We start from the raw sequence: 72,089 nt of genomic DNA, 5'->3' as shown, positions 1-72,089 counted from the left end.
ATCACGCACGCATCCAACGCCGAGGGACCAGCGTCCTCCAGCAATCCAAACCTATTAAAAGTTTGGATCAGATCCCTAGTGGCCTTAGACGGACGGTCTGAAGGGCCACTAGGTTTACGGCTATGCTGATTAGATCCTTTTTGAGTTGATTTAGGTATATTTTTGTCAGCAGGATTAGAGGTATTATTATTCTGTTTTACAGTATTAGATTGAACTGTCTGCGTAGAGAAAGACGAAGACGTAGTTTTATCAACAGGTTTAGCTATTGCTGGCACAGTTATTGTTTTAGGTTTCTCGTCACCAATGGGCCAAGTTGAAGTTGTTTGTGTGCCAACAGATGTTGACACTTTCTTGAGCACATTGGCGAAGGAAGTTTTCAGAACATTATCCGGAAGAGCGATCAGTCGTCGTGCTTCTTGGTACGATATATTGTTTTTAATTTTACACTGAACAATCTGTTTCTCTTTTATAAAGAGAGAACAGTCCTTAGAGGAGGCCATATGGGCCTCACCACAATTGAAACATTTAATTTTATTATTACAGTCAAAGCCCTCATGGCCTTCTTCTGCACATCTAAAGCAGACGAGTTTGTTCCGGCACTGACCTCTGCCATGGCCAAACCTCTGGCAGGAGTAACACCGGGTCGGGTTGGGTATGAATAAATCGACCCGTACACTGTAAGGCCCAACAAAGATAGATGTTGGCAGTGAAGGTCTATCAAATGTTAATAGATAGGTATTTGTATTAATGAGATTTCCATCTCGTTTAATGGCGAACCGTTTAACACTGGTTACGCCCTGGGTTTTAAGTTCATCTGTTATTTCTTGTTCTGTCATTTGGTTCAGGTCCTGATCCCTATCCCGAATAATGCCCTGAGAGCAGTTTAAGGTGTTATGTGGAGTGACCGAAACATTATGTTCTCCAATATTATGAATTTTCATTAAATTAAGATATTGTTGTTTTCTAAATACTTCTAACAAAATGTTACCAGACTTCATCTTTTTTACCTGTTTTAAATTTCCTGCATAACTTTCTAGAGTTTTTTTTAATAAGAATGGGTTTATTTTATTTGCAGCTTTATTTTCATTTTTACTTGTTATTACTAGAAAGGCTGGAAAATGATTATTTGCTCCCTCTAAATCTAGCGATAACTCATTTTTCCTTTTTTTACACACTACTGGGGAAGGTTGTGATAAAGACATTATGTGTTTGTGTTAATTTCACCCTACGTGTCCCCCACCCACCACGGAGTGCCAACAAGGGCGGTGTCAGAGCCTGCGGATATCCAGCAGGATACACACCGAGGATTCCACGAAAGGTATACTCAGATAGCCGCCTAGATGAGTGAACCAAATTTCCACCACGAACTCCTCCCTTATTCACCCATGGAAAAAAGGTCACACATCAGATACCCACTATCCAATTGACCCATGAGCCACCGCCCCAAACTATAGTCCCGCAAACCAGATTTTAGTCAATGTGGCAATTCGCTGTTTGGAGATGTTGATAACAAGTTTGGGACTACGAAGAGGCAAGACATGACCAGCCGATTGATCGAACCGGGCCCATCCGACCTCCCGTCTCTCTCCAAGTAAGGGCCAAAGTGGCGTGTTGGGCGTGAGGATCTCACAAGATCAACCCGCCCTCAGCCACCAGGATCCCGTCCTCGGAGATTACGGGTCGCAACCCACGGCAAACAGGTCGCTCCCCGTTTGCCTCTCACACAACCGGGAAGATGTGAGCCTATTATATTCACCGGGCTCACACAGGAGAGCTCTAGGTTAGTCGACTTTTACGACAAGCTTGCCTAGAGGGCTGAGGTCCTATTCTTATCACCCCGGAAACCCCACGGGGGCATGCTTCAAAAGGACGTTTTGCATGTGGTCGCAATTTCACAATTCCAATTGCTGCGTTCGTGACGATGCGTTCTGGTAGAGGAAACGATGCAGTCATACACTAAGTCCTGCTTAGACTCAAACCCGGAACCGCGCTTTTACTGTTTTTATGACAAAAAATACAGTGAAACCTTTCTTTTGCCTGGTAGTTTAGTTGTCTATGTATGTGTTGGTTAGTGTAAACCATGTCAATATAAGTATAAACATTTGTATATACTCACCTTCACCTCTTTTACCTACCTGTTGCTGGCGCTGGTCGCTGGCATTTTCTCATCCTGTTTTTATCCTTCATCGTTGTACATAATACATGCCCTATTCCTGTAAATAGAGCAGTCGCAGAGTGAAATAAATGCATGTATATCCTTGTACAATAAACGTCTTTTCAAAGAAAAAAAAAGTATCTGTTCTTATTAGCTTAATATCTGATACGCCTTCCATCGGAGGGCATCGATATTAAACTGATTTTTGGAACTGGGTGAGAGATTTGGAGCTTGCTCCATTCTCGCCACGGGTTAACCCGGTATTGCAGTACTTCCGGGACTGGCCCACAACTCCTAACACAATGAAAATCAGACTTAAATTGGAAAGCAAATTTCTGCACTTAGTCCTGACTTGTATCGTACTGTCGGGTAATTGTACATATGTTGTAAGATGTATGCTTGGTTATTGTTATTGTATTATGCAGGCTGTGTGTATCATATATATATGTGTGTTGCCATCATTTGTGTGCATATGCTCGTTACAGAAATAAAGCAGTATTATAGTCTGCTTTTCTTCTTTATTAAACATTAATTCAATTCCGAATTGAACACAGTCTTCTGCAAATTCTTTTATTATGCCACAAAGACCTTAAAAGCATAGTAAGGGTTGATAACAGGTTAGTATTAAGGATGGTATTGATCCTTCTATGAAGTATAAACAGCACAGATGGATAAAGTAACTGTTTTGTTTTTAGAATATCTTGTACATATAGCTTAACTTAGTATTATGAATTATATTAAATAACCTTCTTGTCTGTTTTATCTATATCTTTGTCCATTTGTAGAGTTGATATATTTAATCAAGTTATGGCATCTGACACTATTGTTTAAATTGCTCAGTATGACGCTTAATTATTGCGCAAGGGTAACAGCTTGGTCGGCTGGCAGCTGCAGACAGGCCTATTCATGTGTGAACCACCTACGGAGTACACCTGGCACTCGCATCTAGTAGGACCGGTTCTGGTTACACGAGAGGAACTACCTGTAGTTGTCAACCAGCTTAATCTAGACCACATGGACTGCAATTCATTGTTGGACAGTAGATATAAACCCGAAGTCGAAACAGTACGTCAGATTAAAACTGACTGCTATGAAGAAATATATCTTGCTGATCCAACAATTCTGTGCTTTCCAGGTAAGCAATTTATCTTGAATATGATGCCACATGTATGTTCTGTCGCAATGTGTTTTTTTTATATGTTTGAAGACTGGAAATTAATAATGATTGGTTTCACTTGATTTTATTTTTTCAGAAGGATAGTAACAAGAATTGAGTTATAGAAGGGTAAGGAGTTAAAACCTTTTCTATAAATGGTGGAGATAAACGGCGTTCCCTCAAAGAACCTCTCGATATTCAAGCGACTGACCACATGAAAGTGCCTCGCCGAGTGTGTATTCTCTCCGGAGCCAGGGACCTCTTTCAGTAGATACTGTAATGGCTTTTCACTTGAAACCGGATACGTTTAATGGACAAGGGGATGGCCAGTACTGGCTACAGAAGTACATCCAGTGTTGTACTTTGAACAAATGGACTGATGAAATTGGTCATGCTGCATTTCCAATGTTCATTGAAGGAGCGGCAGAAACATGGTACAAAAGCATGCCTCCGTTACAGATCAACACTATGGCAAAACTACAAGACGAATTTCTAAAAGGCTTTGGAAGAGAACAGACCTTTGATCTATCGATGTTATCCAAAAAACAAGAGCTTAAAGAACCTGTGAGGTCATATATTGAAAAACTCAGAGAAATGGCGTTGCATGCTAATGTGACTGAGAATTTATTAGTGCCTATCATCACAAATGGCCTAAAAGATGACTTGAAGCGAATCGTTATGCCTCAAAACCCTAAAAATATAGGCGAACTCCTTCAAATGGCTAGAAGCGCAGAGCGCACAGTAGCCGCACTTAGTGCTCCACAAGTTGATGTAAACTCTGCATCAACAGCCCAAATGAGTGACGTGACAGCCCGGTTGGACCAATTGACAAGTCTGGTCATGGCGGTGGCTTCTCGGAATGAGCAAGGACAAGGATTTGGCGGCTTACCACAACAACACCAAACGACCTACAATCACCACCGATCAGCAAACGGCGCTACACCACAGACACATATATCGCCGTGACAACATCCAGGGTCAACCAAAACCCGACTGCTACAGATGTGGTAAGTCTTGGACATCTACTCATCACTGTCCTGCTAGAAATGTGATATGTCGTAATTGTAAGAAGAAGGGCCATTTTGCCAAGGTTTGTAAGTCAGCCAAAAACCAACAATTTAAAAAATAGGGGTGTTCGCGAGTCCAGAGAAATAAAACCTCTATGGGAGGGCATACTGTAGGAAACGGAAATAACATGGGAAAGCGAAAACCAATTGTGAAACAGACCAACGTTCACGTCTTGACTCCAATGGGTCGAAATACAATTTCGGTAGCAGTGAATACTCACAAGTTTCAGACCCTGGTCGATACAGGAGCTTCAGTATCAGTTGTTTCAGAGAGAATGTTGGTAAAAGCAGGCCTAAGTAAGCAAAAGTAAGCACAATCATCTATACAGGAAATCGCGGGTGTTGGCGGGGCCAGACATCCTGTTTTAGGTACGATTGCGATACGATTTTACATTGGAGGTATTCCCTTGTCGTACAACTTCCACGTTCTGCAGAATATGTCCTATCCCATAATTCTAGGAGCTGACTTCACAATGGTGCCTCTATAAATTACAATACGCGAACATTGTCGTTACGCGAAAATTCAAGCACTGTTGCAATGACAATCACTAACGACGGATTAGCAAGAACAACAAAGGTATGTTGCGTATGCTCCTCACTCAGAAGCTGACATTCCAGTAAGAGTGTCAAACTTACGAAAAGGACAAACGGCCCTTCTAGAGCCTGGTAGTGACTTAACAGACTTAGGCATAGCGGGTGGCAAGTGCCTCATTCAGCAAAATCAAAAGACATTCATGAGAGTGATGAATACAACGGACCAAGCCTTCCGAATACCACCAAAGAAAGTATTAGGCACAATTTCTGAGGTAAGTGTCGGTGATATCACAGACTTCTTTCACAACAGTTGCGGCAGAAGTCATGAATCCTTAAGGACATCTCACACAGGTAAGTCTTCTTATATTGACTTTGTCTTAAACAACTCAAATCTGCCCGAACAAGAAAAAGAAATTGCAGATTTTCCTTAACGAACATAGAGATGTATTTGCCACAAACAAGAAAGAACTCGGTCGTACCAATCTTCACGCTCATTCTATAGAAACGGAACCTGATGCTCTGCCAGTGAGAATGCCTTCTATCGAACAAACCCAGAAGGGAAAGCAGAGATTGACCGTCAAGTTGAAGAAATCCTAGAAAACGGAATAATCGAGCCTTCTGACTCTTCATGGCATAGCCCTGTTGTGCTGGTAAAAAAGAAAAATGGCGAATTCCGATTTGCAATTGACTATCGCAAACTCAATAAACTGACACGACCTGTCTCGTTCCCACTCACCCGTATCGAAGATGTTTGGGATGCCATCGGTGAATCCAAAGCACAAAGTTTTAGTTGCTTGGATCTTGCAAGTGGCTTTTGGCAAATTCCGATGGACCCTGAAACAGCACATAAGGCAGCTTTCATTACACACAATGGTGTATATCAATGGAAAGTCATGCCCTTCGGATTGACAAACGCTCCTTCCAGCTTTCAAATGGTCATGGCCAAATCATTAAAAGGCATCAACTGGCGGTTTGCCTTGACCTATGTAGACGACGTGTTACTGTTCAGCCGGAAATTGGCAGAACACATGCAGCATCTGGAACTCATTTTTGACAGCTTACGACGAGCAAACCTGACGCTTCAGCCAAGTAAGTGCAACTTTGCGACATCACAAGTGACGTACCTAGGTCACAATTTCCAAAGATGGATTCAGAACCGACACAGCAAAAACAAAGGCAATCACATCATTTCCTATTCCACAAAATGTGAGTGACGTTCGCGCATTCTTGGATGTTTGTGGATTCTATCGAAAATTTGTCAAGTCTTTTGCAAGCATCGCACAACCACTCCACAACCTTTTGGCAAAGGACGTAAAGTTCTTGTGGACTGAGTCCTGTCAACAAGCCGTTGATGCTCTAAAGATTGCCCTTTCAACAGCACCGGTGTTGAAATATCCCGACATGCAGAAACCATTTATTCTGACAACAGATGCCTCTGGATTCGCTATCAGTTACATTCTCGGACAAAAAGATGATGATGGTAAGGAACATGTGATTTCCTACGGAGGCCGCTCTCTTAAAGGGTATGAAAACAATGGTCTGTCGCCGAATGTGAATGTGCAGCAGTAATTAAAGGTGTTAGGGCTTACCGAGTTTATCTTACAAGCAAGCCGTTTACAATTGTCACCGATCATAAAGCCTTAACATGGTTAAAGAATATTAAGCACACAACGAGTCGTCTCCACAGGTGGGCACTTGAACTACAGAAGTACAATAACGAGATCATCCACAGATCAGGTAAAAATAACTCAAACGCTGACGGCCTGTCTAGAAGACAGTACGAGAACGTCTGTAGAATCCACACAACAAATGACCAGACGATAGGGTAGTCACATTTAGCTATAACTCTCCCACTATCACTGCAACTGCTGAAGAGATCTCAGAAAACCCCGAAGCACCTAATGAAAAAACCGAAGAACTCATAAAACTACAAGGGCAATACAATGACCTGAAATATATTATCAGCTTCAAGCAAACCTCAGATCTTCCAGAGGACCCTGCTATCGCAAAGAGAGTTCAAAACGTGTAAAATGAGTATGACTTGTTAAATGGGATTTTATACCATTGGCATCAACCAAGGTCGAAACATGTACAGGATGGTTGCACCCATTCGACAGCTTGCATTACCACTTTGCCTCAGAGGAGATGCACTACGGTCTTTTCATGACTCGATAGCAGGTGGATGTCACTATGGTCCCCAGCGTACGTACGAATGAATGAATGAATGACTATGGCTTTACGCCACATCGGCAACATTTCAGCCATATCGTGGCGAGAACATGTTGAAAACCAGGAATCAGTATATGGTTTTCAAGACTGAAGTATGAACATACAAAACAAATGAAAAATAACAGACATGTTTAAAACTAGGTAAAACAATCAAAGCTCTTTAAAAACTTGAAAACCACAAAGCTTTTGAAATTTTAATATGTATATATGAACTAGAAATATCTATGTGAAATAAAAATGAAATTATATCTTATGATATAATCCAATATGTTTTAAGTAATTAATGACAGTATCGGCGGCGACACTGTCAAATAAATCAAATATAGAGCTGACTGTGTAGAATCTTTGCCTAATATGAGCAAAGTCCACAGAGTCAACGAGAATATGTTTCATGCCGTACTGGGCATTACAACCAACACACTCAGGAGCACTGCTCCCATCTAGGATAAAATTGTGTGTTAGACGAGAATGCCCAATACGGCACCTTGTTAGAACTACTTGGTCCCTACGAGACTTATTAAGAGTATAAGAATTATTGCCAATGACAGGATGAATAGCATGCAGTTTGTTGTGGATCTGCAAATCCCATTCACCCTGCCAAAGGCCACGAATATATTTAAGAATATCAGATCTAAAATCAGTGTAACAAATTTCCATCTTCGATATGGGTTTATTAAGGGCAGCTTTCGCCTCCCTGTCCACGACTGTGTTTCCATGGATACCAATGTGACTTGGTATCCAACAGAATACAATATCTTTACCTCTTTTAATTAGATTTTTATGTACGGCTAATATCTCAAGGATGGAAGGATTTTTAAATTTATTATTCTGAATTGCCAAAAGGCAAGAGAGCGAGTCCGTGCAGATCACAGCCCTCTGGGCATGCCCAGCAGAAACATATGACAAAGCCAGAAGTATAGCTCTGGCCTCTGCAGAAAAGATTGAAGATGAGGATGGAAGACGAAGAGAAGTGACCCGCTGTTCCAAGACAGCCGCAGCCGGAACCTTCTCCCCATCCTTCGACCCGTCAGTATATATAAATTTATAATCTGGATAATTAGCCTTTATCTCAGAAAAACTTTGCTGAATTATTAGAGGATTCGTATTTCTTTTGTTATGTTTACGTAGATCAAATATCAATTTAGGTTGTGGGAGAAGCCAGGGAGGAGACTCCGGAAAAGAAACCGGAGCTATATTCTCAAGCTCGATGCCAGCTCCCACAACGTGGTCCCGAACACGAAGACTGAACGAAGGAATCTAATTCGGACATTTGTTATATTTGTCTACATATAACGGATTGAAAACACAGTCATAGGCAGGGTTTGTTGGGTGTGCTTTAAGCTTTGTAGTATATTGAAGGCATAGTTTTATACGCCTGAGATGTAAAGAAGGCTCATTAGCTTCGACGTATAAACTTTCTACTGGTGAGGTTCTAAATGCACCAAGGCTGAGCCTCAAACCTTGGTGATGGACAGGATCCAACATTTTAAGATAGGATTTCCTTGCAGAACCATAAATGATGGACCCAAAGTCCAATTTAGACCTCGCCAGAGAACGATATAAATTAAGTAAAACTGATCGGTCAGCACCCCAATCGGTACTAGACACGACCTTTATTATATGGAGAGCCTTTGTGCATTTAGCTTTAAGCATTTTTATATGAGGTAGAAAGGATAATTTTTTATCAAATATAACCCCTAAAAATTTATTTTCCCCAACAATCTTCACTGGTTCTCCACAAAATTTAAGCTCAGGGTCTAGATGAAGATTCCGTTTATTACAGAAATGCATACCGACGGTTTTAGATGTGAAAAATCTAAAACCGTTGGCAACTGCCCATTTCTCAATCTTCTTGAGACAAAGCTGCAGTTGCCGCTCGATGTTATTCATATTTTTAGCCCGGTAGCATATAAGGAAATCATCTACGTATAAAGAACCCTCAGTGCCAGATGTCAACGTTTTAGCTAAGCTATTAATTTTTATGCTGAACAGTGTTGGCGAAAGAATACTGCCCTGGGGAACACCCATCTCCTGCTCATGCGAATCAGAAAGAGTGGACCCCGCCCGTACCTTAAACCGACGATCAGATAGAAATTCGGATATAAATGATGGTAAGCGGCCTTTAAGACCCATATCAGAAAGGTCCTTTAAAATACCATATTTCCATGTGGTGTCGTAGGCCTTTTCAAGGTCAAAAAACATCGACACCACATGTTCATTATTAATAAAACCGTCACGAATAAAACTTTCGAAACGGACAAGGTGATCTAAAGTAGATCGACCTTGACGAAAACCACATTGTATATTAGATAGTAACTTGTTGGTTTCAAGAAACCAAACAAGCCTATCATTTATCATCCGTTCCATAGTCTTACAGACGCAGCTGGTAAGAGCTATGGGACGGTAATTATTTGGATCATTATGATCCTTACCCGGTTTAGGGACCGGGATAATACACGCCTCCCTCCAAGTCGGCGGAAAATTACCAGTTTGCCAAATGTCATTAAGTAAATCTAAGAGAGTCTCAAGTGGCTCAGATGGTAAATGATTCAGAAGCTTATAATATATATTATCAGGGCCACACGCAGTATCGTGTGCCTTTTTAAGAGAAGTTTTAAGTTCCTCAATTGAAAAACGACGATTATAATCTTCTAAATTCTTAGAAGAAAAAGGCAATTTAATTTTCTCCTTATGTTTTTTAGTACGTCGAAACTCAGAAGTGTAATTCTCAGAAGAAGATTTCTGAGATATTGTTTCAGCTAGTTTATTCGCTATTTCAGATGGCGATGTTAATAGGGTATCGCCATCTTTTAAATGCTGAATTTTGGCTTTGTTGTTTTTGCCCTTAAGCTTCTGAACCATGTTCCAGACCTTACGCATGGGTGTTTTTGACGTAATGCCTGAAAGAAAGTTCCGCCAACAAGAACGTCTCTTAGACTTAATTAATCGGCGAGCCTTAGCTCCGAATATACGGACCTGGTTTAAATTATTATTATCAGGACAATGATTAAATCTGCGCTCGGCTTTTTTGCGATCCTTTATGGCTTTGCGACAGTCATCGTCGTACCAGGGTTTACTTTTGGATTTTGGATTTGTCGAGGTCTTAGGTATGGTTCTATCAGCTGCTGTTAATATAAGTTCATTAAATTTTAAAAGAGGATCTTCTGCAGCATTGATATTCTCTGGAATGATGTCAGCCTCACAGAACATCTCAAATGCCATCCAGTCTCCCTTATCGAACTTCCACCTAGCTATACGTTCTAAGGAATTAGACGTGAGATGCTCTAGGATAATAGGAAAATGGTCACTACCACAAAGATCATCATACACCTCCAAGAAAAATCCAGGAGAAGTGATGGATCCGTGATAGTGAGATCAATAGCAGAATATGAACCATTACCAGGATGTAAATAAGTATTAGAACCATCATTGAAATAACACAGTCCATCAGAAGATAAAAAGTTTTCGAGTTGTCTGCCCTTATCATTTATGTTATCACTGCCCCATAGGGGGTTATGGGCATTAAAATCACCCATTATTATAAAAGGTTTAGGTAACTGTTCTGTTAAATTATGCAGTTGGGAAGCTGTCATGGAGGAACGAGGAGGAATATAAACAGAACATAATGTAATGGTTTCAGACAAAGAAACACGTACGGCAACAGCCTGGAGTTCCGTATTAAGAGCAACAGGGCTATGAATAATATTATTATTGATAAAGATAGAGGAGCCACCACAAGCTTTCTCTTCATCATTAGAATAGGTACTGTATAAAGAATAATTTTTAAGAGTTATTTTATCTTTGTCAGATATCTTCAGGTGAGTCTCCTGAAGACAAAGGGTAATTGGATTTAGAGATTGGACTAGCTGTGTTACTTCAATAAAATTGACCTTAAGACCTCGACAATTCCACTGTATAATTTTGTCATTTATAGACATTATGGAGGGAGACGTATAGGGGATTTACTTTGGACCGAGAACGACTTTCCTTGGGAGATGTGCTGTTCGATCTCCCCGGTGCGGGTGATGTATCCATCACGCACGCATCCAACGCCGAAGGACCAGCGTCCTCCAGCAACCCAAACCTATTAAAAGTTTGGATCAGATCCCTAGTCGCCTTAGACGGACGGTCTGAAGGGCCACTAGGTTTACGGCTATGCTGATTAGATCCTTTTTGAGTTGATTTAGGTATATTTTTGTCAGCAGGATTAGAGGTATTATTATTCTGTTTTACAGTATTAGATTGAACTGTCTGCGTAGAGCAAGACGAAGACGTAGTTTTATCAACAGGTTTAGCTATTGCTGGCACAATTATTGTTTTAGGTTTATCGTCACCAATGGGCCAAGTTGAAGTTGTTTGTGTGCCAACAGATGTTGACACTTTCTTGAGCACATTGGCGAAGGAAGTTTTCAGAGCATTATCCGGAAGAGCGATCAGTCGTCGTGCTTCTTGGTACGATATATTGTTTTTAATTTTACACTGAACAATCTGTTTCTCTTTTATAAAGAGAGAACAGTCCTTAGAGGAGGCCATATGGGCCTCACCACAATTGAAACATTTAATTTTATTATTACAGTCAAAGCCCTCATGGCCTTCTTCTGCACATCTAAAGCAGACGAGTTTGTTCCGGCACTGACCCCTGCCATGGCCAAACCTCTGGCAGGAGAAATACCGGGTCGGGTTGGGTATGAATAAATCGACCCGTACACTGTAAGGCCCAACAAAGATAGATGTTGGCAGTGAAGGTCTATCAAATGTTAATAGATAGGTATTTGTATTAATGAGATTTCCATCTCGTTTAATGGCAAATCGTTTAACACTGGTTACGCCCTGGATTTTAAGTTCATCTGTTATTTCTTGTTCTGTCATTTGGTTTAGGTCCTGATCCCTATCCCGAATAATGCCCTGAGAGCAGTTTAAGGTGTTATGTGGAGTGACCGAAACATTATGTTCTCCAATATTATGAATTTTCATTAAATTAAGATATTGTTGTTTTCTAAATACTTCTAACAAAATGTTACCAGACTTCATCTTTTTTACCTGTTTTAAATTTCCTGCATAACTTTCTAGAGTTTTTTTTAATAAGAATGGGTTTATTTTATTTGCAGCTTTATTTTTATTTTTACTTGTTATTACTAGAAAGGCTGGAAAATGATTATTTGCTCCCTCTAAATCTAGCGATAACTCATTTTTCCTTTTTTTACACACTGCTGGGGAAGGTTGTGATAAAGACATAATGTGTTTGTGTTAATTTCACCCCCCACCCACCACGGAGTGCCAACAAGGGCGGTGTCAGAGCCTGCGGATATCCAGCAGGATACACACCGAGGATTCCACGAAAGGTATACTCAGATAGCCGCCTAGATGAGTTAACCAAATTTCCACCACGAACTCCTCCCTTATTCACCCGTGGAAAAAAGGTCACACATCAGATACCCACTATCCAATTGACCCATGAGCCACCGCCCCACACTATAGTCCCGCAAACCAGATTTTAGTCAATGTAGCAATTCGCTGTTTGGAGATGTTGATAACAAGTTTGGGACTACGAAGAGGCAAGACATGACCAGCCGATTGGTTGAACCGGGCCCATCCGACCTCCCGTCTCTCTCCAAGTAAGGGCCAAAGCGGAGTGTTGGGCGTGAGGATCTCGCAAGACCAACACACCCTCAGCCACCAGGATCCCGTCCTCGTAGATTACGGGTTGCAACCCACGGCAAACAGGTCGCTCCCCGGTTGCCTCTCACACAACCGAGAAGATGTGAGCCTATTATATTCACCGGGCTCACACGGGAGAGCTCTAGGTTAGTCGACTTTTACGACAAGCTTGCCTAGAGGGCTGAGATCCTATTCTTATCACCCCGGAAACCCCACGGGGGCGTACGTATGAAGCACTGCGCATGAGATACCACTGGCCGAGAATGTATCAAGACACACATGATTACATCAAATCGTGTGATGCTTGTCAAAGAAGTAAGCAATCTCGAACAGCAAAGCCTGCCCCTCTTATATCTATGCCAGTCGTAGATGTCTTCCAGCGAATGCATATTGATTTTATGGGTCCTCTAACAGAGTCTCCCGAAGGATTTAAACACATCCTTCTCGTTGTCGATAGTGCATCGCACTGGACGGAGGCCTTTCCTTTGAAATTGCAAGAGGCTACTGAAATTGCAAAAGTTCTATTCGAAGAAATATTTTGTCGCTATGGTGCCCCAAACACACTAGTTTCAGACAGGGGAACAAAGTTCATGTCGTCCTTGATTGCCGCCATATGTGAAATGTTTCAAGTTACCCACGTCAAAACTAGTTCCTACCACCCCCAGACTAATGCTGCCTGTGAGCGAAATAATAGTTCCATTTTGTCTGCTCTTCGTGCCTATTGTGACGACACTCACTCCAATTGGCCTGCATTGCTTCCATGCATCATGATGTCCTTTCGGATGTCACCATGTATGAACTCCACTCAAATTTCTCCATATCGCATGTTGTTCGGCAAGGAAATGAATCTGCCATTCGACACAACCATGTTGCCTATTGTTACTCTGCCTCGTGTTACAAAGCAGCATGTAACAGAAGTAATGGACCAATTAAAAGTTGCAAGAGATATAGCAGCAAAGAACACCAAAGAAGCTCATCTAAAAAGCAAACAACGCTATGACAAGAAAACAGCCCTCCCTAACTTTAAGGCAGGTGACTTGGTGCTCATGATTTCACATAAATCAAGGAAAGGACTATCCCCGAAGTTATGTCCAAAATTTATTGGTCCATATTACATAGTGGATGTTGGTGAGAATCACACCTACAAGCTCCGTAAAAGGGCGGATGACTCCCTTGTAAAGTCAAGGATACATGCAAATCGCATTAAGCACTATCATGACCCAATGGATAGAGTTGAACCATTTCAACAACCCTGTAGAGAGAACAAGGAACAAATAACGGATGACCTGGCGACAAATGCTCCCAAAGTAGGTAGTAAACAAACACAAGACACAGGTGAAAACCAAAACAATGATCAATGGTACCGAGTGGATGAACTGCTGAAAATGAAATGGTCAAATGGCAAAAGATTTTATCTCGTGAAATGGTACAAACACCCTGAAAACTCATGGGTAGAAGAAAAAGATATATGTGAAAAACCGAAACAAATGTTTCACATAACGAAAACAAAAACTGGTCGAAGGCGGAAACGGCCATACAGGCACTTTCGTAAGTAAGCTACGGTTGCTCGCCTATAACTTTTAACTCGTTTTATACTAGTAACAAAGGAACTAGTAAACTCCAGTACCAGTTCAGTTGATTGGCTAATGGAAGGTTCAGATATGTAGTACAGCAGCTATGGAGCTCTTGTACCCGGTTCATTTAGGTCGGAGCCATTTCTCTGCTCTCTCTTCCCTCCTCTTCATATGTGGTTTGATGGCAACTGTTAGTGCTAGGAAATGTACTTGATTACTACATTTCCAATTCTCACACTCAAACTACATATCTCTCTCTCTTCATTCTGTTCTCCATAGGGACTTGCATGAACCCGGTGCTGAGACTTCTTCTGCTCCTGATGCTATTTGCAAGACCAATTTTGGCCAACCCAACGGATAAGGATATAGATATAATTCAGAGGTTAAATTATGGTGTCTTGTTTGTAAAACAGGGGACACTTGCTATGGGTAAGGAATTCTGGCTAAACACGTTCGAAATAGAGTTACGCCAATCTCTTCCGGTAACAGTGCCAGCCCCTTGTGCCCCAATTGCAGAAAACTGTAAAAACAGCAGTGATCATAGGAGATACGCCTTTTACTCCGTGCAACTTCGAACACGGAAAGTTTTGACAGATACAATGCGCTATATCAAGATGCTAGTGCCTGAGATTAATTCGGATAGGTATAGACGGAAATGCGCATTGTTCTCCTTTATAAAATGAATGAATGAATGAATGATTATGGCTTAACGCCACATCGGCAATATTTCAGCCATACCGTGGCGAGAACAAGGTGAAAGCAAGAGACGGTTAAGGTTTTCGATATGATAATATGAACACCAAAAGTAAAACAAAAAGTACAGACGTGATTAAAATCGTATAAAAGAAAAATAAGATTTAAAACTCGAAAACCAGGGTTAAAATATATATATTTATACAACTGTTTATTTTTAAATATTTATGACAATTAAAATTTATATTTTATGATATAGGCCAATGGCCTTCAAATAATTTATGACAACATCGCCAGCGATGCTGTCAAATAAACCATATATAGAGTTGACTGTGTAGAATCTCTGCCGAACATGGGCAAAGTCTACACAGTCAACCAGAATATGTTTGATGCCATACTGAGCATCACAGCCAACACACTCGGGAGCACTTCTCCCATCCAAGATGAAATTGTGTGTCAGATGAGAATGTCCAATACGGCATCTGGTTAAAACGACTTGGTCTCTACGAGACATATCAAATGTATATGAATTATAGCCAATGACCGGATAAATAGCATGCAGTTTATTATGGACCTGCAAGTTCCATTCACCCTGCCAAAGGCCACGAATATATTTAAGAATATTGGACTTCATGTCAGTATAAGGGATTTTTATCTTAGATATGGGTTTATTTAGGGCAGCTTTCGCCTCCCTGTCTGCGACTGTGTTTCCATGGATACCAATATGACTTGGTATCCAGCAAAATATAATATCTTTACCTCTTCTAATTAATTTCCTATGTAGAACTACCCCATTACGTGAAAAAGGTCACACATCAGACACATACTACTCGATTGACCCATGAGCCACCGCCTCAAAACGTAGTCCCGCAAATGAAATTTCAGAAATAACATTTATTCTTTATTGAGTGGTGTTATGGAGAAATTTTGGGACCACGCAGAGGCAAGACATGACCAAGCCGATTGATCGGACCGGGCCCATCCGACCTCCCGTCTCTCTCCAAGTAAGGGCCAAAGTGGCATGTTGGGCGTCAGGATCTTGCAAGACCAAAATGCCCTCAACCACCAGGATTCCGTCCTCGTAGATTACGGGTCGCAACCCACGGCAAACAGGTCGCTTCCCGGTTGCCTCTAACACAACCGAGAAGATGTGAGCCTAGTATATTCACAGGGCTCACACAGGAGAGCTCTAGGTTAGTCGTCTTTTACGACAAGCTTGCCTAGAGGGTTGAGGCCCTGTTCTTATCACCCCGGAAACCCCACGGGGGTTAAACCTTCGAATGATACGTGCACATGACATGAATGTAAAGTGCGGACTTGTTTCGGCAAATATGTGACATTTTCTGCCGTTAAATTTTATGTTTCAACTGCAAAGGCATAAAACATGAGAGTTTGGCTGCAATTTGGCGTGAAATTTTGATTAGCTAATGTAGGCCCCTATAGACATGTCAGAGATCTTTTTTTGCCTTATTTGGTGACGCAGAAAAAAAATGAATGAATGAATGATTATGGCTTTACGCCACATCGGCAATATTTCAGCCATATCGTGGCGAGAACATGTTTAAAACCAGGAATCAGTATATGGTTTTCAAGATTGAAGTATGAACATACAAAACAAATGAAAAATGACAGACATGTTTAAAACTAGGTAAAACAATCAAAGCTCTTTAAAAACTTGAAAACCACAAAGCTTTTGAAATTTTAATATGTATATATGAACTAGAAATATCTATGTGAAATAAAAATGAAATTATATCTTATGATATAATCCAATATGTTTTAAGTAATTAATGACAGTATCGCCAGCGACACTGTCAAATAAATCATATATAGAGTTGACCGTGTAGAACCTTTGCCGAACATGGGCAAAGTCCACACAGTCAACCAAAATATGTTCGATGCCATATTGAGCATCACATCCAACACACTCGGGAGCACTGCTCCCATCTAAGATGAATAAATGAATGAATGAATGAATGAATGAATGATTATGGCTTAACGCCACATCGGCAATATTTCAGCCATACCGTGGCGAGAACAAGGTGAAAGCAAGAGACGGTTAAGGTTTTCGATATGATAATATGAACACCAAAAGTAAAACAAAAAGTACAGACGTGATTAAAATCGAATAAACGAAAAATAAGATTTAAAACTCGAAAACCAGGGTTAGAGTACATGCATAAATGTATATAACTGTTTATCTATAGATATTTATGAGAATTAAAATTTATATTTTATGATATAGGCCAATGGCCTTCAAATAATTTATGACAACATCTCCAGCGATGTTGTCAAATAAATCATATATAGAGTTGACCGTGTAGAATCTCTGCCGAACATGGGCAAAGTCTACACAGTCAACCAGAATATGTTTGATGCCATATTGAGCATCACATCCAACACACTCGGGAGCACTGCTCCCATCCAAGATGAAATTGTGTGTCAGATGAGAATGTCCAATACGGCATCTGGTTAAAACGACTTGGTCTCTACGAGACATATTAAGTGTATATGAATTATAGCCAATGACCGGATGAATAGCATGCAGTTTATTACGGACCTGCAAATTCCATTCACCCTGCCAAAGGCCACGAATATATTTAAGAATATTGGACTTCATGTCAGTATAAGGGATTTTTATCTTAGATATGGGTTTATTTAGGGCAGCTTTCGCCTCCCTGTCTGCGACTGTGTTTCCATGGATACCAATATGACTTGGTATCCAGCAGAATATAATATCTTTACCTCTTCTAATTAATTTCCTATGTATAGCTAAAATTTGAAGGATCAAGGGATTTTTAAATTTATTATTCTGTATTGCCATTAAGCAAGACAACGAGTCAGTGCATATCATTGCCCTCTGGGCACACCCAGTAGAAACATATGATAAAGCCAGGAGTATAGCTCTGGCCTCGGCAGAGAATATTGAAGAAGAGGATGGAAGACGAAAGGAAGAGACTCGCTGCTCCATGACAGCCGCAGTCGCAACCCTGTCCCCATCCTTCGACCCGTCAGTATATATAAATTTATAATCCATAAAATTAGCTTTAATTTCAGCAAAACCTTGCTGAATTATAAGAGGATTTATATTCGATTTATTATATATGCGTAGATCAAATATTAGTTTAGGTTGTGGGAGAAGCCATGGAGGAGACTCCGGAAAAGACACCGGAGCTATATCCTCCAGCTTGATGTTAGCTCCCACAATATGGTCCCGTATACGAAGACCGAATGAAGGGATCTTGCTAGGACATTTAGTATATTTGTCTACATACAATGGATTGAAAACACAGTCGTAGGCAGGGTTTGTTGGATGTGCTTTAAGCTTTGTAGCATATTGAAGGCTAAGTTTTATACGTCGGTTATATAAAGAAGGCTCATTTGCCTCCACGTATAAACTTTCTACTGGTGAAGTTCTAAAAGCACCAAGGCTGAGCCTCAAACCTTGGTGATGAACAGGATCCAACATTTTAATGTACGACTTCCTAGCGGAACCGTAAATGATGGATCCATAGTCCAATTTAGACCTCACCAGAGAACGATATAAATTAAGTAAAACTGATCGGTCAGCACCCCAATCGGTGCTAGACACGACCTTAATTATATCGAGAGCCTTTGTACATTTAGCTTTAAGCATTTTGATATGAGGTATAAAGGATAGCTTACTATCAAATATTATACCTAAAAATTTGGTTTCTCCAACAATTTTCACCTGTTTACCACAAAAATTAAGCTCAGGGTCAAGATGAAGTTTCCGTTTATTACAAAAATGCATACCGACGGTTTTAGACGTTGAAAATCTAAAACCGTTTTCAGTTGCCCATTTCTCGATTTTGTTGAGACAAAGCTGCAACTGACGTTCGATATTGTTCATATTCTTAGCTCGGTAGCATATAAGGAAATCATCCACGTATAAAGAACCCTCTGTGCCAGATGTTAATGTTTTTGCTAGGCTATTTATTTTTATGCTAAACAGAGTTGGTGATAGAATGCTGCCCTGGGGTACACCCATTTCTTGCTTATAAGAGTCCGAAAGAGTGGACTCCACCCGTACCTTAAACTGACGATCAGATAAAAATTCGGATATAAATATAGGTAAGCGACCTTTAAGACCCATATTCGCGAGGTCTTTTAAAATGCCATATTTCCATGTGGTGTCGTAGGCCTTTTCAAGGTCAAAAAATATCGACACCACATGTTCATTACTGATGAAGCCATCGCGAATAAAAGTTTCGAATCGAACAAGGTGATCCATGGTAGATCTACCTTGTCGAAAACCGCATTGAATATTAGATAAAAGCTTGTTGGTTTCAAGAAATCAAACAAGTCTATCATTAATCATCCGTTCCATAGTCTTACAGACACAGCTGGTAAGAGCTATGGGACGGTAATTATTTGGATCAGTATGATCCTTACCCGGTTTGGGAACCGGAATAATACACGCCTCCCTCCATGATGGTGGAAAATTACCAGTTATCCAAATATCATTAATCATATCCAAGAGAGTCTCCAGTGGCTCAGGCGGTAAATGGTTCAGAAACTTATAATATACATTATCAGGACCACAAGCAGTATCGTGGGCCTTTTTTAATGCAGTTTTAAGTTCCTCGATATTAAATGGACAATTATAATCTTCTAAATTCTTAGAAGAAAAGGGCAATTTAGTTTTCTCCTTCTGGTTTTTAATATGTTGGAATTTTTTAGTATAGTTCTTAGAAGAAGATTTGTTGGAAATTGTTTCAGCTAATTTATTGGCTATATCAGATGGAGATGTTAATGTATTATCTCCATCTTTTAAATGCTGAACTTTTGCTTTATTATTTTTGCCCTTAAGTTTCTGAACCATGTTCCAGACCTTACGCATGGGTGTTTTTGACGTAATGTCTGAAACAAAGTTCCGCCAACAAGATCGTCTCTTGGACTGGAGTAATCGGCGAGCCTTAGCTCTAAAAATACGAACCTGGTTTAAGTTATTATCAGTAGGACAAATGTTAAAATTTCGCTCGGCCTTTTTGCGGTCCTTAAAGGCTTTGCGACAGTCCTGATCATACCAGGGTTTACTTTTGGATTTGGGATTTGTCGAGGTTTTAGGGATAGTTCTATCGGCAGCTCGTAATACAAGCTCGTTAAATTTTAATATTGGATCATCTGCTGCATTGAGAGTCTCTGGGGTGATATCGGCCTCACAGAACATCTCAAATGCGATCCAATCTGCTTGATCGAATTTCCACCTAGCTACACGTTCTAAAGAATTAGAAGTGATATGCTCTAGGATTATAGGAAAATGGTCACTACCGCAAAGATCGTCATGCACCTTCCAAGAAAAAATCAATGAGAAGTGATGGATCCGTGATAGTGAGATCGATAGCAGAATAAGTGCCGTTACCCGGATGTAAATAGGTATTAGAACCATCATTGAAATAACACAGTTCACCATTCGATAAGAAGTCTTCGACTATCTTGCCCTTATTATTTATGTTGTTACTGACCCATAGGGGGTTATGGGAATTAAAATCTCCCAGTATTATAAACGGTTTAGGTAACTGTTCTTTTAAATTGTGTAACTGAAAAACTGACAAAGAGGTGTTCGGAGGTATATACACCGAACATAATGTGACTGTTTCATATAATGAAACACGGACGGCCACAGCTTGAAGCTCTGTATCCAGAGCTACAGGGCTGTGGATAATATTGTTATTTATGAAGATCGAGGAGCCGCCTGCAGCTCGCTCTTCTTCAATACAATATGTGCTATAAAGGGAATAATTTTTAAGAGTTATTTTATCTCTGTCAGATGTCTTCAGGTGAGTTTCCTGAAGACACAGGGCAACTGGATTGAAAGATTGAACTAGCTGGACCTCGACAATTCCACTGTATAATTTTATCTAAGGAAGACATTATGGAGGTAGGCGTATAGGAGATTTATGCTTGGACCGAGGTTGACCCTTCCTTGGAATGAATGAATGAATGATTATGGCTTTACGCCACATCGGCAATATTTCAGCCATATCGTGGCGAGAACAAGGTGAAAACAAGAGACGGTTAAGGTTTTCGATATGATAATATGAACATTAAAAGTAAAACAAAAAGTACAGACATGTTTAAAATCGCATAAAAGAAAAAATAAGAGTTAAAACTCGAAAACCAGGGTTATATATTACATGTATAAATCTATATGTATATAACTGTTTATATATAGATATTAATGACGATTAAAATTTATATTTTATGATATAGGCCAATGGCCTTTAAATAATTTATGACAAACTCGCCAGCGATGCTGTCAAATAAATCATATATAGAGTTGACTGTATAGAACCTTTGCCGAACATGGGCAAAGTCTACACAGTCAACCAGAATATGTTTAATGCCATATTGAGCATCACATCCAACACACTCGGGAGCACTGCTCCCATCCAAGATGAAATTGTGTGTTAGACGAGAATGTCCAATACGGCATCTGGTTAACACGACTTGGTCTCTACGAGACATATCAAGTGTATATGAATTAAAGCCAATGACAGGATGAATGGCATGCAGTTTATTGTAAACCTGCAGATCCCATTCACCCTGCCAAAGGCGACGAATATATTTAAGAATATTAGACTTAAAATCATTATATGGTATTTTAACTTTTGACAAAGGTTTAGTAAGGGCAGCTTTTGCCTCCCTGTCTGCGACTGTGTTTCCATGGATACCAACATGACTTGGTATCCAACAGAATAGGATATCTTTACCTCTTTTAATTAGTTTTCGGTGTATGGCTAATATTTCGAAGATCAACGGATTTTTAAATTTATTATTCTGTATTGCCAAAAGGCTGGAAAGCGAGTCACTGCATATCACAGCCCTCTGAGCATGCCCAGAAGAGACATATGATAAGGCCAGGAGTATAGCCCTGGCCTCTGCAGAAAAGATTGAAGACGAGGATGGAAGACGAAGAGAAGCAACTCGCTGCTCTAAGACAGCTGCAGCTGCAACCCTTCCTTGGAGATCGGCTGCAAGATCTCCCTGGTGCGGGTGATGTATCCATCACCTCCGCGTCTGATGTTGAAGGATCGACATCCTCCAACGATCCAAACCTATTAAAAGTTTGGATAGGGTCCCTGGTGGCCTTGGAAGAACGTTCCACAGGACCACTAGGTTTATTATTCTTATTATTCGTTTCTTTGCTTGGCTTTTTGTCTGGTAATTTATTAGGTTCAACTGTTTTACGTTGTTCTATATTTTTGGGAGTTTCGGAACTTGTTGATATAGTTTGTGTAGAACAAGAGCTATATTTAGGCTGGGCTGCAGGTTTAACAGACGTTTGAGCGGATATGGTTTGGGGCTGATCGTTTCCAATTGGCCAAGTGAGTGATGTCTGAGTAGCAACAGATGTTGTAACTCGCTTGACCACATTTGAAAACAAAGCCTGTGATGTATTGCACACTAATTTGCGTGCTTCCTGGTACGGGATGTTATTTTTAACTTTTAAAGTAACTATCTGTTTTTCTTTTAGAAATAATGGACAGTCTTTAGAGGAGGCCATATGATCTCCACTGCAATTACAACATTTAAATGTGTCACTGCAGTCGAAACCCTCATGACCTTCCTTCCCGCATCGGAAACAAATCAATTTATTTATACATTGGCCCTTTGCCGTGACCAAAGTTTTGGCACGTAAAACACCTTGTCAGGTTGGGAATGTACAGGTCAACGCGAACCCTGTACGGGCCAATGTAAATGGATGACGGAAGTGATGTGCTGTTGAATGTTAATAAGTAAGTGTTGAGTTTAATGATGTTGCCAGATTTTTTTGTAACGAAACGTTTAACATTGGTAACACCCTCAGACTTTAATTCAGCACAAATTTGTTCTTCAGACAGGTCAATCAGATCCCGATCCCTGTCCCGTATGATGCCCTTGCAGCTATTTAGGGATTTATGTGGCGATGCAAATACAGGCACGTCCAAAACGGAATTCAATGATAATAAATTGAATGCCTGCTGTTTTCGGAAACATTCAATAAGGATATCGCCAGATCTTAATTTTTTAACATTTTTAACTTTACCAGCTGAACCTTCTATTGTTTTATTTAGAGCGAATGGATCAAGTTTAGACGCAGGACGTTGGTCGTTTTTCGTTGACAAAACAATGAAAGCCGGCCAACTGTCCGCTCCATTGCCTATTTCCAGAAATTCCTCATTTTTACGTTTTTTTGCGATGTTTACTGGAGCATTTGAAATGGTTTTTCGGGAAGACATAATTAATATGGTAACAATTCACCTTACGTGTCCCCCACCCGCCACGGAGTGCCAACAAGGGCGAATCTACCTCTGCGGATGTCCAGCAGAAATTAGAAACAGGGAATCCACGCAAGGTATACTCAAACAGATTGAGTTATACCGACAAGGTTAAACCCAATCTACTCGATTGACCCATTAGCCACCGCCTTCTACATCCATCCCAGAGAAGAGCATTTGGGAAAATACCAATTTCACATCACAGTAAGTGAAAGAAATGACCAACGAGATCATCTGTAGGGCTTGACGTGACCAGCCGATTGATCGGACCGGGCCCATCCGACCTCCCGTCTCTCTCCAAGTAAGGGCCAAAGTGACGTGTTGGGCATGAGGATCTCGCAAGACCAACACACCCCTCAGACACCAGGATCCCGTCCTCGGAGATTACGGGTCGCAACCCACGGCAAACAGGTCGCTCCCCCGGTTGCCTCTCACACAACCGGGAAGATGTGAGCCTATTATAAATCACCGGGCTCACACAGGAGAGCTCTAGGTTAGTCGACTTTTACGACAAGCTTGCCTAGAGGGCTGAGGTCCTATTCTTATCACCCCGGAAACCCCACGGGGGCATCTAACATGAAATTGTGTGTCAAATGAGAATGCCCAATACGACACCTTGTTAAAACTACTTGGTCTCTACGAGACATAAGACAAGTATAGGCATTGTAGCCAATGACAGGATGAATGGCATGCAGTTTATTATGGATCTGCAAGTCCCATTCACCCTGCCAAAGGCCACGAATATATTTAAGAATATTAGACTTCACGTCAGCATAAGGGATTTTAACCCGAGATACAAGTTTATATAGGGCAGCTTTCGCTTCCCTGTCCACGACTGTGTTTCCATGGATACCAGTGTGACTTGGTATCCAACAGAATATAATATCTTTACCTCTTTTAATTAATTTTCGGTGTTTAGTTATTATCTCAAGTATCAATGGATTTTTAAATTTATTATTCTGAATTGCCAAAAGGCAAGACAGCGAGTCGCTGCATATCACTGCCCTCTGGACATGCCCAGAGGAAACATATGATAAGGCCAGGAGTATAGCCCTGGCCTCTGCAGAAAAGATAGAAGATGAAGGTGGCAGACGAAGAGAAATGACCCGCTGCTCTAAGACAGCCGCAGCCGCAACCCTGTCCCCATCCTTTGACCCGTCAGTATATATAAATTTATAGTCCATATAATCAGCCTTGATTTCAGCAAAACCTTGCTGAATTATAAGAGGATTTGTATTGGATTTATTATATTTACGTAGATCAAATATTAGTTTAGTTTGTGGGAGAAGCCATGGAGGAGACTCTGGAAAAGATACCGGAGCTATATCCTCCAGCTTGATGTTAGCACCCACAATATGGTCCCGTATGCGAAGACCGAACGAAGGGATCTTGTTAGGGCATTTAATATATTTGTCTACATATAATGGATTGAAAACACAGTCGTAGGCAGGGTTTGTTGGATGTGCTTTAAGCTTTGTAGCATATTGAAGACTAAGTTTAATACGTCGGTTGTATAAGGAAGGCTCATTTGCCTCCACGTATAAACTTTCTACTGGTGAGGTTCTAAAAGCACCAAGGCTGAGCCTCAAACCTTGGTGATGAACAGGATCCAACATTTTAATATACGACTTCCTAGCGGAACCGTAAATGATGGATCCATAGTCCAATTTAGACCTCACCAGAGAACGATATAAATTAAGTAAAACTGATCGGTCAGCACCCCAATCGGTGCTAGACACGACCTTAATTATATCGAGAGCCTTTGTACATTTAGCTTTAAGCATTTTTATATGAGGTGTAAAAGATAGCTTACTATCAAATATTATACCTAAAAATTTTGTTTCTCCAACAATTTTAACCTGTTCACCACAAAAATTAAGCTGAGGGTCAAGATGAAGTTTCCGTTTGTTACAAAAATGCATACCGACGGTTTTAGACGTTGAAAATCTAAAACCGTTTTCAGTTGCCCATTTCTCGATTTTATTGAGACAAAGCTGCAACTGACGTTCGATATTATTCATATTCTTAGCTCGGTAGCATATAAGGAAATCATCGACGTATAAAGAACCCTCTGTGCCAGATGTTAATGTTTTTGCTAGGCTATTTATTTTAATGCTGAACAGAGTTGGTGATAGAATACTGCCCTTGGGTACACCCATTTCCTGCTCATAAGAGTCAGAATGAGTGGACCCAACCCGTACCTTAAACTGACGATCGGATAAAAATTGGGATATAAATATAGGTAAGCGACCTTTTAGACCCATATTCGCGAGATCTTTTAAAATACCATATTTCCATGTGGTGTCGTAGGCCTTTTCAAGGTCCAAAAATATGGACACCACATGTTCATTATTGATGAAGCCATCGCGAATAAAAGTTTCGAATCGAACAAGGTGATCCATGGTAGATCTACCTTGCCGAAAACCACATTGAATATTAGATAAAAGCTTGTTGGTTTCAAGAAACCAAACAAGTCTATCATTAATCATCCGTTCCATAGTCTTACAGACACAGCTGGTAAGAGCTATGGGACGGTAATTATTTGGATCAGTATGATCCTTACCCGGTTTGGGAACCGGAATAATACACGCCTCCCTCCATGATGGTGGAAAATTACCAGTTATCCAAATATCATTAATCAAGTCCAAGAGAGTCTCCAGTGGCTCAGATGGTAAATGGTTCAGAAACTTATAATATACATTATCAGGACCACAGGCAATATCGTGGGCCTTTTTTAATGCAGTTTTAAGTTCCTCGATATTAAATGGACAATTATAATCTTCTAAATTCTTAGAAGAAAAGGGCAATTTAATTTTCTTCTTCTGGTTTTTAATACGTTGGAATTCTTTAGAGTAATTCTCAGATGAAGATTTGTTTGAAATTGTTTCAGCTAGTTTATTTGCTATATCGGGTGGAGAAGTTAAAATATTATCTCCATCTTTTAAATGCTGAACTTTTGCTTTATTATTTTTGCCCTTAAGTTTCTGAACCATGTTCCAGACCTTACGCATGGGTGTTTTTGACGTAATGCCTGAAACAAAGTTCCGCCAACAAGAACGTCTCTTGTACTTGAGTAATCGACGAGCCTTAGCTCTAAAAATACGAACCTGGTTTAAGTTATTATCAGTAGGACATGTATTAAAATTTCGCTCGGCCTTTTTGCGGTCTTTAATGGCTTTGCGACAGTCCTTATCATACCAGGGTTTGCTTTTGGATTTGGGATTTGTCGAGGTTTTAGGGATAGTTCTATCGGCAGCTCGAAAAACAAGCTCGTTAAATTTTAATATTGGATCATCTGCTGCATTGAGAGTTTCTGGGGTGATATCAGCCTCACAGAACATCTCAAATGCAATCCAATCTGCTTTATCGAATTTCCACCTAGCTACACGTTCTAAAGAATTAGAAGTGATATGCTCTAGGATTATAGGAAAATGGTCACTACCACAAAGATCGTCATGCACCTTCCAAGAAAAATCTGGGAGAAGTGATGGATCCGTGATAGTGAGATCGATAGCAGAATAAGTGCCGTTACCCGGATGTAAATAGGTATTAGAACCATCATTGAAATAACACAGTTCACCATTTCGATAAGAAGTCTTCGATTATCTTGCCCTTATTACTTATGTTGTTACTGCCCCATAGGGGGTTATGTGAATTAAAATCTCCAGTATTATAAACGGTTTAGGTAACTGTTCTTTTAAATTGTGTAACTGAAAAGCTGACAAAGAGGTGTTCGGAGGTATATACACCGAACATAATGTGACTGTTTCATATAATGAAACACGAACGGCCACAGCTTGAAGCTCTGTATCCAAAGCTATAGGGCTGTGGATAATATTGTTATTTATGAAGATCGAGAGCCGCCTGCAGCTCGCTCTTCTTCAATACAATATGTGCTATAAAGGGAATAATTTTTAAGAGTTATTTAATCTTTGTCAGATGTCTTCAGGTGAGTTTCCTGAAGACACAGGGCAACTGGATTGAAAGATTGAACTAGCTGTGTTATTTCAATAAAATTTGTCTTAAGACCTCGACAATTCCACTGTATAATTTTATCTAAGGAAGACATTATGGAGGTAGGCGTATGGGAGATTTGTGCTTGGACCGAGGTCGACCCTTCCTTGAAGATCGGCTGCAAGATCTCCCTGGTGCGGGTGATGTATCCATCACCTCCGCGTCTGATGTTGAAGGATCGACATCCTCCAACGATCCAAACCTATTAAAAAGTTTGGATAGGGTCCCTGGTGGCCTTGGAAGAACGTTCCACAGGACCACTAGGTTTATTATTATTATTCATATTATTAGTCGCTTTGCTTGGCTTTTTGTCTGGAATTTATTAGGTTCAGCTGTTTTACGTTGTTCTATATTTTTGGGAGTTTCGGAACTTGTTGATATAGTTTGTGTAGAACAAGAACTATATTTAGGCTGGGCTGCAGGTTAAACAGAAGTTTGAGCGGATATGGTTTGGGGCTGATCGTTTCCAATTGGCCAAGTGAGTGATGTCTGAGTAGCAACAGATGTTGTAACTCGCTTGACCACATTTGAAAACAAAGCCTGTGATGTATTGCACACTAATTTGCGTGCTTCCTGGTATGGGATATTATTTTAACTTTTAAAGTAACTATCTGTTTTTCTTTAGGGATGATGGACAGTCTTTAGAGGAGGCCATATGATCTCCACCGCAATTACAACATTTAAATGTGTCACTGCAGTCCGAAACCCTCATGACCTTCCTTCCCGCATCGGAAACAAATCAATTTATTTATACATTGGCCCTTGCCGTGACCAAATTTTTGGCACGTAAAACACCTTGTCGGGTTGGGACTGTACAGGTCAACGCGAACCCTGTACGGGCCAATGTAAATGGATGACGGAAGTGATGTGCTGTTGAATGTTAACAAGTAAGTGTTGAGTTTAATGATGTTACCAGATTTTTTTGTAACGAAACGTTTAACATTGGTAACACCCTCAGACTTTAATTCAGCACAAATTTGTTCTTCAGACAGGTCAATCAGATCCCGATCCCTGTCCCGTATGATGCCCTTGCAACTATTTAGGGATTTATGTGGCGATGCGAAAACAGGCACGTCCAAAACGGAATTCAATGATAATAAATTGAATGCCTGCTGTTTTCGGAAACATTCAATAAGGATATCGCCAGATCTTAATTTTTTAACATTTTTAACTTTACCAGCTGAGCCTTCTATTGTTTTTTTAGAGCGAATGGATCAAGTTTAGACGCAAGGACGTTGGTCGTTTTTTCGTTGATAAAACAATGAAAGCCGCCAACTGTCCGCTCCATTGCCTATTTCCAGAAATTCCTCATTTTTTACGTTTTTTTGCGATGTTTACTGGAGCATTTGAAATTGTTTGTGAGGAAGACATAATTGATATAGTAAGAATTCACCTTACGTGTCCCCCCACCCGCCACGGAGTGCCAACAAGGGCGAATCTACCTCTGCGGATGTCCAGCAGAAATAGAAACAGGGAATCCACGCAAGGTATACTCGAACAAATTGAGTTATACTAACAAGGTTAAACTCAATTTACTCGATTGACCCATTAGCCACCGCCTTCTACATCGATCCCAGAGAAGAGCATTTGGGAAAATACCAATTTCACATCACAGTAAGTGAAAGAAATGACCAACGAGATCATCTGTAGGGCTTGACGTGACCAGCCGATTGATCGGACCGGGCCCATCCGACCTCCCGTCTCTCTCCAAGTAAGGGCCAAAGTGGGCGTGTTGGGCGTGAGGATCTCGCAAGACCAACCCACCCTCAGCCACCAGGATCCCGTCCTCGTAGATTACGGGTCGCAACCCACGGCAAACAGGTCGCTCCCGGTTGCCTCTCACACAACCGAGAAGATGTGAGCCTATTATATTCACCGGGCTCACACAGGAGAGCTCTAGGTTAGTCGACTTTTACGACAAGCTTGCCCAGAGGCTGAGGTCCTATTCTTATCACCCCGGAAGCCCCACGGGGGGTGACGCAGAAAAAGATAAACCATATCTAAACTCCTTTTTGAAATTTGTTATAGAATATAATAATGTCTGGGTAAATTAAAAGCTTGAGAGAGCTATATTAAGTGGTCCTAGGCAACCGTAACTTAGCGTACTTATGGTAAAGCACGACTATCTTTTATTTTGTCATAGCTTCTCTGGATTTTATAGGCCACTTTCTTTTAGTATATTTCTTTCCTAGAAAACCATAGGCTTATACACTAGGCCTAGGTTATTGTGGTGTCATATAATGGATATCATTATTTAGCTTTAGCGCCAGGGATGGAGGCCTTTATACGGCCGTGCTGGGGCAAATTTCATCTCTTGTTTGCCATTGCCCTAAGCATTTCGTAACATTCACCTTGAACCAACAGCAACTCTGGGCGGGCGAGGGATTGGGGGAGATATCCGCCACCCTCAGGGGGCTGGGCACCTGCTCCCTCTGTCCCCCTTCCCAGTTCCGACGCCTGTAGTTTTTAATTTTGACACTGTGAATTATCCTTACTTGCACATCATGCGTGTTGTGTTGCGATTTTAATCAACGTCACAAATTATTACTGCAAAAGACTAATGTGTCACGGTTATTCCACTAAACGCTTTTGCTCTAAGTTTTACAACGAGTATACAACGAGTATACTTCTCTTGTAAGTAAATATGGACAGAGCGATCAGAATTTTCAGCGCTCTATTACATGATTGTGTCTAATTCCGCTTTGACGGAGCTATGGGCGGTATATTCATCGCGTTGAATTAGATCGCCATGTTGCAATCAAAGCGCATCTGAGATACATATTGTTATCAACAAGTGATATTCTAGAATGGTACACGATCTGAATACTGATTTCACTGCTGACTGCTTCTCTCTTCATGATTCCGTCCCGGTTTTGTTTTTATGTACTTTCTTCATTCTTGGCTGGTTTGTGTTACACGTCGTTGTTTGGAATTGGTCTTGCGATTATTGACCTGGAACGTCCCCATTTATTTATTTGATTGGTGTTTTACGCTGTACTCAAGAGTATTTCACTTTTGCGACAGCGGCCAGCATTATGGTGGAGGAAACCGAGCAGAGCCCGAGGGAATCCCACGGCCATCCGCAGGTTGATGCCACACCTTCCCACGTATGTATTTGATCTTACAATTGCCTGTCACCGCATATTATCAGGAATGGCAATGTGACGTTAAGCCGTAATCATTAATTTAATATTGCAGCCATAGCGTGACGAGAACAGGTTTAAATCTGGAGCCAGTGAATGTTTTTCGATACAATGGAGAATACTTAACAAAAAACCAAAATAGACGAACATGTTTAAAACCTCTTTCTGAAAAAAACTTAGTTACAATTCAAAAACCACAGTATATTTACATCAATATAAAAAATCGTATATATGTGATTTATTTGCATATATTCATTAAGAACTACATTTTATAATATAGGCCATTGGCTTCTAAATAATTTATAACAGCATCGTTAGCAATGTTGTCGAATATAATGTTGACTGTGTATAACTTTTCGTGAACTCGGGGACGTGGAATACTAGGACGAGGAATACTGTAACGAGGAACACACCCTACACACTGTTTTAGTTGATAATTTATTAAGGGCAGCGTTAGCTTCAGAGTCTACGACTTTGTCTCCAATGGATACCAATACTGCTCCGTATCCAAGAAAATATATTAACCTCTATTCAGTGGTATTCTATGTAATTTATTATGCTGTATTGCCAAAAGGCAAGAAAGCGAATCACTACATATGCATCCCTTCAGGAAAATATGTGATAAGGCCAGGAGTATATTCCTGGCCTCGGCTGAGAATGAAATACAAGACAGAAGACGGAGAGAATAGACGTGCTGTTCCAAGACAGCCGCAGACGCAACGCTGTCCCTATGTTTTTGACGAATGAGTATAAAAAAATTCATCATCAGCATATTTAGCCTTTATTCCGGCAAAATCTTGCTAAATTATAACAGGATTTGTATTGGATTTATGACGCTTACATAAAATAAATGTTAGGTTGCGGAAGAAGCCAGTGAGGAGACTTAGGAAAAGACACCGGAGCTATTTCCTCTAGCTTGATCTTTGCTTCCACAATATGGCTCCGTATACGAAGACCACACGAATGGATCTTGCTGGGACATTTATGGAATTAATGTACGTATGATGGATTGAAAACAAAGTCGTAGGTAGGGTTTGTTGGATGAGCTTTACACGTTGCAGCATATTCATTTCTGTATCAAACCCTCTACCGGCGAGGTTCTAAAAGCACCAAGGCTGAGCATTGAACGTTGGCGGTGGACAACGTCCAACATTTTTATATACCACTTTTTTGCGGAACCGTAAATGATGGATACATAGTTCCTCACAGGGAACGATATAGGTGAAATAAAACAGGCCCTAGTTATATCTTGAGTGTTTCTATATACGCATAGCTTTAAGCATTTTCATAGAAGGTATAAAGGACAACTTACAATCAAATATTAGTTTGTCCAATAATCTGTACACGTTTCCATAGATGTGGAAAATCTAAAACCATTTTCGGTATCCCATGTCTTGACCTTATTGAGACAAATCTATTCCTGACATTCGATGTTATTCGTATTTTAGCCCGGTAGCGTAGATTTCTTGTAAATTTGTGTACGGTCATTTACTGGGACAACTTCCATTCTTTCCAGTTTGCACTTAGCAAGCAAAGGATTATTGTTGGAGAAAAATTTCGTGTCAACTAACACAAATTTCTATTCTCCATGTAAAGAAATTAAAGGGTTTTCGTGTCTTCGTGCACGAAGTTCAGTATTCTAGAAAACTATACCTCAGTTTCCTGACTAGTCTCATTTCATTCATTGGCCGACTGACCGCCCACGTAGCTGAACGTGTCAGGACAGTGAGGTTTTGTGTTAAAGTATCCATTTAAACATCAGTTTCCCCCCATACTATGTGTGGTGTGTCACCCCGCTTCCCAATGTTGTGGGCCGGTAATGGTCTCCGAGAGACTGAAAAACGTAGTGAATCGAAAGTTTTACGTGGCATGTAACCGTGGCGAATGAGGCTGTCAAAGGCAGGTTATAAGGGGGTCGGGTTTTTCTTTAGAGGAAACGATGTTCCAATTTTCAAGTAAACGAGGGCAGACTGCCTGTAGAGCTAAAGTAATTGACGGAAACACCTTTAAGGTCATAATATACCGTTATGGGCGAGTGCATCAAATCAGTCGGAGTACCATTTCTTTTATTTTATAAAAAAAAAAGTAAAGAGGTCACCAATATAACAGAGGTAAAAGATGATAAAGTATAAAGGCGCACAGGATAGGGAACAAAACCAGAATAGCGGCTTGACGTCAAAAAACGCTTAGCCTAGAGTTCCCCAGTGTGAGCCAGGTAACTATAATAGGCAAACCACCGGAGATTGACCTGTTTACCGTGGGTTGCGATCCGTAATCTAAGGACGGGATTTGGTGGCTGAGGGCGTGTCGGTGTTGCGAGATCGTCACGCCCAACACTTCCCTTTGGCCCTTACTTGGAGAGGGACGCGTCGGATTGGCCCTGTCCGATCATTCGTCTTGGTCACATCTTCCCTCTACCGGCTAACAAAATTTCTCCACGACCCCACTCCTTAGAATAGATGTTATTTCTGGATGTTCCGTTTGCGGGACTACGTTTTGAGGCGGTGGCTCACGGGTCAATCGAGTGGTTTGTATGTAATGCACTACCTTTATACAGTGGGAGACGGCGGGGCTCGTGGTAGGAAAGTGGGTGTGCGTATTAATATAAGCGTCAAGTCCGACATTCATATACCATTCGTAGTCCGTAAAGGGCGTTCCAAGTCGATAATCGCAAGATCCATTTCCACAACAACGTTTAACACTAACTCCCGAAGACAAAGGTATGTAAGAAATTATACAAATAAGAAATAAAGCCGGTAACACACAAGAGAGAAGCGGTCATCAGTTTCCAATGATGCCGGGCAGACAATGAATATTCCAGGCATGAATTCCATATCAAAGTTCAAATTCGTAGTCCGTGAATGAGTTCCATGTCAAATAACAGCTATCTTTGAGTGGAATTCTTGATATTCCAATGTTCAGTCATCGCCCTACTTGGCACTCCGTGGTGGGTGGGGAACACATGGGGTGAAATCTGTACTTATTTAGCATGTCTTCCGGAAAAACCTTCTGCAAATCTTTCTAATGTATTTATCGGGTCTTCCTGTTTGAATTCCTTAAATGTTGATACAAAGAGGAAGTTGGAGGTTTTGTGGTAGTTGCATGATAATGGCCGGGCGGTTGCTTTCGTTGTTAAGGGCTCCTCCAGGGTGCAGCTGGAAGTCTTAACGTCAAAAACTTAAATCTGGAGACATTCTCAGTCAATTTACTGATCTTTCCGGACAAATTCGACGTCTTTAAATAAAAATGTTGCTAAACCTGTGTTTACTCCTATTCAGTTTCCTGAACAGCTGTTAGGGAAATAATTCGTGATAGGATCAGAATATTGACCTGTCAGCAGACGAAATATGCTCAGAATTGAAATCACAGGGTGTTACCAGAGTGAAACGTTTCAATACAAAGAAACCTGTTAACATCCTGAAATTGAATACGTATTTATTTACGGTTAGTTCTACCTCCCTGAGTGCCGTGGGGTTTCCGGGGTGATAAGAATAGGACCTCAGCCCTCTAGGTAAGCTTGTCGTAAAAGTCGACTACCTAGAGCTCTCCTGAGTGAGTCCGGTGAATACAACATCTTCTCGGTTGTGTGAGAGGCAACGGGAAGCGACCTGTTTGCCGTGGGTTGCGACCCGTAATCTCAGAGGACGGGATCCTGGTGGCTGAGGGCGTGCTGGTCTTGCGAGATCCTCACGCCTAACACGCCACTTTGGCTCTTACTTGGAGTGAGACGGGAGGTCGGATGGGCCCGGTCCGATCAATCGGCTGGTCACGTCAAGCCCTACACTTGACCCAGTTATTCTTTCACGTACTGTGATGTAAAGTTGGGTTTTCCCCAGGTGTTATTGTTCGGGGTCAGTGTAGAAGGCGGTGGCTAATGGGTCAATCAAGTAGATTGAATTTAACCTTTTGGTATAACTCAATCTGTTCGAGTATACCTTGCGTGGATTCCCTGTTTTTATTCTCTGCTGGTCATCCGCAGAGGTAGTCGCCCTTGTTGGCACTCCGTGGCGGGTGGGGGCACGTACGGTGAAATTAATAAAATATACATCATGGCCTCGCCTCAACCTTCAACAGTCGTTGGTAAAAAAAAGAGAAATGAAATTCCACTAGAAATAGAAACAGAAAAAGATTATTTTCCTACATTTTTAGTTATATCCAAAAAAAATGAAGGCAAAATGAAAATCAACCCATTCCGTATTAAAAAAAAAAACATTAGAAAGTTACGCAGGGACATTAAAAACAGGTTAAAAAAATGAAATCTGGAAACATTTTGTTGGAAATTTCCAGAAAACAACAATATATCAATTTGCTGAAAATTCAAATATAGGAGAGCAGCCTGTTTCTGTTTCTCCTCATAATACATTAAACTGCTGTCATTGCATAATTCCTGACAGAGACCAAGACCTTTTCGAACTAACTGGAGGTCGGATGGGCCCGGTCCGATCAATTGGCTGGTCACGTCAAGCCCGTACACTAGATCCAGTTATTCTTTCACGTACTGCCCCCGTGGGGTTTCCGGGGTGATAAGAATAGGACCTCAGCCCTCTAGGCAAGCTTGTCGTAAAAGTCGACTAACCTAGAGCTCTCCTGTGTGAGCCCGGTGAGTATAATAGGCTCACATCTTCTCGGTTGTGTGAGAGGCAACCGGGGAGCGACCTGTTTGCGACCCGTAATCTCCGAGGACGGGATCCTGGTGGCTGAGGGTGTGTTGGTCTTGCGAGATCCTCACGCCCAACACTCCGCTTTGGCCCTTACTTGGAGTGAGACGGGAGGTCGGATGGGCCCGTCCGATCAATCGGCTTGGTCATGTCTTGCCTCTGCGTTGTCCCAGAATTTCTCCATAACACCACTCAAAGAATAAATGTTATTTCTGAAATTTCGTATGTGGGACTACGTTTTGAGGCGGTGGCTCATGGGTCAATCGAGTAGATTGTATTTAACCTGTTGGTAAAAGTCAATCTGTTCGAGTATACCTCATATGGAATCCTTGGTGTCTTCCCTGCTGGGTATTCCCAGGTTCAGGCATCGCCCTTGTTGGCACTCCGTGGTGGGTGGGGAACTTATGGGGTGAAATTTATATATATATACATGCCATGTCTTCCTCACACCTTTTAATTAATGTCTCAGTATGACTAACAGGCCTTCCTCTCAGCCGATTTCAAGTGCTGATAAAAGAGAAAATTAGAGGTTTTGGCTGACTCAGTTGATAACGGACAGGACAGTTGGCCGGCTTTCATCGTTCTCTCGACAAAGAGTGAACAGAAACCGGCCTCAAAAATTCATCCATTTGTGCTTAAAAGGGCCTTGCAGGGATCAGCAGGTACTTTAAAAAACGTCAAAAAATTACGATCCGGAGACATTCTTATTGAATGTTTTCGGAAACAACAATCCATTAATTTACTAGCTTTGAATAAAATAACTGATATTCCTGTGTATACATCCCCCCATAATTCCCTGAACAGCTGTCAGGGAATTATACGTGACCGGGATCAGGATATCATTGATTTATCAGAAGACGAAATCTGCACAGAACTGAAATCGCAGGGTGTTACCAGAGTAAAACGCTTCAAAAATCTGATAACATCATTAAACTAAATACATATCTTCTAACATTTAACAGTAAATCTATTCCGTCGTATATCTACATTGGCCCCTATAGGGTTACTGTCGAGTTGTATATCCCTAATCCGACACGTTGTTTTAACTGTCAAAAGTTTGGTCATGGCAAGGGCCAATGCAAAAATAAACTGGTTTGTTTTCGGTGCGGCAGTGAAGGTCATGATGGTTTCGACTGTAGCAGCAAAGCGAAGTGCTGCAATTGCAGTGGAGATCACATGGCCTCCTCTAAGGACTGCCCACTTTTCGTCAAAGAAAAACAAATAATCAGTATAAAAACTAAAAACAATATATCGTATCAGGAGGCCCGCAAACTAGTCTCGTCTCCTAATACTACACTGCAGACTTCATTTGCCAATGCGGTCAAGCGAGTAGCATCTGTTGCTACTCAAACCTCATTGACTTGGCCCATTGGGAACGACAGACCTACTTCTCTACAGCCTGCTGCTCAACCTGCCTGTAATTCCTGCTCTACCCAGACGACTACAGTAACTCAAAACAACCCAGTAAATATTACAAACAAACTGATAACCCTGAGCCTGATCAAAGCAAAAACAAACCTGCCAGAAATAAATCTGAAAATAAATCTCGTAATGAAAATAATAAACCTAGTGGCCCCAAAGAGCGCCCCTCGAAGGCCACAAGGGATCCTGTCCAAACTTTTAATAGGTTTGGATCGCTGGAGGACGTTGGTCCTTCAACATCAGATGCGGATGTGATGGATACATCACCCGCACCAGGGAGATCTTCCAGCCGATCTCCCAGGAAGGGTCGTTCACGGTCCAAACATAAAGAGAAATCCCCTATACGCCTTCCTCCATAATGTCTTGTTTAGACAAAATTATACAATGGAATTGTCGAGGTCTTCAGGCAAATTTTATTGAAATAACACAGCTAGTTCAATCTTTAAATCCAGTTGCCCTCTGTCTTCAGGAAACTCACCTGAAGACACCTGACAAAGATAAAATAACACTTAAAAATTATTCATTATATAGTACTTATTTAAATGAAGAAGAGCGAGCTGCAGGCGGCTCCTCGATATTCATAAATAACAGCATTATCCACAGCCCTGTTGCTCTGAATACAGAGCTTCAGGCTGTGGCCGTTCGTGTTTCATTGTCTAAAACAGTCACATTATGTTCGGTGTATATACCGCCGAACACTTCTTTGTCAGCCAATGACTTACATAATCTGACACAACAATTACCCAAACCGTTTATAATACTGGGAGATTTAAATTCCCATAACCCCCTTTGGGGAAGTAATAACATAAATAATAAGGGTAAGATAGTCGAAAACTTCTTATGTAAGGAAGAACTGTTATTTCAATGATGGTTCTAATACCTATTTACATCCAGGTAATGGCGCTTATTCTGCTATCGATCTCACTATCACGGATCCATCACGTCTCCTTGATTTTTCTTGGAAGGTGCATGACGATCTTTGTGGTAGTGACCATTTTCCTATAATCCTAGAGCATATCACTTCTAATTCTTTAGAGCGTGTAGCTAGGTGGAAATTCGATAAAGCAGATTGGATCGCATTTGAGATGTTCTGTGAGGCTGATATCACCCCAGAGACTCTCAATGCAGCAGATAATCCAATATTAAAATTTAACGAGCTTGTATTACGAGCTGCCGATAGAAGTATCCCTAAAACCTCGACAAATCCACAATCCAAAAGTAAACCCTGGTATGATCAGGACTGTCGCAAAGCCATAAAGGACCGCAAAAAGGCCGAGCGAAATTTTAATATATGTCCTACTGATAATAACTTAAACCAGGTTCGTATTTTTCGAGCTAAGGCTCGTTCATTACTCAAGTCCAAGAGACGATCTTGTTGGCGGAACTTTGTTTCAGGCATTACGTCAAAAACACCCATGCGTAAGGTCTGGAACATGGTTCAGAAAGTTAAGGGCAAAAATAATAAAGCAAAAGTTCAGCATTTAAAAGATGGCGATAATACATTAACATCTCCATCTGATATAGCAAATAAACTAGCTGAAACAATTTCAAACAAATCTTCTTCTGAGAACTCCCCCGTGGGGTTTCCGGGGTGATAAGAATAGGACCTCAGTCCTCTAGGCAAGCTTGTCGTAAAAGTCGACTAACCTAGAGCTCTCCTGTGTGAGCCCGGTGATTATAATAGGCTCACATCTTCTCGGTTGTGTGAGAGGCAACCGGGGAGCGACCTGTTTGCCGTGGGTTGCGACCCGTAATCTACGAGGACGGGATCCTGGTGGCTGAGGGTGGGTTGGTCTTGCGAGATCTTCACGCCCAACACGTCACTTTGGCCCTTACTTGGAGAGAGACGGGAGGTCGGATGGGCCCGGTCCGATCAATCGGCTTGGTCATGTCTTGCCTCTACGTGGTCCCAATTGCCTCAATAACAGCATATCGTTTGGCGAACAAATATTATTTCTGAAATATCGTTTGTAGGACTACGTTTTGAGGCGGTGGCTCATGGGTCAATCGAGTAGATTGAATTTAACCTGTTGGTATAAATCAATCTGTTCGAGTATACCTCATATGGAATCCTTGGTGTCTTTCCTGCTGGGTATTCCCAGGTTCAGGCATCGCCCTTGTTGGCACTCCGTGGTGGGTGGGGAACATATGGGGTGAAATTTCTATCTATATACCATGTCTACATCAAAACCTACTTTAAATATTTCAAATTTATCTAATAAATCTTCCTCTCAGCCGACTTTGTCTTTAAGTGCTGATAAAAAGAGGAAGTTGTCGGACTCACTGGATAACGAACAGAGCAGTTGGCCGGCTTTCATTGTTCTCTCAACTAAGAGTGAACAAAAGCCGGCTTCAAAAATTCACCCGTTTCTTCTGCAAAGGGCTCTCCAGGGCACAGCAGGAACTTTAAAAAACGTTAAAAAACTTAGATCCGGAGACATTCTCATTGAATGTTTCCGGCAACAACAGTCAAAAAATTTACTTAAATTAAATAAAATATCTGACATATCTGTTTTCACATCCCCTCACCATTCCCTGAACAGCTGTCAGGGAATCATTCGTGACAGGGATGGTGATATAGCTGACCTGAATGAGGAAGAAATCTGCCAAGAACTAAATTCACAGGGTGTTACCAGAGTGAAACGCTTCGTTACGAAGAAATCTGGTAACCTCTTTAAACTTAATACATACCTGCTTACCTTTAACACTACCTCCCTTCCGTCTCATATCTACGTTGGCCCGTATAGGGTTAATGTGGATTTATATATCCCCAATCCTACACGTTGTTTTAATTGCCAACGATTTGGTCATGGCAAGGGGCAATGTAAGAACAAACTTATTTGCTTCAGATGCGGCAGTGAAGGGCATGATGGTTTCGGCTGCAGCAACACAGTTAAGTGTTGCAACTGCAGTGGAGATCACATGGCCTCCTCAAAAGACTGCCCGCTTTTCGTTAAGGAAAAGCAAATTATCAACTTGAAAATTAAAAACAATATCTCCTATCAGGACGCCCGGAAATTAGCCTCACTTTCTAATACTTCTCTACCGACTTCGTTTGCCAATGTGGTCAAGCGAGTAGCAACTGTTGCTACTCAAACCTCTTGGACTTGGCCCATTGGAAACGACAAACCTAGTTATGTTTCTGTGCAACTTCCATCTCAACCTTCATTTAGTTCTTCCTCAACTCAAACTCCTTCAAAAGAACAAATAAAAACAGTAAATAGTATAGAACACCCTGGTAAACCAGCTGAGCCCGATTGCCCTAAAAATGACAAAAATAAGTCCAAAAGTCAATCTCAAAATAATAATAAAATAACTAATAAACCTGGTGGCCCCACAGAGCGTCCCTCTAAGGCCACTAGGGATCCTATACAAACTTTTAATAAGTTTGGTTCGTTGGAGGACGTTGGTCCTTCAACATCAGATGCGGAGGTGATGGATATATCACCCGCATCAGGGAGATCTTCCAGCCGATCTCCAAGAAAGGGTCGTCCTCGGTCAAAACATAAAGAGAAATCTCCTATACGTCTCCCTCCATAATGGCGATATATGACAAAATTATACAGTGGAATTGTCGAGGCCTTAAGGTAAATTTTATTGAAATAACACAGCTTGTTCAATCATTAAATCCTATTGCCCTGTGTCTTCAGGAAACTCACCTGAAGACATCTGACAAAGACAAAATAACTCTTAAAAATTACTCATTATACAGTACGTACTCGAATGAAGAAGATCGAGCTGCAGGCGGCTCCTCTATCTTCGTCAATAACAATGTTATTCACAGCCCTGTTGCTCTGGATACAGAACTTCAGGCTGTGGCCGTTCGTGTTTCACTATGTGAAACAATCACATTATGTTCAGTGTATATTCCCCCGAACATTTCTTTGTCAGCTTTGCAGTTACATAATTTAAAACAACAGTTGCCAACACCTTTTATACTTATGGGAGATTTTAATTCCCATAACCCCCTATGGGGCAGTAACAACATAAATGATAAGGGCAAGGTCATCGAAAACTTCTTAGCTAACGAAGAACTGTGTTATTTCAATGATGGTTCTAATACCTATTTACATCCAGGTAATGGCGCTTATTCTGCTATCGATCTCACTATCACAGATCCATCACTTCTCCCGGATTTTTCTTGGAAGGTGCATGACGATCTTTGTGGTAGCGACCATTTTCCTATAATCCTAGAACATATCACTTCTAATTCATTAGAACGTGTAGCTAGGTGGAAATTCGATAAAGCGGATTGGATCGCATTTGAGATGTTCTGTGAGGCTGATATCACCTCAAAGACTCTCACTGGAGCAGATGATCCTATGTTAAAATTTAATCAGCTTGTTTTAGAAGCCGCTGACAGAACTATCCCTAAGACCTCGACAAATCCCAAATCCAAAAGTAAACCCTGGTACGACAATGACTGTCGTAAAGCCATAAAGGACCGTAAAAAGGCTGAACGCAGATTTAATCATTGTCCTACTGATAATAATTTAAACCAGGTTCGTAAATTTAGAGCTAAGGCTCGTCGATTACTCAAGTCCAAGAGACGATCTTGTTGGCGGAACTTTGTTTCAGGCATTACGTCAAAAACACCCATGCGTAAGGTCTGGAACATGGTTCAGAAACTTAAGGGCAAAAATAATAAAGCCAAAGTCCAGCATTTGAAAGATGGAGATAATATATTAACCTCTCCATCCCATATTGCAAATAAATTAGCTGAGACAATTTCCAAGAAATCTTCTTCTGAGAACTATACTAAAAAATTCCAACGTATTAAAAACCAGAAGGAGAAAACTAAATTGCCCTTTTCTTCTAAAAATTTAGAAGAATATAATTGTCCTTTTAAAATCGAGGAACTTAAAACTGCGTTAAGAAAGGCCCACGATACTGCCTGTGGTCCCGATAATGTATATTATAAGTTTCTAAACCATTTACCACTTGAGCCACTGGAGACTCTCTTGGACTTGCTTAATGATATTTGGATAACTGGTAATTTTCCACCATCATGGAGGGAGGCGTGCATTATCCCGGTCCCTAAACCGGGTAAGGATCATACTGATCCAAATAATTACCGTCCCATAGCTCTTACCAGCTGTGTCTGTAAGACTATGGAACGGATGATTAATGATAGACTTGTTTGGTTTCTTGAAACCAACAAGCTTTTATCTAATATTCAATGTGGTTTTCGGCAAGGTAGATCTACCATGGATCACCTTGTTCGATTTGAAACCTTTATTCGCGATGGCTTCATCAATAATGAACATGTGGTGTCCATATTTTTTGACCTTGAAAAGGCTTACGACACCACATGGAAATATGGTATTTTAAAAGATCTCGCGAATATGGGTCTAAAAGGTCGCTTACCTATATTTATATCCCAATTTTTATCTGATCGTCAGTTTAAGGTACGGGTGGGGTCCACTCTTTCTGACTCTTATGAGCAGGAAATGGGTGTACCCCAGGGCAGTATTCTATCACCAACTCTGTTCAGCATAAAAATAAATAGCCTAGCAAAAACATTAACATCGGGCACAGAGGGTTCTTTATATGTGGATGATTTCCTTATATGCTACCGAGCTAAGAATATGAATAACATCGAACGTCAGTTGCAGCTTTGTCTCAATAAGATCGAGACATGGGCAACTGAAAACGGTTTTAGATTTTCAACGTCTAAAACCGTCGGTATGCATTTTTGTAACAAACGGAAACTTCATCTTGACCCTGAGCTAAATTTTTGTGGTGAACAGGTTAAAATTGTTGGAGAAACAAAATTTTTAGGTATAATATTTGATAGTAAACTATCTTTTATACCTCATATTAAAATGCTTAAAGCTAAATGTACAAAGGCTCTCGATATAATTAAGGTCGTGTCTAGCACCGACTGGGGTGCTGACCGATCAGTTTTACTTAATTTATATCGTTCTCTGGTGAGGTCTAAATTGGACTATGGATCCATCATTTACGGTTCCGCTAGGAAGTCGTATATTAAAATGTTGGATCCTGTTCATCACCAAGGTTTGAGGCTCAGCCTTGGTGCTTTTAGAACCTCACCAGTAGAAAGTTTATACGTGGAGGCAAATGAGCCTTCCTTATACAACCGACGTATTAAACTTAGTCTTCAATATGCTACAAAGCTTAAAGCACATCCAACAAACCCTGCCTACGACTGTGTTTTCAATCCATTATATGTAGAGAAATATATTAAATGTCCTAACAAGATCCCTTCGTTCGGTCTTCGCATACGGGACCATATTGTGGGTGCTAACATCAAGCTGGAGGATATAGCTCCGGTATCTTTTCCAGAGTCTCCTCCATGGCTTCTCCCACAAACTAAACTAATATTTGATCTACGTAAATATAATAAATCGAATACAAATCCTCTTATAATTCAGCAAGGTTTTGCTGAAATCAAGGCTGATTATATGGACTATAAATTTATATATACTGACGGGTCAAAGGATGGGGACAGGGTTGCGACTGCGGCTGTCTTAGAGCAGCGGGTCACTTCTCTTCGTCTGCCACCTTCATCTTCTATCTTTTCTGCAGAGGCCAGGGCTATACTCCTGGCCTTATCATATGTTTCCTCTGGGCATGTCCAGAGGGCAGTGATATGCAGCGACTCGCTGTCTTGCCTTTTGGCAATTCAGAATAATAAATTTAAAAATCCATTGATACTTGAGATAATAACTAAACACCGAAAATTAATTAAAAGAGGTAAAGATATTATATTCTGTTGGATACCAAGTCACACTGGTATCCATGGAAACACAGTCGTGGACAGGGAAGCGAAAGCTGCCATATATAAACCTGTATCTCGGGTTAAAATCCCTTATGCTGACGTGAAGTCCAATATTCTTAAATATATTCGTCGCCTTTGGCAGGGTGAATGGGACTTGCAGATCCATAATAAACTGCATGCCATTCATCCTGTCATTGGCTACAATGCCTATACTTGTCTAATGTCTCGTAGAGACCAAGTAGTTTTAACAAGGTGTCGTATTGGTCATTCTCATCTGACACACAATTTCATCTTAGATGGGAGCAGTGCTCCCGAGTGTGTTGGATGTGATGCTCAATATGGCATCAAACATATTTTGGTTGACTGTGTGGACTTTGCCCATGTTCGGCAAAGGTTCTACACGGTCAACTCTATATTTGATTTATTTGACAGTGTCGCTGGCGATACTGTCATTAATTACTTAAAACATATTGGATTATATCATAAGATATAATTTCATTTTTATTTCACATAGATATTTTTAGTTCATATATACAAATTAAAATTTCAAAAGCTTTGTGGTTTTCAAGTTTTTAAAGAGCTTTGATTGTTTTACCTAGTTTAAAACATGTCTGTCATTTTTCATTTGTTTTGTATGTTCATACTTCAGTCTTGAAAACCATATACTGATTCCTGGTTTTAAACATGTTCTCGCCACGATATGGTTGAAATATTGCCGATGTGGCGTAAAGCCATAATCATTCATTCATTCTTCTGAGAACTATACTAAAGAATTCCAACGTATTAAAAACCAGAAGGAGAAAACCAAATTGCCCTTTTCTTCTAAGAATTTAGAAGATTATAATCATCCGTTTAATATCGAGGAACTTAGAACTGCATTAAAAAAGGCCCATGATACTGCCTGTGGTCCTGATAATGTATATTATAAGTTTCTGAACCATTTACCACCTGAGCCACTGGAGACTCTCTTGGACTTGATTAATGATATTTGGATAACTGGTAATTTTCCATCATCATGGAGGGAGGCGTGTATTATTCCGGTTCCAAAACCGGGTAAGGATCATACTGATCCACATAATTACCGTCCCATAGCTCTAACCAGCTGTGTCTGTAAGACTATGGAACGGATGATTAATGATAGACTTGTTTGGTTTCTTGAAACCAACAAGCTTTTATCTAATATTCAATGTGGTTTTCGGCAAGGTAGATCTACCATGGATCACCTTGTTCGATTTGAAACTTTTATTCGCGATGGCTTCATCAATAATGAACATGTGGTGTCCATATTTTTTGACCTTGAAAAGGCCTACGACACCACATGGAAATATGGTATTTTAAAAGATCTCGCGAATATGGGTCTAAAAGGTCGCTTACCTATATTTATATCCAAATTTTTATCCGATCGTCAGTTTAAGGTACGGGTGGGGTCCACTCTTTCTGACTCTTATGAGCAAGAAATGGGTGTACCCCAGGGCAGCATTCTATCACCAACTCTGTTCAGCATAAAAATAAATAGCCTAGCAAAAACATTAACATCGGGCACAGAGGGTTCTTTATACGTGGATGATTTCCTTATATGCTACCGAGCTAAGAATATGAATAATATCGAACGTCAGTTGCAGCTTTGTCTCAATAAGATCGAGAAATGGGCAACTGAAAACGGTTTTAGATTTTCAACGTCTAAAACCGTCGGTATGCATTTTTGTAATAAACGGAAACTTCATCTTGACCCTGAGCTAAATTTTTGTGGTGAACAGGTTAAAATTGTTGGAGAAACAAAATTTTTAGGTATAATATTTGATAGTAAACTATCTTTTATACCTCATATTAAAATGCTTAAAGCTAAATGTACAAAGGCTCTCGATATAATTAAGGTCGTGTCTAGCACCGATTGGGGTGCTGACCGATCAGTTTTACTTAATTTATATCGTTCTCTGGTGAGGTCTAAATTGGACTATGGATCCATCATTTACGGTTCCGCTAGGAAGTCGTACATTAAAATGTTGGATCCTGTTCATCACCAAGGTTTGAGGCTCAGCCTTGGTGCTTTTAGAACCTCACCAGTAGAAAGTTTATACGTGGAGGCAAATGAGCCTTCCTTATACCACCGACGTATTAAACTTAGTCTTCAATATACTACAAAGCTTAAAGCACATCCAACAAACCCTGCCTACGACTGTGTTTTCAATCCATTGTATGTAGACAAATATATTAAATGTCCTAACAAGATCCCTTCGTTCGGTCTGCGCATACGGGACCATATTGTGGGAGCTAACATCAAGCTGGAGGATATAGCTCCGGTGTCTTTTCCGGAGTCTCCTCCATGGCTTCTCCCACAACCAAAACTAATATTTGATCTACGTAAATATAATAAATCGAATATAAATCCTCTTATAATTCAGCAAGGTTTTGCTGAAATTAAAGCTAATTATACGGATTATAAATTTATATATACTGACGGGTCGAAGGATGGGGACAGGGTTGCGACTGCGGCTGTCTTAGAGCAGCGGGTCTCTTCCTTTCGTCTTCCATCCTCTTCTTCAATATTCTCTGCCGAGGCCAGAGCTATACTCCTTGCCTTATCATATGTTTCTTCTGGGTGTGCCCAGAGGGCAATGATATGCACGGACTCGTTGTCTAGCTTATTGGCAATACAGAATAATAAATTTAAAAATCCCTTGATCCTTCAAATTTTAGCTATACATAGGAAATTAATTAGAAGAGGTAAAGATATTATATTCTGCTGGATACCAAGTCATATTGGTATCCATGGAAACACAGTCGCAGACAGGGAGGCGAAAGCTGCCCTAAATAAACCCATATCTAAGATAAAAATCCCTTATACTGACATGAAGTCCAATATTCTTAAATATATTCGTGGCCTTTGGCAGGGTGAATGGAACTTGCAGGCCCATAATAAACTGCATGCTATTCATCCGGTCATTGGCTATAATTCATATACACTTAATATGTCTCGCAGAGACCAAGTCGTTTTAACCAGATGCCGTATTGGACATTCTCATCTGACACACAATTTCATCTTGGATGGGAGCAGTGCTCCCGAGTGTGTTGGATGTGATGCTCAATATGGCATCAAACATATTCTGGTTGACTGTGTAGACTTTGCCCTTTGCCCATGCCCATGCAGAGATTCTACACGGTCAACTCTATATATGATTTATTTGACAGCATCGCTGGCGATGTTGTCATAAATTATTTGAAGGCCATTGGCCTATATCATAAAATATAAATTTTAATTGTCATAAATATCTATAGATAAACAGTTATATATATTTATACATGAACTATAACCCTGGTTTTCGAGTTTTAACTCTTAATTTTCTTTTATACGATTTTAAACATGTCTGTACTTTTGTTTTACTTTTGATGTTCATATTATCATGTCGAAAACCTCTACCGTGTCGCGTTTTCACCTTGTTCTCGCCACGATATGGCTGAAATATTGCCGATGTGGCGTTAAGCCATAATCATTCATTCATTCATTCATTCGATTACCTTTATTTATATCAGAATTTTTATCCGATCGTCAGGTTAAGGTACGGGTGGGGTCCACTCTTTCTGACTCTTATGAGCAGGAAATGGGTGTACCCCAGGGCAGCATTCTATCACCAACTCTGTTTAGCATAAAAATAAATAGCCTAGCAAAGACATTAACATCTGGCACAGAGGGTTCTTTATACGTCGATGATTTCCTCATATGCTACCGCCCCCGTGGGGTTTCCGGGGTGATAAGAATAGGACCTCAGCCCTCTAGGCAAGCTTGTCGTAAAAGTCGACTAACCTAGAGCTCTCCTGTGTGAGCCCGGTGAATATAATAGGCTCACATCTTCCCGGTTGTGTGAGAGGCAACCGGGGAGCGACCTGTTTGCAGTGGGTTGCGACCCGTAATCTACGAGGACGGGATCCTGGTGGCTGAGGGTGTGTTGGTCTAGCGAGATCCTCACGCCCAACACGCCACTTTGGCTCTTACTTGGAGTGAGACGGGAGGTCGGATGGGCCCGGTCCGATCAATCGGCTTGGTCACGCCTTGCCTCTGCGTAGTCCCAACATTTTTCCATGACACTATTCCTTAGAGAAATTGCTATTTCTGAAATTTGGTTTGCGTGACTACGATTGAGGCGGTGGCTCATGGGTCAATCGAGTGGTGTGTATTTGATGTGCCACCTTCTTCTTTGCTTAGGAGACAGAGGTGCTCGTGGTGGGGAATTGGGTGTGCATGTTAAGGCCATCTATTCGAGTATACCTCATGTGGAGTCCTTGATGCGTTTTCCTGCTGGGTATCCCCGGGTTCAGGCATCGCCCTTGTTGGCACTCCGTGGTGGGTGGGGGACACGTGGGGTGAATTTTTATTGATCTACCATGTCTTCATTAAACCTTTTCCCAAATGTTTCTAAAAAATGAAGTTTTGATAGATACGGACAGTGGGTCCAATAATTGGCTTGCCTTTATTGTCCTGTCTACAAAAAACAACACAAGACCTGCATGCAAATTGGACCCCTTCTTGCTTAAAAAATGTATAGAAGGATCGGCAGGACAAGTTAAACAAGTTAAAAAGCTTCGGTCGGGCGATGTTCTGATCGAAGTATTTCGTAAACAGCAGGCTCTTAATTTAATGTCCATAAATAAAATTGCTGATTTTACTGTTGTTGTGTCTCCTCACACAACATTAAATTCTAGTCAGGGAGTAATCCGAGATAGAGATCAGGACCTTGCCGACTTCACCGAGGAACAGATATGTTCTAAATTAAAATCGCAAGGAGTTGTTAAAGTCAAGCGATTTACAACAAAAAAAGGCGATAACATTATAAAACTGAATACTTATTTGCTGACTTTCAACAATCCATCTGTTCCTCAATCGATCTACATTGGCCCGTATAGTGTTCGAGTGGACCTATACATACCTAATCCAACGAGGTGCTTTACATGTCAAAAATTTGGGCATGGCAAGGGCCAATGTAGAAATCAGTTGGTGTGTTTCAGATGTGCAGGAGAAGGCCACGAGGGCTTCGACTGCACTAAAACAATAAAATGTTTCAATTGTGGCGAAGCCCATATGGCCTCCTCTAAGGACTGTTCTCTTTTTATTAAAGAGAAACAGATTATTACATTAAAGGTGCAAAATAACATTACTTACCTAGAAGCACGTCGCCTGATCTCCGCTCAGAGCACTCCCCTGAAAACTTCATTCGCCAGTGTAGTCAAGAAAGTGTCCACATCGGTTGGCACTCAAACATCTATAACTTGGCCCATTGGTGATGACAAACCTAAAACAATAACTCTACCACAATTAGTTAAACCTGTAAACCAAGAAATGACTTCTTGTTCTACGCAGACAATACAACCCGATATCGAACGAAAGAACCATAACAGTACATCTGCTCCTGCTGATAAAAATAAATCTAAGGTGGGTCAAAAAGGGTCTAATCAACAAGATCGTAAACCTAGTGGACAATCAAACCGCACGTTTAAGGCCACTAGGGATCCCATTCAAACTTATAATAAGTTTGGATCGTTGGAGGACGTTGGTCCTTTAGCATCAGATGCGGATGTGATGGATACATCACCCGCATCAGGGAGATCTAACAGCGCATCTCCAAGAAAGGGTCGTCCACGGTCCAAACACAAAGATAAATCTCCTATACGTCTCCCTCCATAATGGCGATATACGATAAAATTATACAATGGAATTGTCGAGGTCTTAAGGTAAATTTTATTGAAATAACACAGCTTGTTCAATCTTTAAATCCAGCTGCCCTCTGTCTTCAGGAAACTCACCTGAAGACATCTGACAAAGATAAATTATCTCTTAAAAATTATACACTTTATAGCAATTATTCTGGTGAAGAAGAGCGAGCTTGTGGCGGCTCCTCTATTTTCGTAAATAATAATATAATTCACAGCCCTGTTGATCTCGTTACTGAGTTTCAGGCTGTGGCCGTCCGTGTTTCTTTGTCGGAAACAGTTACTTTATGTTCGATCTATATTCCTCCTCATTCTTCTTTGTCAATCTCTCAATTACATAACTTGAAAGAACAACTCCCATCCCCTTTTATAATAATGGGGGATTTTAATGCCCATAACCCTCTATGGGGCAGTAATAATATAAACGCTAAAGGCAAAACTTTGGAAGATTTTTTATCGAAAGATGAACTGTTTTATTTCAATGATGGTTCTAATACCTATTTACATCCAGGTAATGGCGCTTATTCTGCTATCGATCTCACTATCACGGATCTATCACTTCTCCCAGATTTTTCTTGGAAGATGCATGACGATCTTTGTGGTAGTGACCATTTTCCTATAATCCTAGAACATATCACTTCTAATTCTTTAGAACGTGTACCTAGGTGGAAATTCGATAAAGCAGATTGGATCGCATTTGAGACGTTCTGTGAGGCTGATATCACTCCAGAGACTCTCAAAGCAGCAGATGATCCTATATTAAAATTTAATGAGCTTGTTTTACAAGCGGCTGACAGAACTATCCCTAAGACCTCGACGAATCCACAATCCAAAAGCAAACCCTGGTACGACAATGACTGTCGTAAAGCCATAAAGGACCGTAAAAAGACTAAACGAAGATTTAATCATTGTCCTACTGATAACAACTTAAACCAGGTTCGTAATTTTAGAGCTAAGGCTCGTCGGTTACTCAAGTCCCAAGAGACGATCTTGTTGGCGGAACTTTGTTTCAGGCATTACGTCAAAAACACCCATGCGTAAGGTCTGGAACATGGTTCAGAAACTTAAGGGCAAAAATAATAAAGCCAAAGTCCAGCATTTAAAAGATGATGAAGATAATATATTAACCTCTCCATCTGATATAGCCAATAAATTAGCTGAGACAATTTCCAACAAATCTTCTTCTGAGAATTACACTAAAAAATTCCAATATATTAAAAACCAGAAGGAGAAAACTAAATTGCCCTTTTCTTCTAAAAATTTAGAAGATTATAATTGTCCTTTTAATATCGAGGAACTTAAGACTGCATTAAAAAAGGCCCACGATACTGCTTGTGGTCCTGATAATGTATATTATAAGTTTCTGAACCATTTACCACCTGAGCCACTGGAGACTCTCTTGGACTTGATTAATGATATTTGGATAACTGGTAATTTTCCACCGTCATGGAGGGAGGCGTGTATTATCTCGGTTCACAAACCGGGTAAGGATCATACTGATCCAAATAATTACCGTCCCATAGCTTTTACCAGCTGTGTCTGTAAGACTATGGAACGGATGATTAATGATAGACTTGTTTGGTTTCGTGAAACCAACAAGTTACTTTCTAATATTCAGTGCGGTTTTCGTCAAGGTAGATCCACTATGGATCACCTTGTTCGATTTGAAACCTTTATTCGCGATGGCTTCATCAATAACGAACATGTGGTGTCCATATTTTTTGACCTTGAAAAGGCCTACGACACCACATGGAAATATGGTATTTTAAAAGACATCGCGGATATGGGTCTTAAAGGTCGCTTACCTTTATTTATATCTCAATTTTTATCCGATCGTCAGTTTAGGGTACGGGTGGGGTCCACTCTTTCTGACTCTTATGAGCAGGAAATGGGTGTACCCCAGGGCAGCATTCTATCACCAACTCTGTTTAGCATAAAAATAAATAGCCTAGCAAAAACATTAACATCTGGCACAGAGGGTTCTTTATACGTCGATGATTTCCTTATATGCTACCGAGCTAAGAATATGAATAATATCGAACGTCAGTTGCAGCTTTGTCTCAATAAAATCGAGAAATGGGCAACTGAAAACGGTTTTAGATTTTCAACGTCTAAAACCGTCGGTATGCATTTTTGTAATAAACGGAAACTTCATCTTGACCCTGAGCTTAATTTTTGTGGTAAACAGGTGAAAATTGTTGGAGAAACAAAATATTTAGGTATAGTATTTGATAGTAAGCTATCCTTTATACCTCATCTTAAAATGCTTAAAGCTAAGTGTACAAAGGCTCTTGATATAATTAAGGTCGTGTCTAGCACCGATTGGGGTGCTGACCGATCAGTTTTACTTAATTTATATCGTTCTCTGGTGAGGTCTAAATTGGACTATGGATCCATCATTTACGGTTCCGCTAGGAAGTCGTACATTAAAATGTTGGATCCTGTTCATCACCAAGGTTTGAGGCTCAGCCTTGGTGCTTTTAGAACCTCACCAGTAGAAAGTTTATACGTGGAGGCTAATGAACCTTCTTTATATCACCGACGTATAAAACTAAGCCTTCAATATAGTACAAAGCTTAAAGCTCATCCAACAAACCCTGCCTACGACTGTGTTTTCAATCCATTATATGTAGACAAATATACTAAATGTCCTAACAAGATCCCTTCGTTCGGTCTTCGTATACAGGACCATATTGTGGGAGGTAACATCAAGCTGGAGGATATAGCTCCGGTGTCTTTTCCGGAGTCTCCTCCATGGCTTCTCCCACAACCAAAACTAATATTTGATCTACGTAAATATAATAAATCGAATATAAATCCTCTTATAATTCAGCAAGGTTTTGCTGAAATTAAAGCTAATTATACGGATTATAAATTTATATATACTGATGGGTCGAAGGATGGGGACAGGGTTGCGACTGCGGCTGTCATGGAGCAGCGGGTCTCTTCCTTTCGTCTTCCATCCTCTTCTTCATTATTCTCTGCCGAGGCCAGAGCTATACTCCTGGCCTTATCATATGTTTCTTCTGGGTGTGCCCAGAGGGCAATGATATGCACGGACTCGTTGTCTTGCTTATTGGCAATACAGAATAATAAATTTAAAAATCCCTTGATCCTTCAAATTTTAGCTATACATAGGAAATTAATTAGAAGAGGTAAAGATATTATATTCTGCTGGATACCAAGTCATATTGGTATCCATGGAAACACCGTCGCAGACAGGGAGGCGAAAGCTGCCCTAAATAAACCCATATCCAAGATAAAAATCCCTTATACTGACATGAAGTCCAATATTCTTAAATATATTCGTTGCCTTTGGCAGGGTGAATGGAACTTGCAGGCCCATAATAAACTGCATGCTATTCATCCGGTCATTGGCTATAATTCATATACACTTAATATGTCTCGTAGAGACCAAGTTTTAACCAGATGCCGTATTGGACATTCTCATCTGACACACAATTTCATCTTGGATGGGAGCAGTGCTCCCGAGTGTGTTGGATGTGATGCTCAATATGGCATCAAACATATTCTGGTTGACTGTGTAGACTTTGCCCATGTTCGGCAGAGATTCTACACGGTCAACTCTATATATGATTTATTTGACAGCATCGCTGGCGATGTTGTCATAAATTATTTGAGGGCCGTTGGCCTATATCATAGAATATAAATTTTAATTGTCATAAATATCTATAGATAAACAGTTATATATATTTATACATGTACTATAACCCTGGTTTTCGAGTTTTAACTCTTAATTTTCTTTTATACGATTTTAAACATGTCTGTACTTTTTGCTTTTCTTTTGATGTTTATATTATCATGTCGAAAACCTCTACCGCCTCGCGTTTTCACCTTGTTCTCGCCACGATATGGCTGAAATATTGCCGATGTGGCGTTAAGCCATAATCATTCATTCATTCATTCATATGCTACCGAGCTAAAAATATAAATAATATTAAACTTCAGTTGCAGCTTTGTCTCAATAAGATCGAGAAATGGGCAACTGAAAACGGTTTTAGATTTTCAACGTCTAAAACCGTCGGTATGCATTTTTGTAATAAACGGAAACTTCATCTTGACCCTGAGCTTAATTTTTGTGGTAAACAGGTAAAAATTGTTGGAGAAACTAAATTTTTAGGTATAATATTTGATAGTAAACTATCTTTTATACCTCATATTAAAATGATTAAGGCTAAATGTACTAAGGCTCTCGATATAATTAAGGTCGTGTCTAGCACCGATTGGGGTGCTGACCGATTAGTTTTACTTAATTTATATCGTTCTCTGGTGAGGTCTAAAATGGATTATGGATCCATCATTTACGGTTCCGCTAGGAAGTCGTATAATAAAATGTTGGATCCGGTCCATCACCAAGGTTTGAGGCTCAGCCTTGGTGCTTTTAGAACCTCACCAGTAGAAAGTTTATACGTAGAGGCTAACGAGCCTTCTTTACATCACAGGCGTGTAAAACTGAGCCTTCAATATGCTGCAAATATTAAAGATTATCCAACAAACCCTGCCTACGACTGTGTTTTCAATCCATCATATGTAGACAAATATAATAAATGTTCTAACAAGATCCCTTCGTTCGGTGTTCGTGTTAGGGACCATATTGTGGAAGCCAACATTAAACTTGGGGACATAGCTCAGGTGTCTTTTCCGGAGTCCCCACCATGGCTTTTTCCACAACCTAAATTTATATTTGATCTACGTAAATATAATAAATCAAATACAAATCCTCTTATAATTCAGCAAGGTTTTGCTGAAATTAAGGCTAAATATTCGGATTATAAATTTATATATACTGATGGGTCAAAGGATGGGGATAGGGTTGCAGCTGCAGCTGTCTTAGAGCAGCGAGTTGCTTCTCTTCGTCTTCCATCCTCGTCTTCAATCTTTTCTGCAGAGGCCAGGGCTATACTCCTGGCCTTATCATATGTCTCTTTTGGGCATGCTCAGAGGGCTGTAATATGCAGTGACTCGCTTTCCAGCCTTTTGGCAATACAGAATAATAAATTTAAAAATCCGTTGATCTTCGAAATATTAGCCATACACCGAAAACTAATTAAAAGAGGTAAAGATATCCTATTCTGTTGGATACCAAGTCATGTTGGTATCCATGGAAACACAGTCGTGGACAGGGAGGCAAAAGCTGCCCTTACAAAACCTTTGTCGAAAGTTAAAATACCATATAATGATTTTAAGTCTAATATTCTTAAATATATTCGTCGCCTTTGGCAGGGTGAATGGGATCTGCAGGTTTACAATAAACTTCATGTCATTCATCCTGTCACTGGCTATAATTCATATACACTTGATATGTCTCGTAGAGACCAAGTCGTTTTAACCAGGTGCCGTATTGGACATTCTCGTCTAACACACAATTTCATCTTGGATGGGAGCAGTGCTCCCGAGTGTGTTGGATGTGATGCTCAATATGGCATCAAACATATTCTGGTTGACTGTGCCGACTTTGCCCATGTTCGGCAGAGATTCTACACAGTCAATTCTGTATATGATTTATTTGACAGCATCGCTGGCGATGTTGTCATAAATTATTTGAAGGCCATTGGCCTATATCATAAAATATAAATTTTAATTGTCAAATATCTATAGATAAACAGTTATATATATTTATACATGTATTATAACCTTGGTTTTCGAGTTTTAAATCTTATTTTTCTTTCATTCGATTTTAATCACGTCTGTACTTTTTGTTTTACTTTTGGTGTTCATATTATCAGATCGAAAACCTTAACCGTCTCTTGCTTTCACCTTGTTCTCGCCACGATATGGCTGAAATATTGCCGATGTGGCGTTAAGCCATAATCATTCATTCATTTATTCTATATATGATTTATTTGACAGCATCGCTAACGATGTTGTGATAATTTATTTGAAGGCTAAAATTACAAAGGTATATATACAATACATGTAAAATATTACAAAGGTATTCCACATGCAATGAAAGCAAAAATTCTAATTCATTATTTTTATTAAAGAAGCATAAGCAAAGGTCACAGGACCACTGGTTAAGGAACTGAGGGACAGGTAAACGGTGAAACTCAACACGAATACGAGAACGAACTGAGGACTCAAAGAGAGAAATAACGCGGGATCGACTGAAAGTGCGGCGATGATGCTTTCGCTCATTCCTACACTTCCACACGATCCACTTCAACTGAGAAATAAGGAACAGAAAGAAATCATTATAAAATCTGTTGTCACAAGGTGTGAAAACAGAGAACACAACAGTTTGGAGCGAGAAACGAACAGAAATTAGTCAAACGTTCAATTAAATCAGAGAGATAATCCCATAAGGGGCGAAGAAAAGTGCAAGAAAAGAATAGGTGCTCAATGGTTTCCCAATGAGCACCACAAAATAAGCATAAATAACGACGGGGCTCTCTACAAATTTTGTTTAAGAAGCACCGTCTATACAAGATCCTATTTACAAGCCTAAACAAAAAGTTCTTTACGTTATTTTCTAAAATATTTACATTTACATTCTTAAACACAGATAAAATCAATATTGGGGAACAGTTTAACAGGGGGCTGAACACATACGGGGGAAACAAAGACAGCATAGGCTTTTATAGATGAAAAAGATAACACATCGGCATCAGGGGATAACAGAACAAACTCTGAGAATGCCGCGAGGGCATTCTGGTAAAACAAAGGGACAGAAGTAGAATGGGGAATTAAATTACTGGCAAAAGGACAAAAGCCACGTAGCTGAAGACCTACCCAATAAATTGCGAAATAGCACCACATGGGGCACTCCTCCGACTGAAATAAACAAACTAAACGTTTTAGATGCATAAGGTGAAACGCTTTTAACTTAGAAGGGATATGAACCAAACCAAAACCCCCAGAAGAGACTGGATTAAATAAGACCTCCCTCTTTAGGCACTCATGAGTGCCACCTCAAAAGAACTGGAAAACTGAATGATTAAGCAACTTAAGATACTCTTGGGAGAGGGGCAAAATAGAGCCAACGTACCACAGTTTGGATAAACCTAATACATTGATTAATACAGTGCGGCCTTTAAAGGACAAATGCCTGTTTTTCCATAGATTAAAGACATTTTGCACCTTATCTATTAGCGGCCGCCAATTACCCTCTTGAATACAACTCACGTTAGCAGAGCCTAAGTGACAACCAAGAATTTTCTTGGTGTTGTTGAACATCTTAACATTATATAGTGTAGGCTCGACCGAGTGTGACCATCGGCCGAGCCATAACCCATACGTTTTAATGAAGTTGATTTTAGAACCCAAACCAAATCCAAAAAGATTACATAAATTAATTACATGGATAACTGAAGGCCTTGATGTGAGGGATTTGACAGCCTTTTGGGTTCCTGGAGGTTTAACTCCTTCAATTTCGGGCTTTGTACGAGTTTTATTAAGGAGGGGTTCCAAAGAGAGCACATAAAGCAAAGGGCTTAGTGCACACCCCTGGTGGGCGCCCCTAGACAGCGCAAACTGATGCGAAATAAAACCGTTTACCAAAACCGAGGCTTTTGACTCCGAATACAGGAGTTTGATCCAGCGCCGAAACGAGGGGCCAAAATTATAAACTTCTAATAGCCGAAAGAGGTACTCGTGAGAGACACGATCGAAGGCCTTCTCATTATCAATACATAAAAACAAAGCAGGACTATCTTTGGAATCTACATAATCAATAATATTTCTAAGCAGGTGACAATTATCTAAAATAGATCTGCCCGGAACAGAACCAGTCTGCTCCGGGTGAACCAAAGCGGACATTACAGTATTTAAACGATTACATAGAACTTTAGAGATAATTTTACAGTCTAAATTGGGTAAAGATATTGGACGCCAGTATTTTAGGTTGTCGGCCTGGCTGGCGTCCTTACAAATGAGAGAGATGTAGCATGACGATTGCGAATCACACAGTTTAAACTCATCAAAACAACGATTGAGGTAAATAATTAAATCGGGACCAATTACATCGAGAAATAAAGAATAGAACTCTTGGGGCAAGCCGTCCGATCCAGGGGAAGAAAAGTCCTTCATCCCCGCCAGCGCAGCCAGCACCTCCACAAGGGTAATAGGACCCTCAAGTAATTCGGACTCCGCCAGAGACAACAAAGGCAAATCAGAAAAGAAATAATCAAGGTAAGTATCTATAACTGGCTCTGCCGAAAATAAGGAAGAATAAAAAGACCGGACGGCGGAAATCAATTCCAACTGATCAGAAACAGAACCATCAACGGTAAGAAAATCAAAGACTTTACGTTGGGCTCTAGCCTTCTCCTTATTAAAAAAGAAACGGGAGGGCTTGTCGTCGAAATTAAACTTAACGGCTTTTGATCTGATTTTGACGCCAAAATTAAATGAAACAACTAAATCGTTTAATTCACTGTTCAGATCCGAAAAAGACGGGGAGGTAGGGTCAGAGGCCAGAAGTTCCGAAATTTGTTTGCGGAGAAGGCGAATGCTAGCATTTTTCATTTTTGATAACCTACGACTGTGAGAAATAATAAGCAACTTAACTTCATGTTTAAATTCCTCCGACCAGGAATAGGAATGGTCTGCAGAATCCGAAAAGACAGACCATAAGTCTAAAAAATCCTCCGGAAAGTCGGGGTCAGACAGGACATTGACGTTACAGTGCCAGTAGCCCGGCCCAACCACCGCCGACGGGAGGGAAACCAAAATGGCATTAACAAAGGAATGATCAGAAATTTAACAAACTGAAATGTCTGAGTTGATGTTATGTATGACTATTTAACGTCTTCCAGTACTGTTAGTCTGCGGACCTTTGTGTTATATGTTATAAGCATAACAGGCCCTGTTATATATGTACAGTGCGGACCTGGCCGAAAGCACCTTGTTCAATGCTCTGTTTATTTAACTGGATGTTCATTGGCTGTTAATTCTGTGTCTAAGAATAGTTGAATCCACCTGGCACGTATATAAGCCGTGTTTTCTGTGCAGAGTGAAGGTATTTTTGCTGCATCCACTGGGAGCCAGGAGAGTGTGCGACGCTTTCGTATCGAGTCCATTATATTTATATGAGCTGGTGATGCCAGTTTCATTTGGGAGGACAGATTTTTATGCCGGCACCGTTTGTGTACCACAGTAGTACTGATGTCTGATTTATGTGAATTTCTGCGGAAGTCACGTTTATTGGTGTTCGGATCTTTATTATGATTATACAGTGTTGACTGTGTAATTTGTTTAACACACTGACCTCACCTGACCGACAAGGTCGTCAAGGACTCTAAACTGAAGTTTTCAGTTTTGCAAAGGACGTTCGTTCTGCCACAAGGTGACATTACTCTACGTCTCTGAACGGCTCGTTTGTGAGCTTCTGCGGGAGCTGTGACTGATCTGAAGTGGATTATACCTCCATGCCTGTATTTACCCTGTGTTGTGCTCTGCGGGTGTGACGTCATTCAAAGGCTTGACTGTTCCAGTTCTGTGTAACCTGTGTACTGTGTTCGTGTTCGCTAACCTGGCGAAGTACCTGTCTAGGACAATTTGTGAATTGTGTGGTTATCCCATGGTCTTTACGTTGGATTTCCTGGAATACATTCCTTGGGATGCAAAGGTGAACTGGAAACTTGTAAAGACCGGTAATACTGATGTGTATGTTGTTGTTGTAGTTGTTGTTGTTTAACTGTCTGTAAAACTGTACGTCTCATTCTATATATAAAGCATTGTTAACATTGTAATATTGAGTCACTGAGTCTGTTTTCTGTTGCTGTTTTCAATACCGTAACAGTTGACCAAATACTTAACCAAGGAGGAAGAAATGAAAATACGATCAAGCAAAAAAGAAACTGAATCATTTGACCATTAAAAAGAACGGACCCTCGGATTAACATAACGAAAACTATCAATCAGAGAAAAATCAGAGCACAAAGACCTGAGGGCCTCGGAACCGCCTAAGCCGCGGTCCGGGTTACCCCCATCCTTATCAATATCAGCATCTAAGATGCAGTTAAAGTCGCCCGCTAGGACAATGGGCCGGCTTGAAACGCAAAAGGGAACCAAAGACCGAAAGAACTCTGGCCTATCAATCTCCCTAGTGGGAGCATAGACCGAAATTAAACGTAACTTAAAATTATTAACGAAACAATCAACGCAAAGTAAACGACCTTACAAGTCCCTATGGATCTTGCCCAACTCAAGAGTTAACCGGGGGTGGATTAAGATTCCAACCCCACAACTAAAATTAGAACCAAAAGAAAAACAACATTGCCCTCTCCAGGGGACTCCCACTGCTTTTGAACTCCAGTAGAGTCCAGATGAGTCTCCTGGAGAAAGACAATGTCAAAATTCAAAGTGCTACAAAAAGCAGACAACGTAGGGAACTTAGGATAAGAAAAGAAGCCGTTACAATTAATGGAGTGAAAATATAAATTAGCCATACTTAACAATAAACATAAGCATAAGAAACAGCCATGTAAGCTTAAGATCTTAAATAGAAACATCTTAGAACTAAAGATAACTAACACAAGCAAAGAGGAAATACACTCTTATGACCATTGTCTTAGCGTTTGACTTGCTTTCCAGGTAGCGCCCAAATGTCGTCGGTAGATCGTTTTCGGCCGTCTCCGCTGCCCAAGTCATCGTGGCCGACGAAACTGGGTGGAAGGTCAGCACTTATCATACCCGTGAGGCTGTTCTGGGGTGAGCTGCACGAGTCCGTATCAGAGATCTTTCCTGTGCTTTTCAGTGGGCTGACAACTGTTGACGTCTGACTGTGTCTAACGGGGACAACACGGTTGGGTGGGATTGGGAGACTGGAGGCGGGATCTTCATCCTCGGACGGTGCTATGGAGTCGGAAGAATCTTCCTCCATATCGACTTCCGAGGCGCCCGGGGAAGGCGCGCACCTCAACCTCTGAAGGAAGAGCATCCCCTTCGGCGACAACATCCCTGTCATCCGCCTTCTCTTCTTGGTGGGGGGGGGGGGGGGGGGCTGTCCGCTCGACAGGGTCTACTGGGCCGTCGTCCTGACCTGCCGGCTGTCTGGCCCGAAGACGATCAGACCAGATGGCCTTGGAGCATTCCGCCGTAGCGTGTTTAAAAGACCGGCATTTGATGCAGGCCACCGCCATACATCTTTACGGAGGTGACCACGACCTTCGCACCGCAGGCAAAGAGGGGGGCGTCCTTCAACAACGACCAGGGCAGGAAAACCATGTATTGACGTAATGTCCGGAATGGTGTGCAGCTTGTCAACGGACACCGACAATTTATACCACCTTCCCCCGTTTTGGAGGCTTGTTATCTTGTGGGTAGAAAATTTGGACGAAAGGATTTCTCCGTATGACGCAACAAATCTGTCAACTACCTCTTTTGACAGCGACAGAGGGAGCCACAGAATCCTCACATTTATATGCCTCTTCAGGAACACAGAGAAAACAAAACCACCATCGCAGTCCTTGCTGCTGGTTGGTTCAAGAGCCATAGCTCTCTTTGCTGACTCAACAGAACGGAATAGCACATACCAGTCTTTGGAGCCACGCAACTGGCCGATACCTTCAAAACAATCCACAGGAAAGTTCCCTTCCTTCGTCAAATAATTAAACAGGTGCATATGCACATCACCACGGGGTGTGTGTTAAAGGTTACCCTCACCGTTCTCTCCAGCCGTCTCGCATCCATTCTGAAAGGTAAGGTCTGACTTTACCCCGGGCAGCTCCAATTGGGGTTTGGGCCAAGCGGGAACACAACGATTGACGCTCAGAGCGGCAACAGCCTCTCCAAACAAATATTAACAGATAAATATCGCTGCCCTGGAGTGCAAGGCGTAACTGATATCTAACTGAATTCGCTTGATCCTACCCAAAAGGCCGAGAAGCGATACTGATCAGTTTCTAATACTCCTATAATAATACTCCTATATTTCTGTAACGAGCATATGCACACAAATGATGGCAACACATATATATGATACACACAGCCTGCATACTACAATAAAAATAATTAAGCATACATCTTACAACATATGTACAATTGCCTGACAGTACGATAAAAGTGAGGACTAAGTGCGGAAATTTGCTTTTGAATTTTAAGTCTGATTTTCATTTGTGTTAGGAGTTGTGGGCCAGTCCCGGAAGTACTGCAATACCGGGTTAACCCGTGGCGAGAATGGAGCAAGCTCCAAATCTCTCACCCAGTTCCAAAAATCAGTTTAATATCGATGCCCTCCGATGGAAGGCGTATCAGACATTAAGCTGATAAGAACAGATACTTTTTTCTTTGAAAAGACATTCATTCACAGGACTTTATACATGCATTTAATACAATTCTGACCTTCTATTTACAGGTAGATGATGTGAAATTTGTACAATGATGGGAATAAAATTAAGATAAACAGCCGCTGAAGACCAACATCAGCAACGGATGAGTTAAAAGGTTAAGGTAATTATACGTTGAGAAGTATTTACAATAAAACGTACAAAGACAGTGCGAAGAAGGTACAGATTACAAACACGTAGGTACAAACGATTATAGACAGAATACATGCAATTATAACAGAAATTCTAATTCATTTTTTTCATTAATAAAGCATAATCGAAGGTCACAGGACCATTGGTCAAGAAACTGAGAGACAGGAAAACGACAGAAATCAACACAGATACGAGAACGAACTGAGGACTCAGAGAGAAATTATGCGGGATCGAGTGAAAGTGTAACGATGAAACTTCTGTTCATTCCTACACTTCCACACAACCCACTTTAACTGAGAAATAAAGAACAGAAACAAATCATTGTAAAATGTGTTTTCACAAGGCGAGAAAACAGAAAATACAACAGTCTGAAGGGAAAAACGAACAGAAATTAAAGTCAAACGTTCGATCAAATCAGAGATAAATTCCTATAAGGGCCGAACAAAACTGCAAGAAAAGAAAAGATGTTCAATGGTTTCCCAATGAACACCCCCCGTGGGGTTTCCGGGGTGATAAGAATAGGACCTCAGCCCTCTAGGCAAGCTTGTCGTAAAAGTCGACTATCCTAGAGCTCTCCTGTGTGATCCGGGTGAATATAATAGGCTCACGTCTTCCCGGTTGTGTGAGAGGAAACCGGGGAGCGACCTGTTTGCCGTGGGTTGCGACCCGTAATCTACGAGGACGGTATCCTGGTGGCTGAGGGCGGGTTGGTCTTGCGAGATCCTCACGCCCAACACGCCACTTTGGCCCTTACTTGGAGAGAGACGGGAGGTCGGATGGGCCCGGTCCGATCAATCGGCTGGTCGCGTCAAGCCCTACTCTTGATCCTATTTGTTATTCTTTCACATACTGTGATGTCAAGTTGGCTTTTCTCCAAATACTCTTGTTCGGGGTAAGTGTAGAAGGCGGTGGCTAATGGGTCAATCGAGTAGATTGAATTAACCTTGTTGGTATGACTCAATCTGTTCGAGTATACCTTGCGTGGATTCCCTGTTTTTATTCTCTGCTGGTCATCCGCAGAGGTAAATTCGCCCCTGTTGTCACTCCGTGGCGGGTGGGGGGACACGTGAGGTGAAATTAATAAAAATATATCATGGCTTCCCCTGAAATTATCACAGTGGCTGCTGAAAAAAGAAAAAATGATGTTCCCTTAGATATTGAAGGAGGAAATAATTATTTTCCTGCCTTCTTAGTAATATCTAATAAAAATGAAAATCAATCCATTTGTATTTAAAAAAACAATAGAAAGTTATGCTGGAACGTTAAAACAAGCTAAGAAAATGAAATCTGGAAACATTCTGTTAGAATGTTCCAGAAAACAACAATATCAAAATTTACTAAAAATTCAAAATATAGGAGAGCAGCCTGTTTCTGTTTATCCTCATAATACATTGAACTGCTGTCATGGTATAATTCGTGACAGAGACCAGGACCTTACCGAAATGAATAAACAACAATTAACTGAAGAACTAAAACACCAAGGGGTAAGGTAAAATGCTTCCTAATTAGAAGGGAATCTGGTAAAAACCAACACTTATGTTAACATTCAATAAAACATCCCTTCCGCCGTCTATATTCATTGGACCATATAGTGTAAGGGTGGAGTTATTTATACCTAACCCCACCCGGTGTTTCTCCTGTCAGAGGTTTGGCCATGGCAGGAGTCAATGCCGCAACACACTGGTCTGCTTTAGATGTACGGGAGCAGGTCATGTGGGCTTCGACTGCACAAAAACAGTAAAATGTGTGGATTGTAGTGGAGCCCACATGGCCCCCTCCAAGGACTGCCCTCTCTTCAAAAACGAAAAGGAAATCATAACCTTAAAATGTAAAAATAATACATCATATCTGGAAGCTAAGCGCCTGGTCTCTGCCACAAATGTTTTTACTACCCCTACATATGCAAATGTTGTCAGGAAAACCACTGTTTCTGTGGGGGTCCAAACGACATTTACTTGGCCTATTGGCAAAGAACACCCACAAAAACTGGTCATAAAACCCTTAAATAACACAACCAGCTCATCATCACAAACTGATATAAACCTTTCTAAAATATCCGATACTCTACCTGACTATCCAGCACTTTCTTTGTCTGAAAGCACATCAAATGATAATAAATTCAAATCTTGTAAACCCGTTGATTCTTCACAGAAAACAACGGGTGACAAAAATAAATGTGAGAAAAATCATAAAAGGGATAAACCTAGTGGCCCCCTGGAGCGTCCCTCTAAGGCCACTAGAAACCCTATCCAAACTTTTAATAGGTTTGGATCGTTGGAGGACGTTGATCCTTCGACATCGTGTGCAGACATGATGGATACGTCATCTGCACCTGGGAGGTCTCCTAGTAGATCTCCCAAAAAGGGTCGTCCGCGGTCGAAACATAAATCCCCAATACGCCTCCCTCCATAATGTCTTCTTTAGACAAAATTATACAATGGAATTGTCGAAGGTAAATCTTATTGAAATAACACAGCTAGTTCAATCTTTAAATCCAGTAGTCCTGTGTCTTCAGGAAACTCACCTGAAGACATCTGACAAAGATAAATTATCTCTTAAAAATTATACACTTTATAGCAATTATTCTGGTGAAGAAGAGCGAGCTTGTGGCGGCTCCTCTATTTTCGTAAATAATAATATAATTCACAGTCCTGTTGATCTCGTTACTGAGTTTCAGGCTGTGGCCGTCCGTGTTTCTTTGTCGGAAACAGTTACTTTATGTTCGATCTATATTCCTCCTCATTGTTCTTTGTTAGTCTCTGTTACATAACTTAAAAGAACAACTCCCATCCCCTTTTATAATTATGGGGGATTTTAATGCCCATAACCCCTTATGGGGCAGTAATAATATAAACGCTGAAGGCAAAACTTTGGAAGATTTTTTATCGAAAGATGAACTGTGTTATTTCAATGATGGTTCTAATACCTATTTACATCCAGGTAATGGCGCTTATTCTGCTATCGATCTCACTGTCACGGATCCATCACTTCTCCCGGATTTTTCTTGGAGGGTGCATGATGATCTTTGTGGTAGTGACCATTTTCCTATAATCCTAGAACATATCACTTCTAATTCTTTAGAACGTGTAGCTAGGTGGAAATTCGATAAAGCAGATTGGATCGCATTTGAGATGTTCTGTGAGGCTGATATCTCTCCAGAGATCCTCAAAGCAGCAGATGATCCTGTGTTAAAATTTAACGAGCTTGTATTACGAGCTGCCGATAGAACTATACCTAAGACCTCGACAAATCCAAAATCCAAAAGTAAACCCTGGTACGACAATGACTGTCGTAAAGCCATAAATGACCGTAAAAAGGCTGAACGGAGATTTAATAATTGTCCTACTGATAATAACTTAAACCAGGTTCGTAATTTTCGAGCTAAGGCTCGTCGGTTACTCAAGTCCAAGAGACGATCTTGTTGGCGGAACTTTGTTTCGGGCATTACGTCAAAAACACCCATGCGTATGGTCTGGAACATGGTTCAGAAACTTAAGGGCAAAAATAATAGAGCAAAAGTTCAGCATTTAAAAGATGGAGATAATATATTAACCTCTCCATCTGATATAGCCAATAAATTAGCTGAAACAATTTCAACAAAATCTTCTTCTGAGCCCCCGTGTGGTTTCCGGGGTGATAAGAATAGGACCTCAGCCCTCTAGGCAAGCTTGTCGTAAAAGTCGACTAACCTAGAGCTCTCCTGTGTGAGCCCGGTGAATATAATAGGCTCACGTCTTCTCGGTTGTGTGAGAGGCAACCGGGGAGCGACCTGTTTGCCGTGGGTTGCGACCCGTAATCTACGAGGACGGGATCCTGGTGGCTGAGGGTGTGTTGGTCTTGCGAGATCCTCACGCCCAACACGTAACTTTGGCCCTTACTTGGAGAGAGACGGGAGGTCGGATGGGCCCGGTCCGATCAATCGGCTTGGTCATGTCTTGCCTCTGCGTTGTCCCAGAATTTCTCCTTAACACCAATCAATAAAGAATAAATGTTATTTCTGAAATTTCGTTTGCGGGACTACGTTTTGAGGCGGTGGCTCATGGGTCAATCGAGTAGTATGTGTCTGGTGTGTGACCTTATTTACTAAATGGGGTTTGCTCATTGAGGCCATCTATTCGAGTATACCTCATGTGGAGTCCTTGGTGTGTGTCCTGCTGGGTATCCCCAGGTTCAGGCATCGCCCTTGTTGGCACTCCGTGGTGGGTGGGGAACACGTGGGGTGAATCTTTATGATATTTATTATGTCTTCTTTAAATTTATCCCAAAACTTATCCAATAGATCTGTTAGGGCTTCTACTGGAATAACTTCGAGTACCGACAAAAAGAGGAAGTTGGAGGTTTTTTCGGACTCGCTTGATAAATGTAATGTGTCGGACAGCTGGCCGGCTTTTATTGTTCTTTCAACTAAGAATGAACAGAAGCCGGCCTCCAAAATCCACCCCTTTCTATTGCAAAGGGCTCTCCAGGGAGTCGCTGGAACGTTAAAAAATGTGAAAAAGCTAAGATCCGGAGACATTCTCATTGAATGTCTCCGCCAACAACAATCCGTCAATTTATTATCGTTGAAAAAAATTTCGGACATACCTGTGTTTACATCCCCTCACAATTCCCTGAACAGCAGTCAGGGAATAATTCGTGACCGGGATCAAGATATTTTGGAACTTTCGGAAGAGGAAATCTGCACTGAACTGAAGTCGCAGGGTGTTACCAGAGTAAAGCGCTTCACTATGAAGAAATCTGGTAATATCCTGAAACTAAATACATACCTGTTAACTTTTAATTCTACTTCCATTCCATCATACATTTACATTGGCCCGTATAGGGTTAGTGTAGACTTATACATCCCTAACCCAACACGTTGTTTCACGTGCCAGAAATTTGGTCATGGCAAGGGCCAATGTAAAAATAAACTTGTTTGTTTTCGATGTGGCAGTGAAGGTCATGAGGGTTTCGACTGCAGCAACACAGTTAAGTGTTGCAATTGTGGTGGAGATCACATGGCCTCCTCTAGGGACTGTCCACTTTTCATAAAAGAAAAAGAAATAATCACTATAAAAACTAAAAACAATATATCGTATCAGGAGGCCCGGAAACTTTTCTCGCCTCCTAATACTTCACTGCAGACTTCATTTGCCAATGCGGTCAAGCGAGTAGCATCTGTTGCTACTCAAACATCAATGACTTGGCCCATTGCAAACTTGAAACCTTCTCCTGTTTCTGTTGAACCTACTGTTCGACCTGCTTTCAATACTTCCTCAACCCAAACTACCTTAATACAACAAATACAACCAGCGAATAATACTGACCGAACCGATAACCCCAAACTTAATCAACGTAGAAACAAAAATATGTCCGAAAATAACCCTTCAAATAATAACAATAAATCTAATAAACCTAGTGGCCCAACAGAGCGTCCCTCTAAGGCCACTAGGGACCCTGTCCAAACTTTTAATAAGTTTGGATCGTTGGAGGACGTTGGTCCTTCAACCTCAGATGCGGAGGTGATGGATACATCACCCGCACCAGGGAGATCTAACAGCCGATCTCCACGGAAGGGTCGCCCGCGGTCCAAACACAAAGATAAATCTCCTATACGTCTCCCTCCATAATGGCGATATATGATAAAATTATACAGTGGAATTGTCGAGGTCTTAAGGTAAATTTTATTGAAATAACACAGCTAGTTCAATTACTAAATCCTATTGCCCTTTGTCTTCAGGAAACTCACCTGAAGACATCTGACAAAGATAAAATAACTCTTAAAAATTATTCTTTATATAGTACTTATGTAAATGAAAAAGAGCGAGCTGCTGGCGGCTCCTCAATACTCATAAATAACAGCATTATCCACAGCCCTGTTTCTCTGGATACAGAACTTCAGGCTGTGGCCGTCCGTGTTTCGTTGTCTGAAACAATCACATTATGTTCCGTTTATATTCCTCCTAACATTTCTTTGTCAGCTTTGCAATTGCATAATTTAACAGAACAGTTGCCAAAACCTTTTATACTTATGGGAGATTTTAATTCCCACAACCCCCTATGGGGCAGTAATAACATAAACAATAAGGGCAAGATAGTAGAGGACTTCTTATCGAAGGATGAACTGTGTTATTTCAATGATGGTTCTAATACCTATTTACATCCAGGTAATGGCGCTTATTCTGCTATCGATCTCACTATCACAGATCCATCACTTCTCCTAGATTTTTCTTGGAAGGTGCATGACGATCTTTGTGGTAGTGACCATTTTCCTATTATCCTAGAGCATATCACTTCTAATTCTTTAGAACGTGTAGCTAGGTGGAAATTCGATAAAGCAGATTGGATCGCATTTGAGATGTTCTGTGAGGCTGATATCACTCCAGAGACTCTCAATGCAGCAAATGATCCAATATTAAAATTTAACGAGCTTCTTTTACGAGCTGCCGATAGAACTATCCCTAAAACCTCGACAAATCCACAATCCAAAAGCAAACCCTGGTATGATCAGGACTGTCGCAAAGCCATTAAGGACCGCAAAAAGGCTGAGCGAAATTTTAATATTTGTCCTACTGATAATAACTTAAACCAGGTTCGTATTTTTCGAGCTAAGGCTCGTCGATTACTCAAGTCCAAGAGACGATCTTGTTGGCGGAACTTTGTTTCAGGCATTACGTCAAAAACACCCATGCGTAAGGTCTGGAACATGGTTCAGAAACTTAAGGGCAAAAATAATAAAGCAAAAGTTCAGCATTTAAAAGATGGAGATAATATATTAACATCTCCATCTGATATAGCCAATAAATTAGCTGAAACAATTTCCAAGAAATCTTCTTCTAAGAACTATACTAAAGAATTCCAACATATTAAAAACCAGAAGGAGAAAATTAAATTGCCCTTTTCTTCTAAAAATTTAGAAGATTATAATTGTCCATTCAATATCGAGGAACTTAGAACTGCATTAAAAAAGGCCCACGATACTGCTTGTGGTCCTGATAATGTATATTATAAGTTTCTGAACCATTTACCACCTGAGCCACTGGAGACTCTCTTGGACTTGATTAATGATATTTGGATAACTGGTAATTTTCCACCATCATGGAGGGAGGCGTGTATTATCCCGGTTCCTAAACCGGGTAAGGATCATAATGATCCAAATAATTACCGTCCCATAGCTCTTACCAGCTGTGTCTGTAAGACTATGGAACGGATGATTAATGATAGACTTGTTTGGTTTCTTGAAACCAACAAGCTTTTATCTAACATTCAATGTGGTTTTCGTCAAGGTCGATCTACTTTAGATCACCTTGTTCGATTTGAAACTTTTATCCGTAATGGTTTTGTTAATAATGAACATGTGGTGTCCATTTTTTTTGACCTTGAAAAGGCTTACGACACCACATGGAAATATGGTATTTTAAAAGACCTCACGGATATGGGTCTTAAAGGTCGATTACCTATATTTATATCCCAATTTTTATCCGATCGTCAGTTTAAGGTACGGGTTGGGTCCACTCTTTCTGACTCTTATGAGCAGGAAATGGGTGTACCCCAGGGCAGTATTCTATCACCAACTCTGTTCAGCATAAAAATAAATAGCCTAGCAAAAACATTAACATCTGGCACAGAGGGTTCTTTATACGTGGATGATTTCCTTATATGCTACCGAGCTAAGAATATGAATAATATCGAACGTCAGTTGCAGCTTTGTCTCAACAAAATCGAGAAATGGGCAACTGAAAACGGTTTTAGATTTTCAACGTCTAAAACCGTCGGTATGCATTTTTGTAATAAACGGAAGCTTCATCTTGATCCCGAGCTTAATTTTTGTGGTGAACAGGTTAAAATTGTTGGAGAAACTAAATTTTTAGGTATAATATTTGATAGTAAGCTATCTTTTATACCTCATATAAAAATGCTTAAAGCTAAATGTACAAAGGCTCTCGATATAATTAAGGTCGTGTCTAGCACCGATTGGGGTGCTGACCGATCAGTTTTACTTAATTTATATCGTTCTCTGGTGAGGTCTAAATTGGACTATGGATCCATCATTTACGGTTCCGCTAGGAAGTCGTACATTAAAATGTTGGATCCTGTTCATCACCAAGGTTTGAGGCTCAGCCTTGGTGCTTTTAGAACCTCACCAGTAGAAAGTTTATACGTGGAGGCAAATGAGCCTTCCTTATACAACCGACGTATAAAACTTAGCCTTCAATACGCTAGTAAGCTTAAAGCTCATCCAACAAACCCTGCCTATGACTGTGTTTTCAATCCATTATATGTAGACAAATATATTAAATGTCCTAACAAGATCCCTTCGTTCGGTCTTCGCATACGGGACCATTTTGTGGGAGCTAACATCAAGCTGGAGGATATAGCTCCGGTGTCTTTTCCGGAGTCTCCTCCATGGCTTCTCCCCACAAAGCAAACTAATATTTGATCTACGTAAATATAATAAATCGAATACAAATCCTCTTATAATTCAGCAAAGTTTTGCTGAAATCAAGGCTCATTATATGGATTACAAATTTATATACACTGACGGGTCAAAGGATGGGGACAGGGTTGCGGCTGCGGCTGTCTTAGAGCAGCGGGTCACTTCTCTTCGTCTGCCACCTTCATCTTCTATCTTTTCTGCAGAGGCCAGGGCTATACTCCTGGCCTTATCATATGTTTCCTCTGGGCATGTCCAGAGGGCAGTGATATGCAGCGACTCGCTGTCTTGCCTTTTGGCGATTCAGAATAATAAATTTAAAAATCCATTGATACTTGAGATAATAGCCAAACACCGAAAACTAATCAAAAGAGGTAAAGATATTATATTCTGTTGGATACCAAGTCACACTGGTATCCATGGAAACACAGTCGTGGACAGGGAAGCGAAAGCTGCCCTATATAAACCTGTATCTCGGGTTAAATTCCCTTATACTGACGTGAAGTCTAATATTCTTAAATATATTCATCGCCTTTGGCAGGGTGAATGGGACTTGCAGATCCATATAAACTGCATGCCATTCATCCGGTCATTGGCTATAATTCATATACATTTGATTATGTCTCGTAGAGACCAAGTCGTTTTAACCAGATGCCGTATTGGTCATTCTCATCTGACACACAATTTCATCTTAGATGGGAGCAGTCCTCCCGAGTGTGTTGGATGTGATGCTCAATAATGGCATCAAACATATTCTGGTTGACTGTGTAGACTTTGCCCATGTTCGGCAAAGATTCTACACGGTAAACCTCTATATATGATTTATTTGACAGCATCGCTGGCGATGTTGTCATCAATTATTTGAAGGCCATTGGCCTATATCACAAAATATAAATTTTAATTATCATAAATATGTATAGATAAACAGTTATATACATATAGATTTTATACATGTAATATATAACCTTGGTTTTCGAGTTTTAACTCTTATTTTTTCTTTTATGCGATTTTAAACATGTCTGTACTTTTTGTTTTACTTTTGATGTTCATATTATTATATCGAAAACCTTGACCGTCTCTTGTTTTCACCTTGTTCTCGCCACGATATGGCTGAAATATTGCCGATGTGGCGTTAAGCCATAATCATTCATTCATTCATTCATTCATTCCATCCTCGTCTTCAATCTTTTTCTGCAGAGGCCAGGGCTATACTCTTGGCCTTATCATATGTCTCTTCTGGGCATGCTCAGAGGGCTGTGATATGCAGTGACTCGCTTTCCAGCCTTTTGGCAATACAGAATAATAAATTTTAAAATCCGTTGATCTTCGAATATTAGCCATACACCCAAAACTAATTAAAAGAGGTAAAGATATCCTATTCTTTTGGATTCCAAGTCATGTTGGTATCCATGGAAACACAGTCGTTGACAGGGAGCAAAAGCTGCCCTTACTAAACCTTTGTCGAAAGTTAAAATACCATATAATGATTTTAAGTCTAATATTGTTAAATATATTCGTCGTCTTTGGCAGGGTGAATGGGATCTGCAGGTTTACAATAAACTGCATGCCATTCATCCTGTCATTGGCTTTAATTCATATACACTTGATATGTCTCGTAGAGACCAAGTCGTTTTAACCAGGTGCCGTATTGGACATTCTCGTCTAACACACAATTTCATCTTGGATGGGAGCAGTGCTCCCGAGTGTGTTGGATGTGATGCTCAATATGGCATTAAACATATTCTGGTTGACTGTGTAGACTTTGCCCATGTTCGGCAGAGGTTCTACACAGTCAACTCTATATATGATTTATTTGACAGCATCGCTGGCGATGTTGTCAAAATTATTTGAAGGCCATTGGCCTATATCATAAAATATAAATTTTAATTGTCATAAATATCTATATATAAACAGTTATATACATATAGATTTATACATGTAATATATAAGCCTGGTTTTCGAGTTTTAACTCTTATTTTTTCTTTTATGCGATTTTAAACATGTCTGTACTTTTTATTTTTCTTTTGATGTTCATATTATCATATCGTAAACCTTAACCGTCTCTTGTTTTCACCTTGTTCTCGCCACGATATGGCTGAAATATTGCCGATGTGGCGTTAAGCCATAATCATTCATTCATTCATTCATTCATAATGCTGGCCGCCTTCGTATAAGTGAAATATTCTTGAGTACGGCGTAAAAC

General features: G+C 40.6%; 2 non-coding genes across 2 annotated transcripts; one reads left to right on the top strand and one right to left on the bottom strand.

Annotated features, from left to right (window-relative positions):
* The first annotated feature begins 2,269 nt into the window (after positions 1 to 2,269).
* On the top strand, positions 2,270 to 2,449 carry LOC135466085 (U2 spliceosomal RNA). The gene has a single exon (XR_010444092.1). It is a non-coding gene; the product is annotated as a U2 spliceosomal RNA (small nuclear RNA).
* A 58,668-nt stretch (positions 2,450 to 61,117) lies between these two features.
* Positions 61,118 to 61,294, bottom strand: LOC135466084 (U2 spliceosomal RNA). Its single transcript, XR_010444091.1, has one exon. It is a non-coding gene; the product is annotated as a U2 spliceosomal RNA (small nuclear RNA).
* Positions 61,295 to 72,089: the final 10,795 nt, after the last annotated feature.

This window comes from Liolophura sinensis, chromosome 5 (genome assembly GCF_032854445.1).
Source record: "Liolophura sinensis isolate JHLJ2023 chromosome 5, CUHK_Ljap_v2, whole genome shotgun sequence".
NCBI lineage: Eukaryota > Metazoa > Mollusca > Polyplacophora > Chitonida > Chitonidae > Liolophura > Liolophura sinensis.
Note: the sequence above shows the minus strand (reverse complement) of the source record. Positions and strands in the feature narration are given on the sequence as shown.